Consider the following 71,719-nt stretch of genomic DNA (forward strand, 5'->3'; position numbering starts at 1 on the left):
GAAATGGAGGAAGAAGAGACTGAAGAGGAAGGGATGGAGGTGGATATGGATATGGAAGAAGAGATGGAGGTGGATGTGGAAGAGGAAATGGAAGTGGATGTTTATGAGGAAGAGGAGGAGATGGAAGTGGAAATGGAAGAATACATTGAGGACATGAACATTGATATAAAAGATGAGGAAGAGGATATGATTTTGGGATGAAGACCAATGCCAGCAGCAGGACAGGCATGTGATCCCCACAGGCAGAGTGGGTCCCCTGCTGCCCGACTGGAGCTAGGCTGGTCCCTGTGCAGAGACAGGGCACCTCGCGAACTGGAGTCTGGTGGCCACACACCGCCTGTCCTGTGCTCACTTTGGGCCACTCAAGCTCCATCCCACAGCCAGCCAGGCTCAGCTCTGGTAGCAGAGTCCTGCTTTGCCCACATGTGCCTACCTGGGGACACATGGAAGAGCCCTCTGTGCCTGACTGCAGTGACCATGGCACCTGCTTTTCTTCCAGCACTGATGAACATTCCGGACAGAGATGCCACCCTTTTGTACATATGTTCTACAGTTTTTTGTCTTTAGGAATAGGATTTAGGACTTAAGACTTTTAGAATTTTTTTATCTTCTACAAATGAATTTCATATATTTTAGCTAGGATTGTTGTTGTTACAAGTGTTCTTACATTGTTCAAGTGTTCTGTATTGTTGTTGATGTTCTTCTGTAATAAACAATTTATTTTTCACACCCCCGTTCTCTTACCATTTGCATTGGGCACAGGCAGCATTTGCAAAGTTGTGGTTTCCACTTGCTCCAGGTTCTCAGGGCTGGAGGTCCCTGGGGGAGCTGGCACAGCCACCCCAGGAGTGGGGGCACCTGTGCACAGAGGGGTCCCACTGACAGAGGTCACCCCCTCCCTGCAGTTTCTCTGGACACACCTGGTAGCTGCAGGGGCAAATCCCAGCGTGCCCTGTCCCATGGGATCCCATGCTGGAGCAGGGCTGAGCCTGCCTGCTCCTGCAGAGCCTCAGCCATGGCTCTGCCCTTGGGAGCCCCAGGGCTAAGGAGGGTGCACTGGGCTGTGGGGAACCCCTGTTCCTGAGCACCCTGAGGGGCTGGACCAGCCTGGAGGGAGCCCCAGCCCTACATGGACCAAGATTTCCCTTGGAAACCCCGTCTGTGCCCAGACTCTGGTACAAGCACAACAGGAATTGATCCTCCTAGTTAAAGGTGTTAATTGGCACAAATTTATCCCTTGGACTTTCTAGTACAGTAAATGTCAGCACTTGTAATCCCTGTTCTGCACTCCCTGGTCAGGCACCAAAACATCTGAACCTGACAGAACATCTTTAATTAGCACCAACCTGCAGAGAGCTATGGGGGAGAACCTACCCCCAACAGCCAGAGAAACATTTGACATTGATAGTCTGGGGCAGAGCTGAAACTAAAGCATTTTAATGCCAAGAGAGAGGATTTTTTTATTAAACAATAATGAAAGCTTTTGGTCTCCTCACCTGCCACAGATGTGTATTGCCAAGGTTTGCTTCTGGGTTATGACTGATTTTTATTAATCTGTTCAGAACTCTGCTGCTGTTCCTGGCTAAGGTGCAGAGATGATATTTCAGAGCCAGATGAGCTCAGCACAGCTTGTGCAACACACAATTTCCACACCAGACATTCACGCCATGCAAACTGATACTATTTCATCTCTGTGCAAAGATGAGTGTTAGGACATCACTGACGTACCACACACTTCTCAGAGCTGTCCCTTTCATCCAGCTCTCTCCAGTCACTTCACAGACTTCGCTCCAAGCAGTTTATCTCTGATAGAATTCAGTGGCACATGGGATTTAATCCTGGTTTTTCTTCATCTTCTCCTGAGCTGTCTCCAGACACAGTGTGTGGGCACTGTCTGACAGCAGCAGCATTAACGTGTCTCCTCCCTGACACTGAGGTTCATGTCACAACTTTTCACCAAAAACAGCAAATAAATGATTCCCACTGTGTCCCACACGGCTCCATGGGGAGTTTGTGTGGCTGCAGTTCCAGCACCAGCCCTGGTGCACAGGAATTTCAGGAGGAGATACAGAAGGAATCAGCCATTCACAGAGAAAAACAGCAGTTTGCATGGCCCAGATCCCCACAACACTGCAGACTCTGGTGACCTAGACTCTGCATTTACACTTTGGCCTCTGTGCCTTCCTTTTCTTCTCACTAAACTCCTCCCAGTTTCCCTCATGCTCAGGTTCCCAAGATAATTAAAAGCAGCATTAGGAGCAGAGATAGATGACGGGAACTGTCCCAAGGCATGATAAAATTTATCTTTTCAGAGAATTCCAGCCAAGGAGAGAGGAAAAGCCTGCATGAAAGAGGTGTGAAATCAAAGCAGTAATCAAATTTAGGTATAATGAGAGAAGCTGAAGAGGTTTTCAATGTTCAGAACAAGATTAGCAGCTCCAGGCACAGGAGGGATGGGACAATTTCCCTGCTGTAACAACTCTGTGATGCAAATTGCATCTCAAACCATTCTCCCCAACTCTGGGACCTCTTCAGCCACAAACGTGGTGCTGAATTTTTTAAAGCAAAGTGGAAGCTGGTCAGGGAGATGGTTTGCAAATAAAAACCACAGAGGACAGCTGGGAAGCACCACCTGGAGCAGAGAGAAGCAGAGCCTGGCCCTGAGGTGCAGCACAGCCTGAAACTCTAACAAATTAAAGAACTTACCACTTGGGTTTTTTCCCCCAGGAGCTACAGAAGCTGCTTTATGGAATCCCTGCCTCCTTCACACCGCATCAGCCTGCAGGAGAGCCCAAGGATGAAGATTACAGCCCCTTCAGCTGCTGCTTCCACCTCCTGACTCAAATCTCACCAAAATCTGTCACCACTGGGCCTTCCCAAAGCCTCAGATTCACTCGGTCTGTGCAGGATTTCAGTTCTGAGGAGCACGAAGGGAGATAAAGGCACTTGCAGACACCAGAGAAGCAATTGCTGCCTGAGGTGCATTTCACTGCCCAGGTTAGTGCCTCTAAAACCATCAAAATCAGCCCCTTTGACAGCACCAAGCCAACAGCAGGACATCAGGGCCTGCACATGGCTGGAAATGCCATTTTTTATTATTCCTCTCTCCGTCTCTCATTTCATGGTGCCATTGCAGGAGTTAATCCCATCACTTGGCAATCAGCTTCAGATGGATTTTTAGTGCTGAGCAAATAAGAGGCAATTTTACTTTGTCTCCAATGAATGAAATTTCACCTAAATCAGATAAACTCTGTGTTCTGAGGCTGGCCAGGCACTAACCACTGCTAGGTCCCCAACCTGGATGTCAAACTGCTTTAATACTGAAAAGTTAAATTTATTTGGCTTTGTGTACAAGATTATTCTCTCTCAAAAGAATTGGAATCCATATAATTGCATTTCCAAGCACTAAACTCAAACCAGCCACAAAGAGCACAAGAGACAAGAAAAGAAATAGAGATTTCTAAGGAGATGGAAATTGAATGCTGAGTTTTTTCCCATTATAGAAAGTTTCATAAATTATCACCTGCCAGCTCCTTGCCTTCACTTGTGTGGCCACCACTGAATACACTCACAGATAATGTGAAAATGTTTGTCCTACTGAAAAGTGGGACTAGAAGTAGAAAAAGGCTCAGATATCTGAATTAAGACAACATAATGAAAAGAGCTGCCTTATAATAGCAAGATATGATGGACAGCAGGAATGGCTGAAACCAGCAGAGATAAGTCCATGAACTATTCATGCTACAAAGATTTCTGACAAAACCCCCAATAACCCAAATACAACGTTTTGTCTGGCAGAGCTGATAGGAACCCTGTGCATTTAATTCAGTCATTGGCAGCAAACAGAGATCAGCTTGAAGCTCCTTTGGTCCACTACTACTTATTTTTGCACCCAAAAAATGTAATTACATCTACTCTTTGGGAAGAAATTACTGCTTTGAGTGGTTCAATGCAAAGAGATTCTTCCCATACCCACTCATAATCAGTCACCAAGAGAAATATTTTCTAAAAGGATCTCTTCAAAATTTTGGAGTGACTTTCAACATAAATAACTGGGTTATTTTGCTCAAAATGATAAGGGAATTGAATTGGGCTCCCTCATCTTAAAAAGAAGTGTTTCTTCCTGGTTCTTCACAAAGAGGAACAAAACACTGTTGCAGCAGACTGAAGGGAGGAAGAGGTTTTTTTCTCCCTGAGCTGCACAATAGGAGACAATTTTGTTGCCAAGAGGCAACAAAACCCAGCCGATTTCCAGTTCTTTTAGTGTAAGGGAAAAGCTCTGAGGATCTCAGCTGTGGGAGACACAGAGTGGCAGGAGCAGGGGATCTGCTGGGGGGTTTTGGGGTGGGGGACAGATTAAAGAAATACTCAAGCGAAACCTGTGAGAGGTCAAGACTCCATCCCTCAGAGGAGAAACTCGATTTGACCCAAATGCCATTCAAATCCAACCAACACTGAGGCATTTCCCCAAGCTCTGCTGAGCCATCAGGTACAACCCAAATCACTCTGTGGGACCAGGGCAGCAGATCCCAGGCATGGGACAGGGATGCTCCCCTGGGAAGTCACCTCCATTGCCCATGGGACTCACAAAATCTGCTTCTAAAGACCCCAACATCCAAAAAACTCCACATTAAAAGTCTTTAATTTGGGGTTTCCCTTCTCCATCTGTCTGCTGTCACTAGGCAGCTGCTCCACTTCAACACCCTTCTGATGAGTATAAATTTTCTCCTGATTCCCAGCCTAAAGAGGAAGTTATTTCCATTTATTCTTCTGCAAGTACTGGGAGCTTGTACCTGCTTTGCTCTTTCACTCCTGGTGTGCACATAAAATGCCAAAGCCAAGAGCATTTCCTTGTTTAAATCATGTCATTTGTCCTTATTATTTCTTTCCCATAAAATTGCATGGATTCGGTGCTGGCTCAACACTCAGAATATTGACAGCACAAAGTCCAGTTCTTACACTGACCTCTCCAAGTTTTGGACCAAGCCTGAAAGGAAGGAAATACAGCAAAGAAATTCCAAATAGGGGCCCTAATAAAGGTAATAAAATGCCACCTGTGTTTGCTGCATGGAAGAATAGTGCTGCTTATTAAATCATTACAAACAATTAAAGCAGCAGAGGGGAGGAAGACAGCGCTATCGTTTCCAGCTCCCCAGTCCTCTGCCCCTAGCAGGAATTTCATAAAGCACAAATCTCCCAGCAGAAATCCCTCAGCAATTGATTTGCTGCTCGTGGAACACAGCAGGCACACACCCTGGTTTTCCTGACCAGAAAAGGAGAATTTGCTTCGATGTTTTTCCCTCGATGTTTTGTGATGTCAAATCCCCCTCCCTGCCCTGAAGTGACATGTTTCTGTAGGGTGGCAGCCCTCTGGAGAGGCACAGAGAGCTTTGTGTCAGTGTAAGGGATCCCCACAAGGGCAGATCCCTAATTCAGGCTCCATCTCTGCTTACATGCAGTTCCTAGCAGAAAATTCATTGCATTTCCCCAGAACAGGTAATTTCAAGCACAGAGCTGTTCTGCCTTCCACAAAAGCAGCGTTCCAGGGATTGCTTTGGAGACCAGCATCAGGAAACACAGCAACACCTAACAGCCAGGACCATCCAAACCCACTTATCAGCTCGCCCCCACATCTCCTGGACTCACTTGAATGCCCAGGAGAGTCTGAAGAGCCAACTGTTTTCTAAGAAATGGTTGTGCAATCAAAAGGTAAATGACAGGGACAACCAGCCCCACACAGGTGCCCCAGGCAGGAGAAAGAGCAGGAGGGATCCATCCCTTACTGACAGAGGTGCAGCTCAAGTGACGCTCTCTCACTGTTTGGGTTGTCTTTGTTACTTTTACATTAAAAACACATCCTCTCAGGAGACAGTCTCATTTAAATCTTCTACCTCTTTAGCTTTGTACACTCAGCCCATTACATTGAAAGATTTTATCTTAATTTCTTCTCCAGGAAAGAAGTAATTGATCTTTTATTTGTGGCACTTTAAATTGGCATGTTGACTACAAAAATCCACTGCTCATCACATCAAAAGTTGATCCAATAGTGCCAATTACTCCAGTAATGGGGATCTTTAGAGGGATGGGTGGAAAGGAACAGGATCAAAATGGATGGGTCTTCTCAGAGGAAGAAGCAGCATCTGGGAAGGCAGCACAGCTTTAAATTAGGATATCTGCTGTGCATGGCAAGACAAAACACAGCCCATTCCTCATCCTGGCTCTGGATGTGATTCAACCCACTCATCCCCAGCTCTGGAGGTGTGGTGGAGTCTGATCCTCACTCCCCTGGCAAATGACAGAGCTGAGCTGATCTCAGCCTGGAATCCCTGAGGGTTGACAGCAAGGACTCCTACCAGATGTAACTTGTGTTTGCAACAAGCACAGCATCCACTGGCAGGGAATGATTTGCTCTTCATCCTTCCCACTCTCCAGGTATTTCTCTAGGAAAATCCACTCTCTAATGGGGACAAAGCAGTAGATATGGAAGGCTCTGTGTGCCCCAAAAAGCCACCAGCCTGTTCACCCCACAGCTTTGCCACTCACAGCCGCCAGCTCTGCACAGAGCAGGCAGCAAACTGGTGACTACTGGCACTGCCTGTGGTCTGAACTGGGAATGGTGGATCACCATCAAGCTGCAAGTGTTTTCTAGTGGGAAGTATTTTACCCAGTTCCATACAGATTCTGGTTCTGGGTCAGCCCCACAGCAGCTTTGGGGAGTGTTTAGGTCAACAGGATCTCCCCAGGCTGCAGCTGGAGGTTGGGGCCTCCTTCCAAACTACAGCACAGTAAAAAAGATATACGAAGGTCACAATGAAAAATCCTCTGCTTAGCCTTCTTTAGTGTCTCTCAACTCCTAATTCTGATTGTGAAATGCTATTTAGGAAGATCAGACTGATCAAAATCAGGACACCTTTGCGGATTTTTGTAAAAATGTGTTTTGAAGCTTTAAGATGACGGATTTTCACTGAAGTCGTTATTCCTCTTACAAGTTTTTCAGCATCCTGTTGTTTTGACTTTCCACTCTTATCTCTTGCCAACTTTTACCTGCCCAGAGCCAATTGTTTTGCTGAGAGCTGCCATGCCCATGTGCCATTTTCTGAGCATCACCTGCATGAAGCCTCAGGGGCTCACTAAGGAAAACTCACTCCTTCATATTCTTTGCAGAACCAGGGAAAATCTTGCTTGGAAGATCTCTTGCCCAATAGAAAAAAAGAGTTTTTTATTCAAACCTACTCTATGTGCCATCACTGATGTATTTTTGACTCAAAGAAATTTGTTTATTTTCTGTTCTTAAATCAGGAGTGAGCAGCTCCATGAGCAGCACCACAGCAGAGGAAACACAAAGAGGCTGTTACTCAAACGCCATCTCTGAAGAGGTTGTGCTCTGCTTTTCAGATGAGATTAAGAGCTCAATTACAGTAGAGAAAAAGGCTTTCATTAAATCACACATAGAACATATTAAGGACAAATTACAAAGCTCTTCAGAAGCAAATCTGTGTCAGACTGCTGGGTAAGGAGGCCCTTTAGAGGAGGCCTTCAGAGGTCTCTCCTGCCCTTCTGAAGAAATGAGTCCTGCACACCTCATCTCACCATGATTTTGAGGAAAGCTCACAACCAGATTCCTATGGGGCATCCAGTGTGCAAATCCCATGGACAGAAATATCCACTGGCCTCTGGATTTGCAGATGTGAACCTGGAGGTGAGGGACTGGATGCTTTTCCCTCCCCAGAAACCCAAGGCACTGCATGGCAGAGCTCAAAGTGGCCAGCAAAGGGTTACCCAGAATCCTGCACCTGAGAAAGGGGAAGCCCAGGTTCAGTCACAGAGTCATCACCACTTGATTTTGTTCCCTTGTTATTTTGCTCTCCTGGAATGTATTATGGTTAATTAAAGGCAATTAGCTAATTGGATGGTAAGCAGGTGCTGGTTAAAAAAACCCAAACCACTGTTCCCCTTTGAAATGTCAGATAGGAGATTAATTGAAATTCCCTTTGAAAAGATATCCCCAAACCTCCTAATCTGTTGATGAAAACAGTCAAGGAAAAGTCAAGGAGAAAAGAAAGAACAATGTTTTTCAGGAGGTTTCACAACTGAGGGAACTGCAACCCCCATCAAGCATTAGGATTGAGGATTGTAATTGCCACACCAGGAAACCTTTCAAAGTCTCAAAATCTTCCACTGAACAGCAGTGCCAGAATGCCCCAAAGCTGAATAACAATCCCATGAAGGCATAATATTTCCACCAAGACCAGGATGAGATGAGTAGGAGAGGATGACTGGGGCTCTTCAAAAGCCAGACCTCAGAGCTGAGACAGGATTTAATCCTGATATCCCTCTGGTTATCCAGAAAAGGATCAAGACATGTGAGGGAGCTCAGAAAGCCAGAGTGCTCAAAAAAGCAGCATGTACACAGAAGGAAGAAGAGAAATGATACAGCTGGATGCTTCCTAATGCTCTTCTTTGGACCGACCTGGTGCACTGAGTCACAGAAAACTTGCTCTAAACATGAGTGACAGAACTGAAAATGCTCACTGATAAGTGTGGAGAAATGGCTACATGACAGAGGTCATGTAGACATTCGCTTGTTAGCTGACCAGGGGCTGGGAAAGTACCAAACACAGCTAGTTTGAGTTTTTGCACCTGCAAGATAGCGTGTCCTTGGGCCTAGCTGGGTATGATAACAAGCAGACAGAGAGACATGGGAAATAGGGAATGTAGGCCCAAACGAATGAGGAAGAGTTGATGGTATAGTTTAACCAATAGATCGCTTGGCTTACAGAATATTCATAAACTTATTACTTGCTGTATAAGTGTCTGATGCTCTCTTCAATAAACGGAACTTGCTTATCACTCATATTGAGTGTCCGAGTCTCCCCTCACCAACAAATGGCCCATCCCCGACAAAGGCCTCATTCTGCAACAAATGGTGCCTGAACAGTGACCCTATGGACCCTACAGACTCTACAGACCCTACAGACCCTACGGACTTTACAGAAGATTTGGGCCTGCGAGCCACGGTCGGTGCAGTATTTGGGTGTCAGTCCCGACGCAGCCCGGGAGGCACAAAAAGCGGGCCCTGCCTTAGGCGACCATACAGAGGAGTCTTGGAAAAAGGCGAAAGGGTGGGCTTCAGTGCCCTGGTAACCTCACAGGAGAGTCCAGCTGACTGAATGCCTGGCGACCTCACAGGAAAGTCCAGCTGATTGAATGCCGTCAACGTTTTGCAAAGGGTTGCAGCAGCGCTGACTATCAGGTTAGAAGGTAATGGAAAGGTAAGAGGCTAATCACCTTTTTAGATGCTTTTTAGAGAAACGAGGATTACAGGGTATAGATTTGCTTTTTAGAAAAGCGGGGACTATAGACTGTTGACTTGGGAAGAGAATTCCAGAGATTGCTGCATATACACTTGCAAAAACGTGCGTTATGGTGCTGGCACTGCAAGTATATGCACAGTGGGTCAGCGACCCTGCTGTGATGGCGGCAGCAGCCACGGCTCGGGGCACCTGCGGGGCTGTGCCACTCCAAACTCAGCATGGGCGCTGTGCCGTGGGGAGCAGCCACGGCGGGCAGCTCACCTGAGATGCTGCGCTGCAGCGGCGGTAGCGGCGGCAGCCACAGGGGGAGCAGAGCCGCCACTGGGGGAGCGACCCGCGCCGCCATGGGTGCAGTGCTGGGTGCGGCGCACGCAGTGAGTCAGCCTGCTGACGAGTCTCGCGAAACAAGGAGCCCAGCGCAGGGGGTTCACCCGCTCCGACACAAGCGGCGCAAGACCAGAGCGCTTTTCAGTGAGAGCGCTTCTCCCTCTGCCCCGCAGCCAGCAGGGGCCTTAGTTTCGACTTGGCAACCTAAACAAACTGTACCTTAACAGACTCCAAGTATAGCTGCGCAGCTCAGCTGGCGCCGCCATGGACAGTGTCTCCGGGGCGCAAAACTTGGTGCAGCCAGCTGGCGCTCAGCGAGCAGCAATACGAACAGCCACAGAGCCCGAGCGAGGCGGGTGGTGCCGTGCCCACGGTGCGGTGCGGTACGCACCGGCAAGGCTGGGTGTGCGGAACTCAGCGGCAGGCGGGCAGCCCGTGGTGGGGGCCGCCGTGCCCTGCTGGCAGCCTGAAGCGACGGCGGCGACGGCGCAAAGAGGGCGCAGCGCGGTGGGGGGGGCCCACTGCCGTGGGGCTGCGACTCGCGCCGCCGAAATGCTGCGCTGCGTCCAGCAGCAACTCCGTTAACCCACTGCACCACAGTGACACGAGCAGCAGCGACCCAATCCCAGAGCCTTCCAAGCGTGACTACTTTCCCACCTCCGCCCCGCGGCTGGCAGAAGCTTCAGTTTTAGACCTAACAGCTGTAACAAATGTGACTCTTGTCAAAAAAAGAAAAGATCCCTACTGCAATTAAGAAACCAGTGATAATAAATAAGCGACACCAAGGAGCATTACTATCAAGACGTTCCTCACCTAAGTTTTGTTCTTCCTGTCAGAGACTGTGAAATAGAATGAGTAGTGAATGCGTGGGCCAAATTTCGGCCGATTTGGCTTAGCATCCATTATTGCTGCCTTAAAATCACCTGTATTTACATAGACTTTAACATCAGAAGCCCAGATAACTCAGTCGGTGGAATATCAAACTCTGAAATTGTATTTTGAAAAATTTAAAAATGTTAAAGACATGTTAAAGCGATTGTATAAGCAAGATGTAATAAGTGTACTTTTTATATTCTTTGAGCTTTGCTTGCATGTAGTAGATGTAAAAGCAAGCACTGAATTCAAAAGAATTTTTCCACAGCTATACCTTGGACAAACTCCTTATGTTTAGGTGCATTCAAGTGTAAAAATGCTGTAGCAAACACATGAAAGAAGTTGTTTTAGCTTAGTATTTTAGAGTCAGGCCTGTAAGTAAGTTATAGTAAATTCTACATTCTATTCTATTTCTATAGTAGGTTCTATCTGTTGCTAATAGTTTAAGTTAAATTATCTATTTAGTGCCAATAAATGTTAAATACTGTTAAGGTTGTTTTGTTAAGTTTATGTCCTGTTAGGTTTAAGTGCTGTTCAGTTTAGTTTCTGTTAAATTTAGGTGTTATTAGGTTTAAGTGAAGTTAGATTCTGTTACATTTAAATTATGTTAAGTTATGTAGAATTTAAAGTCAGTTGATTTCTGTTAAAATTAAGTTCTGTTAAATTTAAGTGATTTTACATGTAAGTTCTGTTGATTTGAAAATCTGTTAAGTTTAAGTTCTGTTAAGGCTAAGTTTTGTTAAGGTTAAGGTCTGTTAAACTTTAGTCATGGTAAGTTAAAGTTCGTTGAGATTAATTTCTGTTAAGTTTAAGTAAAGATAAGTTTAAGTGATGTTAAGTTCTGTTAAGTTTAAATATTTTAGGGTTAAGTATTTTAAGTCTAAGTGCTATTAAGTTTAAGTGATGTTCTACAGATTTATGCTTTTATGCTAGGCATTTATTTTATGACTTTTGTGCAAGGTGTTGTCGTGAACATCAGAGAAACTCTAGTTAGAAGAGACAATCAGAAGCATTTGTGAGTAGAGCCACTCCTGTTTGAAGTATATCTGCTGTTTTAGAATGGAAAGCAAACGTACCAGACAATCGACGCAGATGAAACCTGCGCACATGTTGCTCCTGTATCTTTTTTTTGTGTTGGAGAGTTTTTCAAGAATGACTTAAAGAAAAGGCCATGAGACATACAATTGAGAGAAAAGTATAGGGGAAAAGTAAAGCAGTTTCTAACAGTTCTCAGCCTTCTGATTTCTATAAACAATTAGACTCTCTTTATAAACAATAAAGTTCTCAGGCTGTCTTCCCATAACAAGAAGAACACCGTCTCTGGGAAAAGCTGGCACCCTGAGAACTGATGAAGAAGTTTTGGGAACACTGGTTCTGTTTTTAATAAACAATTGTAGGTATTCTAAAACAAGAGGAGTGGTTAGAAATTTCTCTGTTAGCCTATCATGACATTGGATTACAGAATATGCATGAAGTTCGTTAGTACTGTTATATAAGGTGATTGATTGATCAATAAAGTTGGAGTTCGATGCATTAAAGGATGGTCGTCTCCCCCTCATCTCCAACATTTTTGTAGGTTGTATTGGCACACCTGAGTTTTGTTTGAGCCTTGTAGCAGCATAGAATCCTTTTTGTATCTGTCTTATGGCATATCCTATAAATAGTGATAGCCTTTTCGGTTTGTCTCCCTGGCTTAGATCCCTTGTAAGAGAGAAACCTTGCTAGTGGAGAACACTGCTTGTAATGTAATAGTTGTTAGAATTGCCTATTCTTGTATTGCAAAGAGTATGACGCAGTTAACCCATCAAACCTTGCCTGTGCAACAAGAAAACAGGGGAATTTTGGAGAAATGGCTACATGACAGAGGTCACGTAGACATTTGCTTGTTAGCCAACCAGGAGCTGAGAAAGTACCGAACACAGCTAGTTTGAGTTTTGCACCTGCAAGATAGCGTGTCCTTGGGCCTAGCTGGGTATGATAACAAGTAGACAGAGAGACGTGGGAAATAGGGAATGTAGGCCCAAACAAATGAGGAAGAGTTGATGGTATAGTTTAACCAATAGTTTGCTTGGCTTACAGAATATTCATAAGCTTATTACTTGCTGTATAAGTGTCTGATGCTCTCTTCAATAAACGGAACTTGCTTATCACTCATATTGAGTGTCCGAGTTTTCCCTTACCGACAAATGCCTCATCCCCGACAGAGGCCTCATTCTGCTACAGAGACCTATTCTACAAAGTTCCCTTAGCCAAGGTGCAAAGCTCTGTCCTTGGAACAAATCATCTAACCATGACCCACCATCTTCCTTAATTGGAGCTGTCAAATCTTTCATCTTTTGTATGCTTTTGTGGATGGATTCAGATTGATCAGAAAGGTTCATGCAACACAATCCTTCAAATTCCTCACAACCATGTCCATGTGCCTGTAAAAGAAAATCAATTGCTGCTCTGTTCTGTAAAGTTGCATGTCTGACAGCACTAACATCAGTCATCATGTCACTAATTGCAATGGAAGTAGCACTGTCTTCTTTCTTCAGACAACACCCCAATCGGTATAGTGGTTTCATGCCTCGCCCGAGGCAAGTTGACGGAGAAATCAAGTTGATGTACCTCATTTTGCAGGGCCCTAGGGTCTGAAATTGCTATTACAGTTTTCTTTTTAATGATGGGCACATCTTTTTTCTCTGTGTTTTCTCTTGATGGCTTACTTAACACTAGGTGCTATCACAGTGAGTTGTCTGATGCTACATGGGCCACATTTAATTTCTGAGGGAATGTCCTGCCAGGCTCTATTTCCACAAATGAGCCAATATTCTGTTGCTTATTGTCATGGGGACTCATCTAGGTCATCTACTCGTCAGCAGTTTCACCCTTAGGGGACACTAGGGTAGTACAATTGCATGACAAACTTGAGTATCTGTCCTCAGGATGATGGGGAGTAACATTTAACTGTGGATCTCCCTGGTACTGAAACTCAGCACAAAATTCCATCACCAATGAACCAGGAATTCCAATTCTTGAGGTTCAGAAGGTGCTTTAAGAGGATCAGGGGCCCAGTGATGCCATCTGGTTATGGGATTGGTCTTGTTGGCAGCCTCACACCAATATTTGTCACCATTGGGTATTGGCTACTCCTTGGCTGGCACAGGCACACCGACCAAACAGGTTGCAAAGGGTTTGTCTGGGCTCAAATTGGTCAAACACATGGTGTCTGAGCCTGCTGACTTGGCTAAAGCAAGGCAAACATTCATTTTTGGTTGATCTACAGGCATGTATGCACAGCAAAAGCAAGCAAGCAAAACCAACAAGCACCAGTATATCATTTGATCAAACTCGGTGTTCCTGTTCAGCTGTTTTTTGGCAAAAGCTTCCCCATCTATTTCAGTTCTCAAGCAAATCTTTTAGCACTTGTTCAGGGACTGGCCAACTATAGGGCACTAACCTTCAATTTTTACAAATTTGGATATCTTAGACTTCTTTTGAACACAATGGACACCACGCTTTTGCTGAAAGAGCTCTATGATACAAACCATTTCCACAGTCCAAAAATCAACATCAAACTCAAGATTTGTAGCTTTCACAGGTTGAACAGGGAACGTCTGGCATGAACCATAGCTTCTCCGTGCAGCTCACGTCTGCGTGCTCATTTCCCTGCTGGTGGAATTGTCGCTGTGCTCTTTCACATCCTTCGTGGGGACCCACTTAGGTCCAGCACCTGTGCAAATACAAGCATACCCTTTGCCCCAAGCGATTAGTGCAAATGGTCCTTCAATTTGTCCTAACTGAAGGTTTCTGATCAAAACTGAAGGATTTTCTTTCAATTTTGCCTGTGTGCTGTTTGAAAAGTGCCTAAAAATTGGAGGATTAGGTCCTGCAAATGAGCTATTCGAAACATAAAGACGTCTAAAGCTTTGCTCAACCTCATCTGGGGTATTGCTTCGGCCATTCCCCCTTTTGTTGATCTAGAATGGGTTTTAGAGTGGTGCATCCTTTCAACAATTTCCTGACCTGTATGGGAATAGGGAATTCCAAAAGTGTGGCGAACACCCCAGTCCATCAAAAATGTGGCCAATTTTTGAGCTGTGTATGTGGGACCATTTGTCAGTTTTCATCTCGTGGGGGATCAGTTTGGTGAGCTCTGGGCCCAGTGACACTGACAAGGACAAAAGCAAAAGACGAGAGGCGCTCTCTCTTCCCGGGACCAAAATCCCACAGCTTTAATGGAGAACAGCTCCAGGAGAGAAAAGGAGTGTCCAAGGGAGGAAAGAGGATGTCCAGGGGAGGAAACAGAGCGTCCACCTCGTGGCAGAAGACTTTAAACCCTTGGGGAAGGGGGTGGCAGAAAGGAACTGCCATAGTTCAACATGATAAATCACCACACTGTAGTTTTCTGCATAAATTGCTGCACTTGTTGCAAACAAAATCCTAAAATCTCCCCAAACACAACCGTGCAGTCCCAAATGACCACAGTGTGGGAGAAAAACCACTCAACCCCCCTGTATACCCAAGCACCAGGTGTCACAGGGAACACCAACCCCTGCAATTAGAAAGTCCACACACACAGGCTCACGGGAAAAGGAGTATCTCTTTACGAGGGGACAGAGTGCTCACTTTTCTCAACACATCACACACCATAAATCACAACAGATCCATCCACATCATCTTCCTCAAACATTCACACACTGAAAACACAACCACAATTACAACACACAGGAAAAATTGCAGCAATAAAACAGGATTTGCTCAATTCACCCCCAGAATTGCTAGCAGGTCCTTATTGACACAGCAAATGCTTTCTGCCAGCAGCCAGACCCAAACCCAAACGGTACAGGTGTACGTTGTGCACAGGACATCTCTGTGTGACTTGTGAACAGCCCTTCCCCTGTGTATGCCTTACAGGTTACTTTATACAGAGTTAAACGTTCCCTTTCTCCTCAGTCCCAGCAGTCTTGTCTGTCCCCCATGAGGAACAGCCGAGAGCGGAGGTGCCTCCAGGAAAGGAATGTCCTGGCAGCACCCAGAGACATCCAGAGCTCGGTTGTTCTCGCTGGAGCAGAGAAGCGTTCCTGCTGCGGTCACCAAATGAGGTGTGGAATAGAACTCACCACAGTTAAAGGTAGAAGGTGGTATGTTTATTACAGCGCCAGGCACACGAGGAGTTGTCTCCTAAAGACATGTGTGAAGAATCACTGCCTCTCTACTATCTAAAAAAGTCTTACATATTAATATAATTCCCAAAATTATTGATACATATTCATTAGGTAACCCCACCTGCTCCCTTTGTATTCAAATGTATTATAACTGAGTCCAAAGTTCCTTCACATTTGCGGATTCTTTCACTTCAAATGGGTTGGTGGCTTTTAAAGTGGCAAATGGTCTCCTTCTGATGAAGGCCAAGATGTCTTCCTCAATTTGACCTCTTTCCTTATGACCTGTTGGCAGGCTTTCGAACCCCTTGGCTATAGCTGAAGTTTTGGGGCCCAGGTGCAGGCTACAGTCCTCTTCTTTGTCACAAAGAAATCTGCATCCCATCCTGCTTCTTTAAACATAGTAAAGACAGGCAAGTGATATATCACCCTAGCCTTAACTACCTTATCTGCTAAAAATTAACCATCCCTTATTATTTCTACTCTTCTTGCTATACTCTTTCCCCCAAACTAAATCTTACTAAAATGCTAACTCTTCCAGTTCTTTTAAATCTTTGATTCATTGGCCTCATCTCACATGTCAGCCATGTGTGAGCCGATGCCATAACTGGGAAATTCCACTCTTGAGCAGGAGATGTAAGGCCTGGTTCTGAGCTGGAAGGGTGAGAAGGATGAGATGCACAGCGTTTTGATCCAGGGGATGTCCTGAATGTGCACTGCTTACCTGCCCCTGCTGCTGAGCACCACGCTCCATCTCCTTCTCCTGCTCAGCAAATTTTTAGGAATCCAGGGCTTGGTATGTATTATTTGCTACTGCAACAAATAGAATGAATTTGCTTTGCAATCCCAGTTTTGTCCTGGGTTATTTTGTGCATGGGTCTCCTCCTGAACCCGTGTCAAAGACCGGCAGGGACCTACAGGACGCTCCTATTTTCATGAGAGTAAATTCGGAGAAGTGATTTAAGTATCAATAAGTCAATAAGTATCAATGAGTAAATCAAATAATTTGGGGGAATATTTAGCCTGTGAGTTTCAGCAAAGTATTGAATATGTCTTAGATCCATGGATACAAAGCAGTAAGTGAGATTGCTGGGGGTGCATGTGTTAGGGAAGTGATTCCCCACACACCCAGTGCTGGGATCAAGGATTGCCTCTCTTCTAACCCTGAGCTGACAGCAGGGATCAGGCCCTGCTTGGTAACATTCATTTTGAAGACCTATGTTGAGCAGGTAAGAATGGTCAAAATGAAATCTTTTCCAGCTGTTTCCCTTTGATTTACCTGTTTGAGGGTTAAAATTCTGTGCTGCAGGTGTCCTGGGTGTGTGCAGAGCAGTGCAGCCCCAGAAACTCCTTGGCTTGCCCACAAGTTGTCATGCCTTGTTGCCAGGTGTGCCCAGCTGTGGCAGGAGAAGGAGCCCGCAGCGCAGTGGGCACCATGCCCTGCCCAGCCGGGGCTCTCTGGCACAGAGCAGCAGCAGCGCCAGCGCCGTTGAACCCGCTCCTGCCTTGGCTTCCCCTGGCACACAGAAGCCTCTGGAAATCAGCACCACCAGTGGCGTTCCCAGCTTGGAGCAGCTGCTGCTGGTGGGCAGATGCTGCCAGTTCGACTGCTGCCAAAGGGGAAGAAAGGCAGAGATGTACCCGCACCGGAGCCCTGGCCATGTCCAATAAAGGTGCAAACATGTGGGGAGATTTGTTAGGAAGCATTTCAGCTGTGATGCCAACAGTGGCTTCTCTCCTGGTTCTGTGTGTTCTAGACAAGTAATGCAATGGTTGGTTCTGACAATTAAAGAAGCAGATGTTATGTGGATGTTCAAATGTGTAGTGATGGTATTGTAATATATCCTCACATAGTCCTCTTTCCCGTCCCCCTTGTAACAGCCTTGGTAGTCAGGGCATTTGGGGAGGGCTGGCTTGTGACCAGCAGGCAGGGTGTAACAACACCTGACCTCCAGTCAGGATGCAAGAAAGTAATCTCCACCAATGGACAGCAGAGAAAGAGTTGATTGACAAAACTTTTGGAGGGGCTAAGGGTATAATAGGCAGAGCGTCCTTTTTGTAGATGAGCACATGGCTGCTAGTCACAGAGACTCCCAATGCTGCAATTTTTCCTTAGTCAGTCCTTTGTTGAGGTTTACTAAATCTTTAAAATTTTAAAAGTGAGAGTCATTTCTCACATGTGCAATGCTGTGGGCCATTGTCTTGGTCTGGTTTCCTTTGCTTGTGTCCCATCTGAGTGCTCAGCTGGGGTACAGGCTGTAGGTGCTTGGGGCACTCTTGGAGTTCCTCTTGGATCCCCTGAACAACAGGGTTTGGCCCATGAGGGGAATTTTTGCTGCTTTGTGACAGAGAAGAATTTCCCAGGCTCTTTTGTGTTTGCTGTAGGAAATGTTGGTTATTGCTTTGCATAACCTCACAGACCAACAGAGAGCTGTCCCTTTGTGATGTCAGGGCACGGTTGCCACCTTGTCGTAGTGACATCAGAAGGTTGCCTTGGTGCACGGAAGGCCTGAGTGTCAGAGCAGCCCTAGTGCTTGCTCACATCAGGAGAACTTTCCTGGTTGGCGCCTTTGTAAATGGGTAGCTGCCCACTGACAGGAGTCTTGTGTTTTCCTTTGTTGTGGCGAACTCCCACAACACTGCTACCATGTTTCACCATCTGGCCATGGCAGCTTTTGCTGCTTATGGTGTTTGTTTTTCCACGTATTATGTGACACACTTCTTTCATAAGTACAGGTTTCAATTCTACTTAGGCTAGGGTGTATCCTAACCTGACTTTTGTATGTCTTCCTGCTCTTTCTTGGTGGCTGAGTTTCTGATTTTGAAAGAGAAAGAGCATTAGGATGCCAGTGGTTTGGTAAAGCTCCTGTCAAGAGGTTCAGCTAAAAAGGGGGTGTCTGTAGCCACAGGGGCAGCATCTGCAGGGGAACCTGCAGGGCTCCGTTCCCTCCACAGGACAGTCTGTGGCAGCAGAGTCTGTCATTTCCTCAATATGCTGGGTCAAGCAGGACACCTTTGAAAATGTAGACTGGCAGAGCTTCTTGGAAGGCCTTCTAAAAACTCTGCAGTTGTTCCCAGAATTCAGAGAAAGCTTATTTCTTTTTAAATTTTGTCATGAAAGAATTTGACTGTCTAACTTAATAACCTTTTACTGAGTGCTAAAATAGTTATTCCCTTTGAAAGGAAGTGCAAACTCTAATGCAGTGAGTGTCTGCTCCTGAACCCTAGAGGTGCTGCTGTGCTCTTCCAAAATCGAACTGCCGCTGCTCAGGGGAATTTTGGAAAGCTTTTCTGGGCAACTGTTTCCTGCAAGTTAATGAGAATTAGTGCATGTAACTGAAAAAAACAAAAAAGGACCTGAAGGAGAGGATTTCAGAAGCTGTTTTATGTCTTTGGTAGAACAGGAGCATTGAGTGTTAAAGAAGAATTTGCATTTTCTTGGTCATATTTGTATTCATTTACTGGCAAAACAGGCCAAAGTGTAGGCACAAGCAAGAAGATTGTCCTGATCTCTTGCTGGCTGTGTGAATGAAATGTGTCTCCTGGAGGCATGTTGTGAAACGGGAAATCATCTCTGTTTGGGATGACTTGTTCTGTGGGATTCAGCAGCCCAGGCAGTTTTATGAGAGCATCTGGTTCATTTTCCCTTCCCACTACAGGACACCTGAAGCGTGTATTCAGCAGTGCTGAAGAACCGTGAGGTGAGTGAGAAAGGGACATTTCATGTTCCTGGTGATTAAGAATTGTAGAGGAAGATGTGAGCTTGGCCACTAGCAGCAGACTGTAGAGGGCCAGCTAGGAAGGCCAAAAGAAAATCCATTTTCATGCCTGCAAGAAAAATAACAAAGGCAGAAATGGATATTTTTTGATTTCTATATCAGAGCTTTGAAGAACTACAAACCTAATTTTGCAGAGAGAACCTTGCTTGCTGATGGCAGATAGGGCGGAATATATACATAGGAGGGACTTCCTGTACAGTTGAATTAGGCCATTTTAATTTAAACAGAGTCCCTTAGAATTCTGTTCCTATCAAACTTTATGATGTCTACTTAGAAGATGTGATTATAGAACAGGAAGGCCATCTTGCCATGGTGCCTGCTGGATCTGAAGTGAAATGGGCACCTTTGTGGCTGGGGAGCTGCGTGGGCCAAAAGGACGCAGGGCTGGCGGCCGTGAGCAGCTGAAGATGAGGCAGCGTGGGGCCAGGGGGCCAAGAAGGCCAAGGGCACGGTGGCTGTGCCAGCAGCAGTGGGGCAGCAGGAGCAGGGCAGTGAGCGTGGCCTGTGCTGGGCAGCGCTGCGGCCACAGCTGGAGTGCTGTGTGCAGCTGTGGGCCCTGGGAAGCAGAAAGTCATGGAGGGGCTGCAGCGTGTGCACAGAAGGACAGGGGAGCTGGGCAAGGGGGTGCAGCACAAGGCCAGGGAGGAGGTGCTGAGGGAGCTTTAGCCTGCACAATGGGAGTCTCCTGAGAATCTCCTCAGTGCATTCAAATATTTAGCCACTTTTGGACTTGACTTTCCCTCTCCTTTTTTTATTGTTATTTTTGCTTTACTTGGAGGAGGAAGCTTATTCATTTTCTTTTTCTCCCAGCTAAGGTTCTTTTCGCAATTATTTCCTGCCCTTATACAGCACTGGGACTGGTTCTGCTCCAATTTTCTATTCCAAGGTGTCACTTCTGGGGAATGCAGTATTTTTGCATGAGAACCCATCATTTGGTGCAGAGACTTTGATGCGGAAGGAGCTTTTGTGGTTCTAGGCCAGCCCCTATGGCCTTACAAATCATCTAGAGCTTAACAATGCCAGTGAGTTTCTGCAGCCCAGGCAATCAGTGTGTGTTGTGTTTGGGAACTGAGCAGGAAATCAATGCCCCTGCATTCCAGCTGGTGCTCAGAGATCACAGGAGCTGGGAGGGGCTGGGCTGCATTTCTGATTCCAGCCACTTCAGCACCATCAGTGTGGTCGAGTCCAAGAGAAGAACTTGCCCGAGCGCAGATGCACAAAGAGTGCAGTTCCCAGTGCAATGCTCTGGGTCTGGTTGCATTCCATAAGGACCCACGTGCTCCAGATTCCCCAAGAGTGTGCTTTTTTGAAGCAACAGGAGAGCAATCTCAGGATTGGAGTTGAGTGGGGCACTGGCTACCAAGTTCTGATGTGTGTAGCAACAGAGAGGAGAGTAAAGAGAGATTTCAGTAATGAGATCTATCTATCTATCTATCTATCTATCTATCTATCTATCTACGTAACATTTACATAATTGAATCTTCCTGGCTCTGGTCCAAGGCAGTTGGAGGTGCAAAGCTCACCTAAAGCATCCCTTTCAGGAGAGGATTAGAGACATGCTCCCTCGACCAATTCTGAGCAGGCGGAGATGTTTTCTCCTCCAGATCTGGTGGGTTTTTTTCCCCTCAGAGTTGTTTTCCTCCTCCGGCCTCTTCTGCCCTCAAGTCCCCAGTTAATTCTTTAAATTTCTGCCTGTCCTAGAGAGGTGCAACAATTCCATGTTTAGGTGGTGTTTGGTGACTCTGGTCACACATGCATTATGTGACACATGGTTTCCTTCACTGGCATTCCCAGGGCTGTGTAAGTGCATTTGTTCATGGGACCTTAGGAGAGTGTCTTTCCCTCAAGAGCAGCAGCAGCAGCAGCAGCAGCAGGGAGCGCTGGCAGGGTCAGGACGAGGAGGAGGTGGCTGCCCTGGCCCTTTGCTACCGGGCCCCAGGCCAGGAGGGCTCTGGCTGCAGCAGGGCGCTCTTCGGGCAGCCCCTGGCAGCCTCTGCAGGGAGCACGGCATGCTGCCCCGTCCTGCTGGTGCCACTTTTCTTCAGCAATACCCTAGCTCCTCCTCACAAGGAAAAAACTCCAGCAATCTAAAAAGAGATCATTCAAGTACAGTTCTACCTGCCTTTGCATTGTAGTTCAGGGGATGTATTTTTTGGTCTATAATTTCATTATTTTTATGAAAACATGCATTCATATCTTCACATTTTTGGGGTTTTAATTATTCATATACCTAAACACTGCATTTTAAACTCTTGATTTATTGCAGTTGGTAATTTTCAGGTAGTATATTTTAAAATGTCACAAAACAACACCTTTTGGGTAGTTTTTCTCACTCTTAAAAAAAAACCCCATACGCCATTTTAGTCTCTGTCTCTCCAAATTGGTTCATATCAGCCTATTTTAAATCAGGGCTACAATACTTTAATAGGATTGAGAGAGCTCCAATGAAATGCACATCGGTGATTCCTCTTGTGGAATATCATGGCCCCACCGTAAAGCCTCTATTTACTTTTTTTTTATCTCATTAGCTCAACTGCAAACACGTTTAGTTGAAAACTTACACAAGATGAACAAAATCAAAATGATGTGATGGGCCTTTGGGATCTCCTTGCTGATCCTTCTGCTTCTTCAGCTGAGCAAGGCTCTGATGCAGGCAAAGAGATTGCACTTAGTGCTACACAACCATTTAGCTGGAACTCTGCTGATTTCTAGGAACAGCTGGAGGCCTCTCTCTCCCCAGGATGTTTTGGCTGAGCCAAGCTTTGCTGGGTTTTGGCTGCAAATACCATTGCCCTTGCTTTTCTATATCCACAAGTACCATGGCTGGGCAAAAACTGCCACGTGGGCCATCTTCCAAAGGCACTTTGGTCTGGAGTTTGTGAATGAACAAGAGCCTCATCCACTTCCAAACCACATGAAAAAAATCATGAAAGAAAACTTCCCATCCTTAACAAACAACTGACAATTCACAAGTGGATCTAGAGCTTCTTTACGCAATGAAAAGGAAGGCAATCTTCCAATGGAGTTGTGCTTTTGGGAGTTTTTCTTCTGACTCCCACTCCCAGCTGGCACTGGAAAAAGTCACATCTCTAAGTGTCAGTGTCTTCTGTCTGCCTTGAGTTTTTTTGCTGCAACAATCAGAACAGGCATCAGGCTGGAGAGAGGCTCAGCTGATGCTAGCAACAGGAGCTGCCCCAAGGAGAAAAAAGACATGAACTTTTACCTCCCAAACCCATCTCCCCAGAGGCTCAAGCAGGATTCCTCTGGTTCCCAGAAATACAAAGAAATAGGGCTGAGAAGACCCTTTGCAGCTATGTGTTCATGCCCAAGACTTGACTGATGCCATTTTGGTTTTGCCTTTTTTCTTTTCTCTCTTTTCTGTATTCCTTGCACATCAATTTAGAGCTCTGTAGGCTACTCGATTAGTGACTACTTTTCCCAGTCCTTTTCCATGGCCTTTGCCTAAGCAGAAAGACAAACTTCCAGAGCTCCAAGCGCCAGGGGGTAGAAGGCCCCAGTGTTATCTTGATTCTTCCTGGGACAGACCCCTCCAGGGAGCTGGTGGACTCACCATCCCTGCAAGCCTTTGAAAGAAGACTGGATGTGGCACTCGGTGCTGTGCTTTAGTTGAGGTATTTTTTAGGCCATAGGTTGGATTCGATCATCTTGAAAGTGTCTTCCAAGCCAGGGATTCTGTGATTCTGTGACTGAGGCAGCTTTTCCTGCAGCCCTGCAGAGGGCTGCAGGGGCCCTTGGCCAAGGATGGGGATCAGGGCTCATGGAAAAGAAGCAAAGGGCTCAAGGCAAAGGCTGACAGGGCAGAGCTGCCCCAGCGCGGCGCAGAGCGAGCCTCATGTCCTCCTCCTCACCCTGCGCCCTCTGCGCTGCCCTTTGCGGCGCCGGCGGCTCCTCTCGCTGCGGGGCTCCAGGGCGTGCTGGGGGCCGGGCCCCTCGTCTTCGGGAAGCGCCGGAGCCTCGGAGGCGAGTGGCCGCTGCTGTGGCCGGCAGGGGAGAGCTGCGGCTGTGGCCCCAGGCACGGCGAGCTGCCGCTATGGCCGGCTCCTGCCGCGGCTCCTGCCTCTGCTGCGGGCTCTGCTCCTGCCCTGTGCGCACAGACACGGCCGACGGCTGCCCGGCAGCTCCCTGCTGCTCCGCAGCGGGCCCGGCCGGGCTGCTGCTCTCTGCGGCCTCTGCCCGCCGCTGCCGGCCCCGCCGCGCTCCCGCCTGCCTCTGCCGCAGCCGGGCTCACACGGGAGGCAGCACATTGCGGCCGGCTCAGAAAAGCCCTGCCCGCAAACCGCCCACCACAGCCTCGGCCTCAGGGCACAGGCTGCCGGCGTCCTCGCAGCTGCGAGCCGGCCCGGGCCACCTGCCGGCCTCGGCCACAGCTCCCGCCTGTGTCTCCATGGCCGTGGCTGCTCGGCACAGCGGGCTGAGCACAGCCAGCACCAGAAGCAGCTCCTCACGGGCCCAGGCCCTGGGCGCTCCGAGCCCACCCAACCCCGAATTCCAGCCCTGAGGGGCTTTGCGTCCCAATGCATCCCCTGGGGACAGCAGAGTCGGCCGCTGAGCTCAGCCCATGGTGACAACACCAAGTGACCAATGGAAAATTCACCAAATCCTCATCAGAGACAAGAGAAAACTCCCATGGTGCCTGACAGCCTGAAGCAACTGCCAATTCCAGATCATTCCATCCACGTATGAAAAGAGGTTTTTGCATTAAAGCAGAAAAGACTTATCAAAAAGGAGGACATGAACAAACAACAAAGTTATTTGGACTCATGCTTCATGTGTCTGTTAGAAAGGCCAAGAAAATGCACTCCTTGCTCTTCTGACACAGCTCTCTCTGTTCATCATGTGGGACAGCGAGTGCTGATGATGTGCAGAAGCTGATGCGAGGGACAGGGACGAGGATGCAGCAGGCACAGTGCCAAGCTGACAGAGGGATGATCTCTGGCAGTGGAACTGAAGGAGAAGAGTTTGCAGGCAGGACAGAAAATGGCTCTTTGTTTCACCTCTTCTTTCAGTGCTGCTAAGAATGTAGCCTGGAGCAAGCTGGGAACACCAGAGCCTGGAGTCCTTTCCAGGCAGGGCTGCATCAGACACAAACCAGCAGGGGACTGAGGAGCCCCTGGGGTGGCAGTGAGCAACCTCGGGCTCTTCTCACTGCTGGTGGCATTTTCTGTTGAACCATCTCCAAGGACTTCTGTTGTGCTCTGTATTTCTAAGGGTTTTCCCCCTTGGTTTTTTTTTTTGTTGCCTCCCGCACCTTTTTTTCTCCACGTTTTCCTATCCTGTCAGCAGCAGCCCTTGTCCAGAACTGGCTCTAAAATATCAGCAAAGTAGCTAGGAACAACAATGGGTGGAATCCTGCGGCTCAGGAATTTGTATGCCAGAGCCCTGCCTCTGCCTCATGCTTTGTCAGGACCTCCTTCTCTGTGCAAAAACTAGGGATTAGTGGAGTCTTTTTGCCAAAGAGCTCCTGAGAAGCAAATGTTGTGCTAGGTTTCTCAGGAGTGTATCCGTTAAGTTCATTGCTGGCAAACAGAAAGTAAGGCCAGGGTAGCAGAGCAGCTGGGAGCTGGTCACTCCCTGCAAAGGGCTGGTGCAGGATGTGGGAACACCACGTTCCAGGATGGGCGAGCAGGGTCAATGTGCTCAAGGTGCTGCCAATGAGGTTTGGGTTCACTTAGAGAGTAGTCAGGAGCAGTGAGCATTGGAAGATCCAGCTGCAGTCCCCATCCATGTCCCTTTCAGTGCTGGCTTTAGGGTGTCTGCAGCCTGGATCCAGAGCGCCCTGGGGGGCTCCTGAGGCTGCCTTTGCACTCAGGGTGAGGATGCCCAGGAGCCCCTGAGGCCGGCAGTGGGCACCAGGGCTGGGGCTTGTGGCCTGGCAGGTGTGGCTCTGGGGGCTGTGACATGCCAGTCCATGGGTCACTGTCACTGCCCTCCGCAGCCCTGGTTAGCTCTGTGATGCTCCAGAGACAATGGCAAGAGGGGGGAATTGGCTAGGATAGGGTTTTGCCTGAGCCAGAACCTCGAGGCCAAATGCCAGCAGTAGAGACCCCTGGAGGACCGAGTGAAGGAAGCAAAGGAGGCTCTTCTGCGGTGTAAAGTGCAGCAAATTCATGAGGAGAGGCGGGGGGAAGGTCGTGCAGGCAAGAATTCCCAAAGGGAACAAATGTTGCAAAACCCCCCAACATTCCTGTGACCGGATTTTTAAAATCTTTCAAAACAGGGGGTGGACACCATACAGTAACCAATAAGCGACTCTTGGGGTGTGGTTTTGAGGGCTACAACAAATCAGAACAAGGGGAGGAGAGAGCGTTGGCATAGGGATTGGATCTTAGGGTGAGGGACAGGGAACTTTCTGGAGCAAAGGGTAGGGTTTGGGCTGATGGATGGGGCAAAGGGGCTGGGTTGTCTTGACAGACAGGGAAAAATCTGGTGAGGAGGGAGGGGATTCCTCGAGGGACACTTGGTTAGGAGAGCATAACATAGGGGAGAAGCTAACTGTAATAACTCGCAGAACACTTGAACATGTCACTATATAACAGAACATTTGACTCAATAACACACTGCAACACAGAAATTCAGGCTTTCGGCAGCTGTGAGGTGGCACTATTAGAACCCGCAGCAGCTGGTGAAAGCCATCTCTCCCCTTCAGGTTCTTGCTATGTGGGAAGGTGCTGCGAGTTGTGGTGGCTGCACTCCCCCTTTGCTGGGAGGATGATCTGTACCAGGGCAGAGCAGAAAGCTGCCCTGGTGAGCAGAACATGCTCAGAGCATTACAGTTCAGAGGATGGCACTGCCCCTGAAGGGCAAAAAGCTTGAAAGCATAGAATTCTGTGCGGAACCATTGCACAAATTTTCTCTTCTAGAACATGCCCATTTTTGTATGCTGTAGATGAATGCTCTGGGTTTTATAGAGTACATGGGGTTTTTTCTTAAGGTTTTTGGGAGAACTCTCAAGTTTATTTATGTTTGTATTTTTTATCTAGCATGTATACAGTTTTTTTATTACTAGTTTTCTTTAATAAATACTTAGGGAAAAAATACCTAAGCATTTTTTAATCCTTTGGGATATTGTGATTAATATTCTTTGAAAGAAAACCTTGTTGAACAAGTGTGAAAACACAGAGAGAGGGAAAATAGCATAAAAGTCTTTTAGAACAGGGTGTGTAATAAAGACTGCAGACCTGAGTAATTCCTCGAAGTGCAGAATTAGCAAGATATATTACTGTGATAAATAGGTATGATTTGTGCTGATAAAGATTGAAACAGTAATCAATAACGATACAGTAATTAATATTTGAGAATAATAAAATAGTTAAAAGTCGTGATGCCAAGGAGGAGAGGGAGAGGAGGGGCTCCACCCCCCCCAAAATGAGCCTTGCTTGGTCTTATCCTAGGCAAGCTATTACAGCTCCAGAGCTCAGTCTCCAAGGGGACTGGGTGCCAGAAGCCAGCTCGCTCTCAGACCAAGGCCGCAGGACAGCCCTAGCAAGCAGGGAATATTCAGCTCTTAGTGATTAGGCAGCTCTTGTGATTTCAGCATTGCTTGCTAGGTAGCTTTTCCCTTGGCCTAAGGCTCCAGCAGACAGTAGAGAGAGAAGACGTTGGCTGTTCCACGTGTATGGCTTTATTGGAGGGGTTCGTGAAGGGTCTCAGCTCTTCTTCTTCCGAGTTAGTAGGGGTACAGTATGCTACTTTTATACCCTTGGCCCGGATCCAATCCTGACTAATGGCAAAGGTGTTAGAGTGACCATAAGTGACCAATAGTAGGGTTAACAACATATTGCCTTACATGGCTATAGGGATAAGGTACAAGGCGGATGTCCCTGGAGACAGGAAACTTCTTTGCCGCTGTGTCAGCTTTCTATTCTCCAAGGGGCCCTGGCTAAAGCTGAGGGGTTTACTACACCTCCCCCCCGCCCCCTTCCCAGCAGATGTTCTCAAGGACCACAGGAAACAAGCTGAAGATACAGTTGCTAAAAATGACGAAGAACCTGGTTGGGTACCAGAAAATGCTAATTATAAGGGATTTATTGCCTTGATATGTAGATGCAGTGATACGTTAGTCTTGGCTTACATTGTACTGGCTTGATGCGCATGTGTAACCCAAAGGTGATTTAAAAGACAAAGAGGAAGAAGAGAGGTCTTCATCCAAAACGACCCCCAAAGACTTGTGTGAACACCAAATCGAGTGGTGGCGCATGCGTGATAAGGGTGGTAATGAGGGCGGAGATAGAGATATGATGAACCGAAAATGAGAAGAGATGGTATTGACACAGGACATATAAGGGGTGATTTTCATTTGGCAAGCTTGTACGTGAGGTGGCAAGAGTCCCAGAACTCTGCCCTCCGTACCCCGCGGTAATCGTTTGTTTATGCGCTATTATTGGAACCAAATTATCTCTTACTTTTATCAAATTATATTGTATCAAATTTTAATTTTTTTTTATTTTAACTATTCAATTAAAATTGTTACTACTTTTAATATTGTTTGGCTTTTTTATGATGGGATAATTGCGCAAACGTAACAATTTTTGTGCCGATACCCGGGACTTTTTTAAATCCGGGGAGGCAGATAGCTTCTTGGAAGGAGCTCCCCACCAGACTTTTAAGTGGTCCCAAGGCTAGACCACTCTCCCTTGGGAAAAGAGAGTCTTTTTTACAATAATGCATAAGCAAATTAGTTTTTAAGAGCGCGCAAGAGAGGCTCCCATCAGAGTGCCGGCTTGTAGGAGAGAGAGTACCCATAGAAAACTGCTTTGTGCACGAAGACCCTTGTGAGAAAAGGAGGCTGTGAATATCATGAGGTTTTGCGTTGGGGGGCGGCTGTATGCATGTGTGAGTGTGTGTGGAGTGTCTGAGATGGGGGCTGGGCAGTCCCGGACCCCCGAAGCGAGTGGGACCTCCCAGTACCGCGTTTTCGTGCTGTCCGAGAGGAGGCCGGCCGGGAAAGGAGGGAAATGAAAGAAAAGTGAATGAGTGGGGACCCCGGGAGGGTTTGACCCAGGGGGAAGGAGGGGATCCCTGGTCCAGGCACCTGTGGGAAGGTCCTTGGGCAGGAGGGATTGACTCAGTAGGGAGACTGAGAGAGTGAATGAAGAGGTTCAATTTCTTTGGATGGGTTGGTAGCAGGCAATTTAGTATGTGATTAGATGGTGAGAGGACGGGGCTAATAGACTGAGAAAGAGGAAGAGATAGGAGTGGAACAAGTAGATTGCAGAGGGAGAGATAGGAGTGGAACAGGTAGATTAAAAAGTCAGTGTGGCAGAGTAGTAAGTGAGGAAGTTGAGCCACGAGGTGAGTGTGGGAAACTAAGACTCTCCTGGTACCGGGAATTTCTTAGTTTGTTGCCGCCAGAAATGGGTCAGGGAAAAAGTTCCTTGACCCAGGGGCTGCGAATTGTAGGAAAAATTCGCAGTGGTTTGAGGTATCTGGGAACCATGAGGGGGGTTCTCAGGGGGGGAGCATTCCTCAGGACAGCCCACTGGGGATGATGATACGGTTTTGGGATGAATGAGAATCCCAAAGGAGAAAAAGTAAACAGAAAATAGTTAAGTATTACATGTTTAAATGGACAAAAGAAATGATCCGGAAAGATAATTTATATTGGCCCAAGTTCAGATCATTTGAGGATTGGATTTGCCAGGCTCTAAATATGTATGTGAGTTCAAAAGACCCTGTTAATCAGGAAGAGAGTAAGTATGCTGCCTTTTAGAGTCCTGAGGGGCGGCATCAGGAAGAAGCTGGAAAAATTAGAACACTGGCAGGACAGGGGACTTCAGGAGTTACTGAGAGAAGCACAAAGGGTGTGTGTGAACAGAGATGAGAAAAAGCAGAAAGCAGATGACAGAATTTTGGTGGTGGCAGTTAGAGAAATGCAGGCAGCTTTGAATACAGAAAAAAAGAAAAAAAAGAAAAAAAATCCGCAGGGAAAAACAAACTGCAGATGTCAGGATCTATTTTTAAGAACACAGGACCTGTGTGTTTTTTCCCCCACAAGAAAGGGCACTTACGAAATTCTTGCCCTGCCTTGAGGGGTGCAGGACCCACCTGTTTTTACTATTATAAAAAGGAGCACCTACAAAAAAAGTTGCGGGAAGAAACAGCATGATGAGGAAACTTTTCCGGGAGGTCAGGGGCTCTGTTTAATGAAGGGGACAGAAACGCCACCAGAAGAGCCCTTGATAAGTTATATTTTTAGTAAATATAGGAGTTTCTCAGTCGACAGTGACAAAATTACCCCAGGGATGTGAGATAAGTCGTGAGCGAGTTTCAGTAATCGGAATTACGAGAGAAGCTTTCCCTGTTCCTGTAATAAAAGGAGTGCAAATTAAAAGAGATGACAAATTTGGAGTAAATGATTTACTGTTGATATCAGAGGCCAAGAATAATTTGTTAGGCAGAGATCTAATAATAGCCTTAAATTTACAGATAAAACCCTGTGAAGGAAAACTTAAAATTTATTCTTTAACTGAAGAAGATAATCTAGAAATTAATGACACGGGTTGGCATTCAGGTGTAGTGGGAAAAAGTTGAGGGTAAAGGAGTCTGGTCCCCTTAGTCCCTCCTGGTCAGCACAAGCCTGTGAATTGTATGCATTACTCTGTGCATTATTAATGCTAAAAGGGCAAGAAGGGACTATTTATACAGACTCCAAATATGCTTTTAGCGTAGTACATACTTTTAGAAAAATTTGGAAAGAAAGGGGACTTATAAGCACTCAAGGGAAAGGGTTAGTACATGGGGAATTGATAATTCAGATACTTGAAGCTTTAAAAGGCTCAAAGAAAATAGCAGTAGTTCATGTAAAGGAACACCAGAGAGGGAGGGATATTAGGGTCAGAGAAATAATTTGGCTGATGAAGAAGCAAAAAGAGTGACCTTAAGAAAAAGAGATACTGAAATAATGATCTTACAAAAAATAGAAATTCAGCAGGAGACACTTTCCCTTCCGCTAGCAGAACTGGCAACTATAAAGAAACTAGGAGCAACATTTAAGGAGGGAAAGTGAGTTTTTCTTGATGGCAGGATTATGATGCCAAAACCAGTGGCACATTAGATCTTAGATAACTTGCATAGACGGACACACTGGGGAACAAGAGCCTTTTGTGATCACTTTTTAAAATTTTATGGGTATAAAAGGATATTTGAAATTGGAAAGCAAATTACCCAGGGGTGTCTCACCTGTCAAAAAGTAAAAAAGAAAGTGTTAAAAACCCCTCCCTCTGGAGGATGCAAAACAGCCTACAAGCTATTTGAAAAGATCTAGGTTGATTTTATAGAATTGCCTAAAGTGGGTCGGTGGAAATATTTGTTAGTTATAACAGATGAATTAACTCAGTGGGTTAAAGCATTTCCAGCAGCTCGGGCTACAGTTCAAACTGTAGCTAAAATATTGTTGGAACATGAAATTCCAAGAATGTGATAATATGGTGGGATTTAAGTTGATTTATATTAACCCTGATTTATTAAGAATGAACTAGGCATCCTGGATGGCTGCTAACCGCAATTCCCTTGAGCTCAGAGGCAGAAGAACGCCGGTGGAAAAAGAATAAAAGACTTTCTGAATCAGTGGGAACGGCCTAAAAAGATTGAAGATCTCCTTCAGGGTCATGCACCAGCAACATTATTAGAATTGATTACAGAACTGCAATTCCAGAAACTGCGATTGATAACAGCTGTTGTTGAAAGAGAGCAGAGACAAGTAAAACATTGGGAATGCAGTAAACATGGTTTAAAGTGTCATCCCTGAATATGTATTGTTTGCACACTTTGCTTTAACTCATGGTGGAAAGTAAGAGAGAAGAAAAGAAGAGACAATTTATTTGCTTGCTTTGCTATGATTATGTATTTAGCCAGCTAACTATAGAACGTATTGTTAATAATTTTTTTTGGGATACCTTTGAGACTGGGAGATGAGACCCTTCCAGCAGCAATTAGATTAATAGAAAACTTAGATCAATTGGTTCTTGCTATATTTGCTATAGCACAAATAAGAGAACGAGCAACTCATAATATTATAGACCAGTGTCTCAAAATTGATAGTTGTGGCGGAGAAGAAGTCTATACACCACATCATAGGCGCATTCCAGGGGCACATTGGCGCCGCGAGTGTGCCTATTGGAGATGGTGACTTAATGCATTCCCCGCCCCTGAAGCACAAAATAATTATAAAAATCTTCTTGTAGTTGGCACATCCCTGAAATTTTGGAAAATACAGGTTTATGGTATTCCGGCCTAATCTTTTCCCTGTTCTTTTTGTTTTAATTATTGCTTCTTAACCAGCTAGAACTGGGAAACGGCATTTAAAAAGAGACAAGCAAACTCTGTGGGGCTATGGGTACCAAAAATACTAAAAGCACCGGTGACTAGATGCCGGGATATTACCTTTGCTACCGAGAAGACTGGCATCTCGGCCCTTGGCTGCAACCCAAGGGGCCTTGAGAAAGGTAAAATGGTAGATTTCCTGAGGATTATTTTCACTGTGATCATTCTGGTACCCTGGGCAGTTGGCCAAAGCCAGAAAGCCACACTGGACAGAGTTTCAGCAATGAAAAAGCAAACAAGGCAAAAACCAAGTCCCAGCAATTTCAACATTTGTGGCTATTGTCATCAACCTGTGTGGATTAAGGACAAGGTGGAATCTGTGTTTGTAACACACCCATATGCTAGTTCTGCCTGCTACAATCGCAGCAGTGTTATAGATGTTTGTATTAAGGAAGGAAAGATGTATTGAGTAGAAAAAAAATTGGGATATAATGGACGAGCTCTTTATCCCCCTAGTAATCAGATTGGCCCTCAATATGAAAGGTTTTTTTGTTTTGAAAGAAATCATAATAAAGATGATCCAAGTATAAGAATAGGAGGCCGGGCACTAAAAGAAAAATTGAAAAAGAAAATAAAAGAAAAAAAAAGAAACAAAGGGGAATAGAAGAAAGAACAAGAGAAAAGAGTCAACAGAATTAGCTAAATTATATAAACAGCTAAAACAGTACTACAAAGATTGGAATTTGCCAGCCTTGAATAAGAATCGGTTTGTAGGATTGATGCAAAGGATTGCTACAGAATTGGAATTATCCAAATGTGAGATTTGTAGAGGTCTAAAAAATGGCTAAAAGATGGCCGTAGAAAAGTGAGAGCTTAGTTCCAGAGCAATTTTGAAAGTAGAACCACACCCAAATTTCTGGAACATTGAAGAGACCTGAAGGATGGATTTTAAGCCATCAAGTAATTGGAACCATTTGTATAACTTGAGAAGGAAGGAAATTTAATAAAATAGTAGGGCATACTCCTTGTCAATCCACGTTGGTGGTTAATATGGATAATCATTCAAAAATTTGGCGACCTGAAAACCCCATTGGATATTGGGGACCAATAAAAGAAATAAATTGTGAATAAGATGAACAGATTAATGTATGCTGGTACAGAAGTCCTGGAGCTAACCCCTACCAGTCCATCAACAGCCTGAGGTCTTATTGGGAACAACCTGAGAAAACTGATAAGAAATGGAAAGCCCCAGATGGGATATATTAAATTTGTGGGCAACGAGCATACAGTGAGTTATCTCAAAAATGGGGAGGAACTTGTACTTTGGGAGTAATACAACCCTCCTTCTTTGTTTTACTGAGGTCTAGGAGCAATGTGCTAGGAACTCCACTGTATGAAACCCTGCAGTGGAATAAAGGAGATTTGAATTTAAATTTTCCAACAGCAGGAGGGAATCAAAACTGGGGGGAGGACAAATAGCCTGCAGAACGAATTATAGCATATTATGACCCAGCAACATGAGCTCAGGATGGGTCATGGAGATATAGGACCCCAGTTTATCTGTTGAATCGATTAATAAGGCTCCAAGCAGTAGTAGAGGTGGTGTCAAATCGCACCTCTGATGCTTTAAAAATGTTGGCCAGGCAATATACATGAATGTGGGTGTTTGTGTACCAAAACAGGATCACCCCAGACTATCTGTTAGCAAAAGAAGGAGAAGTTTGTAGGAGATTTAATGAATCTGAGTGCTATGTAGAAATTAATAATTATGGAGAAGCTATCACAGAACTTGCAAAAAAGATTAAAAGAGTAGCTCATGTGCCGGTACAAAAGTGGAATTCAATCTTGAAAACAGATTGGTGGGGTAACCTCTTTAGAAGTGTTTGGAGGAAAATGTTAGAATTCATGTTGTTATGCTCAATTCTAGGACTTATGTTTCTGCCTTGTATGATTTTGTATTTTATTAGGCTAATTCACTCAGTGATTCAAAAGATGCAAATTTCAACAATGTCTTTAGATTCAGAATCAGCAGAAAAAGTAAAACCAAGATCTATAATGGTATTAAAAGCTAAATCGACCCCTGTTAAAGACAAAAAGGACTTAAAAAGATTGAAATAGACCAGGACATGCTAACTAAACTTGAAAGTGTGAAAGACTAGAAGCAGTAATAGAAATGCTAGAAAAGTTTGAAGCTGAAAAGAGACAACAAGAAAACCAAAATTCTGAAAAATATAAAAGACATCAGGGCACAGCTTTTTAAATGCAGCACGAATCATAATGATCAAAAAGAGAAATGAGAGATTTGTGATAAATAGGTATGATTTGTGCTGATAAAGATTGAAACAGTAATCAATAATGATACAGTAATTATTATTTGAGAATAATAAAATAGTTAAATGCCAAAGAAGAGAGGGAGAGGAGGGGCTCCATTCCCCCTCCCCCCCAGCAGATGTTCTCAAGGACCACAGGAAATGAGCTGAAGATACAGTTGCTAAAAATTACCAAGAACCTGGTTGGGTACCAGAAAATGCTAATTAGAAGGGATTTATTGCCTTGATATGTAGATGCAGTGATACGTTAGTCTTGGCTTACATTGTACTGGCTTGATGCGCATGTGTAACCCAAAGGTGAATTAAAAGACAAAGAGGAAGAGGAGAGGTCTTCATTCAAAACGACCCCCAAAGACTTGTGTGAACACCAAATCGAGTGGTGGCGCATGCGTGATAAGGGTGGTAATGAGGGCGGAGATAGAGATATGATGAACCGAAAATGAGAAGAGATGGTACTGACACAGGACATATAAGGGGTGATTTTCACTTGGCAAGCTTGTACGTGAGGTAGCAAGAGTCCCAGAACTCTGCCCTCCGTACCCCGCGGTTATCGTTTGCTTATGCGCTATTATTGGAACCAAATTATCTCTTATTTTTATCAAATTATATTGTATCAAATTTTAATTTTTTTTTTATTTTAACTATTCAATTAAAATTGCTATTACTTTTAATATTATTGGGTTTTTTTATGATGAGATAATTGGACAAACATAACACTTTCCATTTTCATTTCACCTGTGGAAAGCTGTTTCACTTCCCCAGGAATCTTCTCCACGCTCCTGTCTGCCCTTTTCAAGAACCTTTCCTGGAGAACGAGGTGCAGCTTCTGTCACAAGATGTGCCCCCAACTGCAGCTTCTCTTGGCTTTCCACACCGTGAGCAGCACGACTTCTGCAGCAAAGCAAGACAAATGTTTGGATTCCTTGACAACTTGTCCTTTCTTTTCCTTGTGGGCTGGACAGTTGTGCCATTGCTGAGTTTTTCATTGTGCCTGTTCTAACCCAAGAAAACAGGAGGTTTTGTTGGGGACTTGCTGGGAATGCAAGCCTGATCGAATGCAGAAAGAATCTCCAGGACACTCTGGGAGCTCCCTGGGCTGGGCTCAGGTTCCCGCTGGGACTCTGCAGAGGGCAGGGCTCCAACTGGGATCAGCAGCAGTGCAAGATACCTCTGGGCATCTCCATTTTCTGCTGCTCCGAGGAAGCAATGAAGCCAGCCAACTTCAGTATTTTCGTTCTCCTGGTGGATTTTTTCATTTGATTTGCCACTCCAGAGGCAATTTCTGTGATGGTCTCTGTAGGTTGATTCTATTTCAACAGCACCAGCAGCAGGGCTGTGTTTGAGTGCTGCAAAAGTGGTCTGTGATGCTTTCATTCCCCTCGACTTGGTGCTCAAGGACTTGTGAGCATTTCAGTCTCTGCTAATCATGATGCCTGTGACAAAAACACTGAGTTCACCATCACAAAAGCACAGTGGGCAGCAGTGATTGAAAGAGGCAAGTGCAGTTGTACTGATAAAATTCAGGTGGCAAGCAGAAGAGGGCCAAGAGCAACCGTGATCTGGAATTCCCAAGGCAAAGGCACCAGCAGCCTCCTGCTGTCAGCTCAGGGTGAGTAAAAGAGCCTTGAAAACAGCGCTGGAGCCCGATCCTTTCTTCCTCTGAGGGCTGGCTCAGGGCAGCACAGGTGGGCCCTGAGCAGTCAGGGCTGTGTGTGGGTGCTGGCTGCTCTGCTCCAGAATTGAGCTGTTAAAAGCCCTTGGGAGCCGAGGCAGGAGCAGGTGGGAAGGGGCCGGCGCTGCTGCTGCTCCTGGCCGGGAGCCCCGGCTGGGCCGGGCCGGCGCCTCCTGCGCTGCGGCTGCTGCTGCTGCCAGAGCCGGGCGGGACTCGGGGACAGGGAACGGACACGGGGGGACAGCAAAGGCCTGGCGGCTGCAGGGATGGTGGCGCTGGGGCCAGCGCCAGCACAGAGCTTCAGCCCGCAGTTAACCCCGAGGGAAATGCTGGGGAAACGCTCCATTTCAGCTTTCTTTGCTTGTTGCTGTAATGAAGGGACTGAAATGAAAGGCGAACAAGCAGGGCCCGACCCCTCCTCTGGGAGGAGCCCCAGGACTGGGCCTGTAAGGGGCCGCGAGGGGCTGTGAGGGGCCGTGAGGGTGTTATGAATCAAAAGCTTGACTAGTCCAATATTCAAGCAGCAATCAATTTATTATTTAATATGGTAAAGTATGAGCAATACAGTGCCAGGTACAGTGGGGGAAGTTTTCCCTCCAACTGCACACCGATAATTGATGGTTACAGGTATTTACAGGGGTACCCATCAGTTTTTTTCAGCAGTTTCTATTTCCAATCTTTTACTCATCAGCAATTTTTATTCCAAATTATTACATCACAATTCTAAAAACTATTGTGATTTTAATTTCTCAGGATGTATCTCAAAGGAGAATTCCCAGATGGTGACGGTCCAGTTTCCAAAAGAAGAAAGACTAATTCCATCTGGTGGAGTCCAGCTCCCCAGATGTGTGTCCACCTTTTAATTGCAGAGACTCTAAATCTCATAACAGTGATGTCCAGCGTCCCTTTGGTCGAAACCATAAACCCTTGAGGTGATGTTCATCTTCCTTTTTCAAGCTGTTTTTCTCTGCTTCAATAAGGCGTGAGATAAGCATATTTCCTTTATATATATTCCAAAGCTACAGTTTCAATAATACAAGTAATATTCTAAAATTATACTTCAAAAGGTTATTATTGCAGAACTCTTTATGGATTAAATGCACGCAAAAAGCAACATCTATAACACTTTAATTCAAATGCACCTAAATCAACTAGGGTTAATTTGCAAACAAAAGATAGGTTCAAAAGTCTTTTTCCATGCTTTATTTTCCTCAGTTATTACTAGAATTCACAACTATCCCATTGTCGGTATCCACACATTTCTCATTCACAAGTACACACGTTGCCTGTTTGTACCTGACACGAAACACAGCTTTGCATCTCACAAGGGGTTGTGAGGGGCCGTGAGGGGCTGTGAGGGGCCATGTGGGGCTGTGAGGGACCATGAGCAGCTGTGAGGGGCCCTTGCCCCTCTATGGAGACCTGTCATTCCTGTCCAGGAACCCATGGCTGAAATGGAATTCCACCCCAAAACTCCCCATATATCCAAGGGTTGCTTTCAGACAAAAGCTGCAAGGACAGACAGGTCTGGCTTGCCTTGGCCTCTGGGGACTGCTTCTCATGTGCTTTCAAAACCCTGGAGTTCTGTGATTTCCTTCCTATAGGAAAGAACTGTTCCCATTGTCCAGGTGCTCCTGGCCTCAAGCACTTGACCACTATACAGGGATGCAGTTTGACAAGAAAGTCTCACAGATATGTATGCTTGGTTGAAAGATTTTTGAATGTAATGTCTGAAGACGAATATAAATGAAAGCAAGTTTTGATATAAAAGAAAAGAATTGATGAGCCAGTCTTTTTGGATAGCTAAGAAGGTAAAGTGTTAGTTAGAAGGGGTTTTTCTGACTTAGAGCAAAGGATAAGCCCACCTCAAACAAGAAGATTTTACCAAGCAGAAAGATAGCACAGGCAAACAAGTCAGCAAATTTTGCAAGTAGAAAAAAGGTCTCAGAATTTTCCACTGCAAGAAAACTGGAAAACAACTTTTAGCTTAAACTGTAATGTACTAACTTTTAGTGATTGGAGAATAGTAACATGAATATGGTAATGATAGTAGTTATGATTGGCTATAGGTAAAAATTAATGTATAGATTGGTTCTATTGTGTGAAGATGCTCAGCAAAGAAAAGTATATAATGCATTTGTAACCTAAACTAAGGGTCTCCAGGCCTGCAGCTGGAGCTGACAGCTGTAGCACAGCTCTGTCACCCATGACTCTGGACTGCTGTATCACCTTGGATACAATAAACTGCACTTTGAAGAGCCGCCTGGAGTCCCACATCCCTCATTTCAGCTCTCACAAACTGGTGTTGCCCGGAACTGCCATTGCCCAGATGCAGAAATTTCCCAGTGCTCGCAAAGCCCAAGTGCAGCAATTTGCTGGCACAGAAATACAAAAGCTGGCAAATACCTGGGGCCGGCACCACCCAGATCTGGTGTTTTCCAGCACTGCCAGTGTCCAAACATGGCAATTTCCTGGTGCTGGCACAGCCCAATTCCAGCAAATTGCTGGCAAAGAAAGCCTAAATCAAGCAAATTCCTGGATTTAAAAGGGATTTAAAGCAACCCAATCTCATGTTTGCTGACACCGCCAGTGCCCAGATCCGGAATTTTTCAGATGCCTGCACAGCATAATTCCAGCAATTTGCTGGCAGAGAAGGTTCGCATTTGGCAATTTCCCGGTGCCAGCACATTCCCCACCCAGATCTGGTGTGCACTGGCACTGCCAGTGCCCACATCTGGCAATTTCCTGATGCCAGCAAAACCCAAAGGCAGCAATTTTCTGGCAAAGAAAGCCCAAACTTGGCAGCACCCAGATCTGCTGTGTTTGGGTTGGTTTAAAAGAAGGAGACCTCGGCTTAAGGCTTTGGGAAAACCCTCTTTAGGGTGAGCAGGAGCTCCCGCCCATAATCCTCTTGTTCAGTTATGCAGATTGTTACTAGAAAGTTCTGAGTTCTCTTTGCTACCATTGGTTACTTTTTGCCCCAAAATTGTAATATTCTTAATCATTCCTTCCTCTTGGATCCTTCCCTCAGATCCCACCTTAACCCCTCCCCATAAATAAATGTATAAATATCCCTGCTAGATCCTGGACCCAGGCTTTTTTCTGCTTCGCTCTCTGTACTGTGCACGCCATCCTGTTTGTTGTGTTTGCCTTCAGTAAAGTTCTGTTTCCACACAACCAGGTGAAAGCAGTCTCTGTCTGTAAAGTGGCCAGAGCTGGTTCTCAGGGAAACCACTGGCCAACGGTCCGGACGAGGACCAGAAGGTTTCGCTGGTGTTTGCTGGCACTGCCAGTGCCCCGATCTGGAAATTTCCCTGTTCCAGCACCACCCATGTCCAGCAATTTGCTGGCACAGAAAGCTAAAACCTGTGGCAGCTTCCTGCTACTGGGTCTGGCACCACCCACATCTTGTGTTTGCTGCACCAGTGCCCAGATTTGGAAATTTCCCGGTGCCAGCAGAGCCCAAATCTGGCAGATTTCTGTCACTGGCAATGACACCACCCAGATCTAGTGTTTGCTGGCAGCGCCAGCACCCAGATCTGAAAACTTCCTGGTGCTGGCACAGCCCAAGTCCAGGGATTTGCTGGCACAGAAAGCCAAACTTTGGGTATTTCCAGGTTCTGGCACCAGCATCATCCAGATCTGGTGTTTGCTGGGACCGCCAGTGCCCAGACTTGGAAATTTCCTGATGCCTTCACAGCCCAGGTCTAGCAATTTGGTTTTAGCTAGCTGGGGCAGAGAAGTTCCTCGGACTGTGACTTTCCTTTTTCTTGGAATTGTTTAAACCCGCTCTGGAGGGAAGTCTTTTCCTCAGCTAGAAGGGGGAGGGGCCACTGGAACTTGCTTTCTAGACTGACCCCTTTTGGAGGTTTCCTTCCAAAATTTGCCTGAAACCAGCACAAACAGTCACAATGAAAACTTCACCAGTGGCACAACTCCCCAGCCCAGCAGGAAAAGAACGGACATGTAAAGTTCTCCTAACATTTGTTCTGCTTTGCTGCAAAAGTCCTGCTGCACACACTGTGCACTGTGGAAAGCTAAGAGAAGCTGCAGCTGGTGGCAAATCTTGTGACAGAGGCTCAACCTTCTTCTCCATGAGAGATTCTAGAGAAGAGCAGACAGAAGATGATTCCTGGAAAACTGAAACAGCTTTCCAGAAGGGAAATGAAAATGAAAGAAACAATCCAAGATGTTTTCCTCTATTTATTCTATGCTCCTCTTTTCCATGTTGCACTGCTTCTCCATCCCATTCATTCCAAATGCACCTCACCTCTAAAATCTGTGACTTGGCAAGTTTTAGACACTCTAAAATCCCATGAGCTACACACAGTTTTCCTTTCCACACAGGAAAGCAACACTGGAGGTGTAAGTGCAGTGTTTGGGTCAGGTAGGAATCCTACCCCAAGGGAAGGTGCCCCGACAGTGTCTGACCCTCAGCAAGGACAATGCTCAGCAGCAAGCGAGGGGATCGCTGTGCCAGTGTGCAGGAGTCAGGGCTCTGCATCTGGGCTCAGCGCTGCAAAGTTCCCGTGTTTGGACAGACGGAGGGGCTGTCCCCGGGGCGCGCGGGGCTCGAACGTGGGGCTCGTGGGGCGAATGGGGAACAGACACGGGGACGAACGGCCCCGGTGCTTCAGTTGCAGCAGCGGCAGCAGCGGCGGCAGCAGCAGCGGCGGCAGCAGTAGCGGCAGCAGCAGCAAAACAGATAATTTTGAATAGTCTTTCTCTCTCTCTCTCTCTCTCTCTCTCTCTCTCTCTTTCTCTCCCTTTCCCGCTGTTGGGCACCCTACTCTCGGGGTCCCTTGCCCAGCGTCCCTCTCCTCTCCCCGCCTCCCTCTCCCCTGCCGGGCTCGGCCATGGCCCCGGCCCGCCCCCGGCCCCGGGCGGGGCTGCCCCGTGCCCGGCCCCGGCCGTCCCGCCGCGGTCTCGCCTCCGCCCGGCTCAGGCTGTACTGGCGGTGGCGCTGCTGGGCGGGCATCAGTGCCTGGGGCCGGGGCGGCATCGCCGCCCTTTGCCTCCGCCTGGCCCGAGCCCGGCCCCGGACCCGACGCAGGGTCAAGTCCCGACCCCGGCCCCGGCCCCAGCCCCAGCCCCGCCCCCGCCCCCGCCCCCGGCCCCGCCCCCGGCCCCGGCCCCGGCCCCGGCCCCGGCCCCGGCCCCGGCCCCGGCCCCGGCTCCTCCCGCGGCCCGCGGAGGACACAGGCGGCGCGGCCGCTCCCGCCGCCTCCGCTGCGGCTTCCCCGGCCCGAGCTCCGCCGCTCGGCAGCGCGGCCGCCAGCCCCGAGCCTCCCGTGCCGCGTTCCGAAGATGGAACGCCTGGGCATGGCCGGCCCGGGGCGGGTGAGGAGCGCTCGGGGGCCGTTGCTGGCCCCGGGCCGAGCGCTGACAGCCGCGTCCCGCCCGCAGGGACGGCGCAGGAGGCCCTGCAGGAGCGGTACAGGCTGGGATCGCTGCTGGGGCGCGGCGGCTTCGGCAGAGTCTTCGCGGCCACGCGGCTCTCGGACGGCGCCCCGGTGAGCGGCGGGGCCGGCGGCGGGCGCAGGAGGAGGGGATGGAGGAGGAGGAGGGCGGAGGGCGGAGGATGGGGCTGGCAGTGCGGGCGGCGAGCTCACCCCGCTGCTGCCCTTGGCTTGCAGGTGGCCATCAAAAGGGTGCCACGGAACCGCGTCCGGCACTGGGGCGAGCTGGTGAGTGAGCGGGGCCAGCAGCCGGGGCTGCCGGCCGGGGATGAGCCGGCGCCCGGCACGGTGGGAGCCACCAGGACGCCCCGAGAGAGAGCGGGCGTGGGGCCAGCGCAGGGCGCAGAGCATCCCGGGCTGGCTGAGGGCTTCCCCAGGCCTGGCACGGCACCGGCCCCACTGACGGCATCGTGCTCCTCCCGCAGCCCGACGGCACCAGTGCCCCGCTGGAGATTGTTCTGCTGGCCAGGGTGTCCACTGGCTTCCCCGGTGTGGTCCAGCTGCTGGAGTGGCTCGAGCTCCCCAACTGCATCGTGATGGTGCTGGAGCGGCCAGAGCAGTGTCAGGACCTGCATCATTTCATTCGGGCACGGCGGTTCCTGCCTGAGGAGGTGGCACGGGAGCTGTTCCGCCAGGTGCTGGAGGCCGTGCGGCACTGCACCAGCTGCGGGGTCCTGCACCGCGACATCAAACCAGAGAACATCCTGGTTGACCTGGACACCGGGCAGGCCAAACTCATTGACTTTGGCTGTGGCACCTACCTGCAGGACACAGTCTACACTCACTTTGCAGGTGAGCCTGCAGAGGGCTGTGCTCTCGCTGCTGACATCTCATGGCCCAACATCTCCCAGCCCAAGCTGGCTGTGGCAGCGGGGATTCTCCCTTTTGCTGCCAGTCAGGACACTGAATCTTCAGCTGGGTTGCTTTAGAGCAGGGCTGGGTGGGCAGCCATCTTCCAGCCCTGCTGGCAGCCTTTGCCAGCCACTCTGCCCAGGACTAGGGCTGGGCCGGGGCAGCCAGCCCAACCAAAAGCCCCGTGGGTTGGGGTAGCAGAGAGGGAGGGCGGAACCTTTGCCCCAGCCACTTTGGTATGCAGATGACAGGAAGGGCTTGGGCTGCTTCACTCGCCCTGTTTCCCTTGGCTTCATATTATTTTTGGGGAAATGCAGGCAGGGAGGATAAGGGCATGTTTTTTCCCCAGCATGGAGTGGGTTTTTCCTTTGCATGTCATGGTCGGGCCTAGCCAGGGCTGCCCTCTTCCAACACCAGAGGCTTCTTTTCCAACCCTAACTTTGTGCACAAGTCCCAGATGCTGGCGAGAGGGCAGTGGTCACGCTGTGTGCCCCTGATGCAGCCCCCGCACACCCAGGGATGCTGGGGCCAGGCTCTGGGAGCAGCAGCATCCCCCTGATGAACTCCATCTGTATTCCATAGGAACACTGTCCTACAGCCCCCCGGAATGGAACGACTTTGGCTGGTACCATGGCGAGGCAGCAACAGTCTGGTCCCTGGGCATCCTACTGCACCAGATGGTCTGCGGGGAGCACCCTTTCAGAAGGGGCCAGAACCTCAGCTGGGGCCAGCTCCCGCTGCCACAAGGGCTCTCTCAAGGTGGATCCTCTTCTCTGGGCATGGGGGGAATCCCAGTGCTGGGAGCCAGCAGCGGGCTAGTGGGCATCCTGCTCTGGCAGCTGCTGAGGAGGTGGCACATGTCCTGCTCTCCTCCAAAACAGGGAATTGATGGGAAAGTTTAGGCCCAGCTCTGAGCACATCCAGCATGGCCTGGGCGTGGGAATAGGGGGGCAAAGCAGACAGGAGCCTTCTCTGGCTGACCGGCAGTTTCTGCTTTCTCTTCCCAGAGTGCAAAGACCTGATCAGGTGGTGTTTATCCGTGAACTCCTTGGACAGACCCACACTGGAAGACCTGTTCTGTGATCCTTGGATGTGGGATATTCCTCTGCCATAAAAGAAGGGAGAGAGCCACAGGCACACTTTGATCCATGGCCCTGGTAAGTTCCTGCTCCACATATGCCTTGGCAATGAGAAGCAAAGGAACCCAGAGCTTTTTGTGCTGCCTGTGTCACTGCACCGGGGTCATGGGATGGGAACACACAGCCCTTGTGCTGGAGCTGAGCTGCTCTGCCCAGCACTGGTGGCCGCCATCCCAGCTGGTTTTGCTTGTCCTGGTTCCCTGACAGCTGGGGCCCTGGGCAGAGCCCTGAGAGCCTGCTCTGCCCCCAGGGAAGGAGAAGGAGCCCCTGGAGAAGCTGTACCGGGTGGGGATGCTGCTGCTGCTGCTGCTGCTGCTGCTGCTGCTGCTGCTGGAGACAGCGAGGGTGACATCAAGGATGACAAGCTCTTCCTCAGCCTGGCCACTGGAGGCTGAAGGTGGTGCACTTTAATTCTGGCACCTTCTTCAAAGCCAAACTCCACAGGGAATTTGCAGATGAGTCCCACCCGGGAAATTCTGCCAGATCTGGGCATAACCCAGCGTGGCGGGGAACCAAAGGCTCCCCCTTTGCTGGGGCAGATGCAACTCATTCTTCAGTGGCTGCCCAGCTGCTTTTGGCAGGGTGGGGCATGGGCTGGGGTGGGTACGAAATGGGATTGGGCTCCTGGCCCTGCCAACAGCCCCCAGCACCCACCGTGCCCCGGGCTGGGGCTGGGGCTGGGGCAGCCAGCCCGACACAAACAAAGCCCCATGTTGGGAGCAGAGGTGGGACTCCAGAACCTGTGCAGAGCTGCTTTGCTGTGCAGGCAAGGAAGGGCTTGGGCTGCTCCACTGCCCTTGTTTGCTTTGGGGTCACCGTGATTTTGGGGGGCAGTGCAGAGGGGAAGAGAGAAAGTGTGGGTTTCCCACAGCCATGGCTGGGTTTTTCCCTGGCATGCAGGGGTTGGGCCTTCCTCAAGACCCTGACAGAGATAAGACTTTTTACCAATTTTCTTGTTTTCCCATTTTGTCTCTAAACTCTTTTCAATAATGTGTTGTTTGTTATTCCAGAGGAAGCGTTCCAGGTGGTCCAGTGTGGATGGGGAAGTGCTTGGGAGCAGCTGTGGTGTGGATGGGCCGTGCCCCTGGAGAAGGCTGAGGCCATGGTTTGGGAGCAGCTTTTCTTCCAGCCATGGGTGGTGTGAGGTGGGTTCCCTGTGTGCTTGGCAGGGTGGGATCAGAGCTTTTGGGAGATGGCAGCGAGCACAGGAGCATCCTGCTCCGGGCAGCTGCTGAGGGCTGGAAGTGCCGTGGCTGGCTGCAGGCTGGGCACATGTGCTGCCCTCCTGCTCTGTGCCTTTGGCAGCAGGGATGGGCAGCTCTGGGCACAGCTCTGGGTGCAGCCAGCATGGCCTGGGCACCGCAGGCCTTGGCACAAGGGCACAGGAGCCCTCAGCTGATGGGCACTTTCTGCTTTCTCTCCTTGCAGCCGGGCTCTGCGGGTGCTGAGGCTGCTCTGGGCTCTGCCAGGGCTCTGCTGGGCTCAGCCCTGGGCCCAGCTGGGCTGGCTCTGCCCTCACATTGCTCTGACAGCTCTGCATCAGACGAGCCCATTGCGAGCACAGTGCCTGAGCTTTCTGCTTTGGCAGGTGAGTGAGACTCTGCTGCAGGCCCAGAGATTGCAGCTGGGGACACACATGCAACTGGCAAGGACCCAAATTCTCCACAGTCCCAGCTGAATGCCTGGATCTATACAGGGTGTTTTGTGTGTCCCGTTCTTCCTTCTTGATTGGCTGGAATTGTGCAATTGCACTTTCTTCCTCCTCTAGAAGTGCCACGAGTGGGCCAAAGCTGGCGAGTGGGCCGTGTTCCTGAGGTACTGCAGTCTGGAGCTGATGGATGGAGAATTGCCCTTCTGCACTGCCAAACCAGAGCAAAAAGCTGTCAGTGGGAGTTCGTGTCTCTAAGAAACTCCTGGCAGTTACAACAGGAATGTGCAGCTCATTTGCAGGGTGAGAAGGAAGGTGATCTTCTAAAGGATTTGGGGTTTGACAGAGTTTCCATTCCCAGTCCTGCTTGGAGCTGGAAGGGCACAAAGCAATTTCCTCTTGCTTCGAGCACAATTTCAAATACCAGTGTTGGGAACAAAGCCCAAAATCTTTTAAGAGGCTGCTGAGGTCAGTAAGATGGATCCATGCCATCAGCACATTTACAATGTAAAGAACTGAGTTCTCTTTTGAAAAAGATCATTTACCTCTTAATGCAAAGAATGTGTCTTTGCCTTTATGTTTTGTTTTTTTCACTAACATTGTGTTATGTTTTTTCACTAACACTTGGATTTTATTCTTATCTTTTACAATTTACCTAGTTTTTTCCTTTTTCCTTTTTTTCCTTCTAAATAGAAAACATGTCCTACAGAAGAAATGTCCTTTGCTCCTGGTTCCCGTGTGGAGCAGCTCCCTTCCTGCTGGCTGAGCTGCTCTGGCAGAGCCCGGCAGCTCCTGGCCCTGCAGGGCTGAGGCTTTTCCCCGTTGCTGGGCACAGACTGATGGAGCAGCACTGCTGAACACGGGCACACAGAGGGACCAGCAGCAGCTGCCTTTGGCCACCTGAGGCTCCAAGGCCCAAACTCTGAGCAGCCAGGGCTGGAAGAGACTGGCAGGATCTGATCCCTGACTCTGGGCCAGGGCTGCACAAATGACCCCACGGCAGCAGCAGCAGCAGTAGCAGCAGTAGCAGCAGCAGCAGCAGCCACAGCAGCACATGGAGCTGACTTTGAGCACAGCCCCTGCCCCTCTTCCCTCCCGTGTGCAGCGGTGTCACAGCAGCCTGAGGCACCTGGGAGCCCCCAGTGCCAGCAGGGACTGGAGATGGCAGCCCTGGGCTCCTGGAGGCTGTGCAAGGAACAGAGCTGGGCACTCCCTGTCCATGGGGAGCTTCCAGATGGAAAAGGCTGCTGTGCCCAGGCAGCTCCAAGGGCACAGAAAGGAGGCTCTGGAGCACTGGATCTGTGCCAGTGCCACAGTCCTGGGCAGCAGCCAGCGAGCCCTGGGGAAACAGAGGGCACAGCAAGAGGGACAGAACCAGGCAAGGGCAGAGACTGGAGAGAGCCAGGCCTGGGAGCAGGAACAACTGCTCCATTGCACTCTTGGAGAAAGCTCTTGGCTGGTTCAAAGCGCTGAAAGACGTGAAGGGCAGAGAGGAGGCCACAGCAAACAATGCTCCTGTTTGCACAGCCTCCCCTCTCCGTGTCCCAGAAGGAATTGCATGGACTGTGCTCTTCTCTCCGATTCGTCTCGTTCAGCATGAGCACCTCAGCACCAGGAGCTGAAGGAGCTGAAGCCTCAGGCCACAAGAGCTGGGCAAGAGGAGACTTTCTGAGCAAAGTAATGCTGCTAAAATAGCCCCAGCTGAATGCAGTGGATATTAGCATGGAACCACAGAATCCTTTCTGTTGGAAAAGCCCTCTGAGCTCACCCAGTGCAGCCACTCAGCCAGCAGTGCCAAGCCCAGCACTAAACCACGTCCCTGAAGTGCCAAGGTCTGGACACCAGCCCTGAGTGAGGCCTGAACAGCAGGCCCTGAGCCAAAGATGGCCCCTGGATGAACCTTCCAAGCAAAGGTTATCTTTGTATCTGCTCCCTGATGAAATATGCATGGTCATTAGCACTGAGATAGATGTAGCCACTCATTAGGGAAACACGGATTGACCTTTGTGTATTTAGAAGCCAGACAAGGCCATGAAATCTGACATCTGGCCTTGTTTGGGGCTGTATGGTCAAAGTCAGCTCCCTTGGTTCCTCCTTGAGCCGTGGCCAGGCTTTGGGAGGAACCCAAGAGGAGGATGAAAGCAGATGTTGCCACACTAGCAGTGCTGTCAGTTTGTTCATTCAGCACTGTCAGAGCTGGGCCCTCTCCCAGCGGAGTTGGAGCCTCACCTGGGGCTGGAGGCACCTGCAGGAATGCCCAGTGCCCAGGAGTGGCTCTGCAGCCCTTGGCTGTGACAGCTTCCCCAGCTGCTGTGTGGGTCTGGGGGATGGTAAAGGCTGAGGGTAAATGCTGCTGGATCTTTCTTAATCACTGCTGCAATCTTTGGTGGGGATGGTTGGGTGCATTGCTGAGCTGCTCCTGTTACGATTCTTTGCTGCTCTGAACTGCAGGAAATGACACTGATTCCTTCAGCTGGAGTCTGTGGCTTTGGTGCTGACCCTGCCCACTGGCAAAACAAAACTGGCACAGTCTGGCCAGATGCCAACAAAATGTCTCTTGTTCAGGGTAAATGTGAGGAATCGAGCCCATCAGAAATTCCCAGCTGGGAAGCCCTTTCCTGGAGTTCCCTGGCTCTGGAGTGGGCTGAGGTTGGAGCCCCGTGGGTGCAGTGGGGCAGTTGGGTAAAAGAAGCTGCACCCCTGGATGTCTTCAAATGCATCCAAAAATTGCACATGGAAAAGGAAAAGACCGTGTGGGTTTGGGCAGACAAAGATGAATTTGTTGAGAGTACATAGGAAACAGCACCTTCAGAAGGAACAATGATTGTTGGAATGCTCCCACATGGAGCAAGAGAAGAAGGTTTTAATCTTGAACTGATATGCATTTGTGCAAGTGAAATATCTATATACATAATAATTATATATGTATTTATAGTATAATAAGACCTCAATATATCTATTTAGATAAATTTATTTATGTCTGTATCTATCTATATTTCTATATCACTATCCATCTATGAAATTATATAATAATGTGAAATAGTGCTGACAATACTAATTTGGTAGCTTTGGCTGCTCAGGGATGTAACACTAAATACCCTACAGAACAGGACTGGCCAGGACCCTAATGTCAGTGGTCAACTTTTTGAGATTGTATACAATGAAAAAGGGAGAAAGGGAGAAAATTGGCTATTTTTGCAGGGGTTGCTGATACTGTGGTGCAGGGTGCTTTGTCTGTTCCTGTGAAAAATACAGTGATTTTGCCTGCAGGGTTTTTCATGTACCAGATTATGCACAAGCTGCAGGATTGGGTGCACGGGTGAAGGGGTTGTTAAAAGAGCAGTTGGAAAAATAAGGAGATGGGAATCTTTGTCCATGGAGAACCCATCTCCCAGATGTGCTCCATGCCCTTCACAATGGCCCACTGGGGAAATGGAACCCCCAGGCTGTGCACGGCTGCCCCCAATTTGCAAATCCAGCCATGGGCAGTGAGACTTGGGCTGCCTGGGAAATTGTTCTGGCTGTGATGGCCCCTGGCAGGGCCAGCCCAGAGGCTGCAGGGCTGGGCCTTCATGCACTGGAATTCATTAGGAGAAATTCAAAGCCAATGACAGCTATCAATTCTGAAACAGGAATTCAGATTCCTCCAGGACACTTTGCTTTGGTAACTGCTCCCTTGGAGCTTGGCCTTGCAAAGTGTTCCTGTCATGGCAGGAGGAAATGATGCAGAATATCAAGGAGAAATTACAGTAATTCTGTAAACAATAGTGACCAGGATTGGATTAGTCAACCCTGTGACAGGGTAGTACAATTATTGAGACTGCATTTTTAGGAATGATTGTGAAAAAAGGAGATCCACCTCCAATCACCACTGTTTGTGCAAATAAAGGGTTTGGGTGCAGCAGTCCTAATAATGGAGCCAGAGTGTGGGTCCCAAGGCCAAAAGGCCCTCCCAAGGCAGCTGAAGGAGCAACTCCTGGGAAAGACAACTCTGAGTCCTGAAACCTGGGCAGGAACAATGGGAATGTGTCCCTGCATCCAAGGATTCTGTGTGAGAACAAGGAGATCTGACAGGATATGGTTTTACACATCCTGCCAGACCAGATCTCCCTGTATGCCCCAAGGGCCCCTTTGGAAAATGCTCTGATCCACAGGGCTCCATGTGAAGGCTGCTGTGACACTGAGGGACTTGCACAGGAATTCCATCCAGGAGCCTGGGTGCCCCTCAGGGACTGGGACCCGGCCCCTTCCAGCCAGAGGGGAAAGGGCTCCCCCCAAGCCTTGTTAGCCACAGACAGCATGGTAAAGCTGAACAGCAAAGGGCCTCGGGGCATTATTTTGGAATTAAAAAGGTGCCAGCTCCATGCACAACAGAATTCTTGTTCCTAATTGGAATGAGATTGAGAAAAAAGAATGAAGAACGGTGTCACTAAAGTACTGCTGATGTCTGTAAGGTGTACCTTGATAGTCAGCCAGAATCTTTGTCTGCCACAAACACCTCTGGTGTTTCACCAAGGGATTGGTCATCAAAATGTAATGATGGGTTATGATGGATTGCTGAGCTTCTTTTGTAATTCATTGCTAATGATGATGTGCTTTGCTGAGCTTATCCTTTTGTAAATCTTTGCAGCTGTGCATGATATAAATGACACAATTCCTTCAGTTGGTGTCTGTGTCTTTGGTAGTGACCCTGCCCACTGGAGAAACAGGGCCCCCTGTTGCCTAAGTGTTCCCTGGGAAGGCAAAAGCCCTCCCTCCAAAATTCCCCCCTTCCTCCCTGTTCCCCCCTTCATACCCTGAGCATGATGTGCTCTGGTCTGGGGTATGCCCGGGGTCAGTTGGGGTCCCCTGTCCTGGCTGTGTCCCTGCCCAGCTCCCCCACAGCCCCAGCCCCTCCCCAGCGTGGCTGGACGAGGGGCAGGACAGGCCTTGGCTGTGCTGCAGCTCAGCAAGAACAAAACCATCTCTGCGTGCTCAGCCCTGTGCTCAGCACCCGGCCCAGCAGTGTCTCAGTGCCAGGGGCTGTGCCCTCAGTCCCTGCCAGGGGTTTCCATGGCAACTGCCAGGCCAGGTGACCCAGGTGTCCCTGCAGTGCCGGTTGCCATGGAAACAGTGCCCAGCCCTGCCCCTTTCTGTCTGGCTGACCTGGCCTTTGGCCCTGGCAGTGCCGTTGGCTGCTGGTTCCCGGTGCCTGAGCGGCCAGTGTGGCACAGGACAGGTGGCCATGGCACAGCCCCCAGCAAGGGATCCCCTCTGGCTCTGGGCACTGACACCAGCCCTGAGCAAGGGCCCAGGGCAGCTTTCCATGGCCACCAACCATCACAAGGGCTCCGGCATTGGTTGCCATGGCACCAAACCAAGGAACGGGTCCCCATGGCCATTGCCATGGCATCTGGTGGCACCAACGAGTGTCACTGCAATTGTACCTGGAACAGCCCTGGCACTGCTTTGTCCCAGGGTTGCCATGGCCGCTGAGGACAGCAACAGCTCTGCAGGCAAGTGGCCATGGAACCTGGCTGCAGAAATGGCTCCTTGGGCTGGTTTCCAAGGAAACCTGAACTGATGGGGGTTGCCATGGCACCCAAACCCAGCAGTGGGGTCATTGCAGTGTCCATGGCAACAGTCCCTTGCAATGGCACCACTGCATGTTGGGATGGTGATCCACCCTCACAGCTGGCCCAGGGCAGGTCTGGAGTGCTCCTGGTGGCATCTTGGGCTTGGCACACACTTGAGGAGGATGTCTGTTTGCAATGGGGAAACTCAGGAGTTTTAGATTGCTTCAAAAATCAAAGAAGGAAAATCCCTCTTTGGCTGTGTGCAGCCAGTTCTTCAAGCAAAGCAGGTTCCAGGTGAGTGAGGAGAGACACAATGGGCTTGGGGAATGTGGAGCAAGGTTGTCTACACTGGCTCAGAGCTCAAGGCACAGCTTCTCTGAGCAGGCCAGGGCTCCTTAGGAGAGTCCCTGGATCAATATCAGTCACTGAATGCTGCAATCACCTCTTGTGTAATAGGAACAGCAATAAAAGACACCCTTTAAAATAGGACTACATATTTCCTGGAAGCTCTTTGAACTATTTCTCCATAACTGTCAAAGGAAACCGTCCTAATGAACTGCACTGGAGCAGAGGGAAATCAAGGCAGAGCCAGGGTTTGTCAGGACTTGCTTGATCCTCATGAGCCTCACTGTGCATTTGGAGCTGAGCCCTTGAACATCAGGGCCTGGGAGGAGATTGCACAAACCTTGCCAGGAGTCAAAGGCAGAGGAAACACCCCAAGTTTCTGCAGGCATTCATGGCTCCCACTGAGGTCCCTCTCCAACACAGGCTCCTCATGCACTCCTTGCAGGAGAGAATTGGTGACCAGGATGGCACAAAAACCTCTCAGACACTCAGTGTGGAAAGGAAAATCCAAAGCACCTTCAGCACCTTGAGTGTCTCAAAGCATTAATGAGCCCCACTGAGTGTCAGTACAAAGCTCTCCAGGGACTAATTAACGCAGATAATTGGGGCCATGATTGGACAAATATCTCCCAGAGTCTATCCAAAGGGAAACACCAAGTACCTTAAAAGAACTGAAGTACCTTGAAGCATTAATGAGCCCCACTGAGTGGTGTTACTGACAAAGCCTCTCTAAGAACTAACTACAACACATAATTGGAGGCCATGACTGCACAAAGCTCTCAGAGACTCCAAAGCAAAAGCAAAACTCCAAGTCCTTTGAAAAACCTGCAGTCCCTGCAGGGAGCATTCAGGAGCCCCCAGGGCCATTGCTGAGCAAGGCTCCCCAGGGACTCCTTCCAGCAGATCCTTGAGGCCACTGGGATGTGGGCTAGGGGGAGATGCTGAGGACAGGACAAGGGGGTGACAGTGCCCAGCCTGGCTGGGGCTGTGCCAGGAGGCCCCAGGGCCTCAGAACAAGGTGTCTCCTCACAGCCCTTGGTGGCACAGAACCTGCTGTGCCCCAGGGCACCAAGACTTGGCTTCTCTTTGTCCGCAGCTGCCATCAGTGCCTGCAGTTCTCTGCTCTGCCTGAGGCCTGGGGACACTTTCCCTGTCGTGTCCTTTACAGGGATCTCTTCAAAGTACAAGAAACTTCAGTGTTTCAATAGAACTGAGTTCTTGAGGGTTCTTGAAGGTTCTGTGACATCCCAGAACTGGCTGTGACATCACAGAGTAGGGTCTGAGGCCATAGAACACAGTCTGCCATCATAGAGGGTGGCTCTGTGGCATCAGAGAGTGGGTTGTGACATCACCTGGTGGCTGTGGAACATCATAGAGCAGACTATGACATCACAGAACAGATTGTGACATCAGAGGGTGACTTTGTGACATCAGTCTTCTGTGGCATCACAGCACTGCTGTATGACATCACAAGGTGACATCGAGTTGGCTCTGTGACATCAAAGGGGCAGTGTCACATCACAGAGAAGGCTGTGTGACATAACAGGGGCTCTGTGACATCACAGGGGCAGTGTGACATCACGGGGGCTGTGTGACATCACGGGAGCTGTGTGAGGTCACTGGGAAGGTCACTCTGCCCCGGCTCTCCTCACAGCTCCCCCCAGAGCAGTCCAACCCTGCTCGTGCACAGCGGGGTCCCCTGTCCTCCCGGGTCCCCCCACCCCTGGACCCGCAGCCTCCCCCAGAGGATGTTCCACGAGATCGACCCCAGAGCCTGACACGGGGATGGGGGCCGGGGCCCTGGGGGTGGCACAGGGGGACAGGGACCTCCCGGCAGGGTCCCTGTGTCCCCCAGAGCCAGAGCCTGGGCCAGAGCTCCTTCACCCTGTTACGAATGAGGGCTTGAGAGCGCTGAAAAAATCCCCAGCAAGGGAGCAGCAAAAACCAGATTTAATATTAACCAACAGCAGCACAAAGTTCCTTGGCAAGAGTCACTCTGCTCCTGACTGGACTCTTCAGGCACACCAGGGAAACAAAGCAACAACAAAACCAAACAGAACCCAGGCAATCAAATCAGAAATTAACTGAGAACTGTCCCTCTGTGTGTGTGTGTGTGACACAAGGACAGCAAGGGCAAGGATAAAAGGAACACGGCCTGAAAGCTTAACAGAGCTCAAACTTAACCGGACATTACTTATACATTAACCTTAACTGAAACTTTCAACTTCACAATTTAGCAAAAGAGCAGAGCGTAACAGCATGTAACCTAACTTAAACCTATGACTTCGCAATTTAACAGAGGTATAACATTTAACAATATTGAACTTAACATAAAATTTATATTAAAGGTAACCACTTAGCAAAAGAAAAACTCTCAGCAGCATTTAATTTAACTTAGGCCTCGTGATTTAACCTTCCCTGCAGGCCTGACTGACTCAGCTATCCAAGGCACAACAACCCCTCAGAGAGCAGCATTTCTGCCACATTTCCCCAGCACAGGCACTCGTGTGTGCACACAGACACCAAGAGTCAGTGCAAGGCACCTGTGAGCAATTCCCCTGAGGGCAGGAAATGCTCACTGTGGATCCTTTGGCATCTCCCCAGTGGGCAAAGGGTTGAGCCTGGAGGAGTGGGGGGATCGGCCCAGGCTCTGTGGTTGTTCAGGATCCCCAAGTGCAGCAAACAGGAGAGTTCCTGGCTGGGAAAGGCCCCACCCAGAGGGAGTCGCTGGCCCAGGAGAGCTCCAAGGGCTCCTTTTGGAGCGCTGTTTGCAGGGCCCCAAGAGAGGGGCTTCAGTCCCAGCAATGGTTCATTCTGGCCGCACTTGGAATCAACAGCTTTCTTTGGCAGTGTGAGAACAGGGATGTTGTGCCACGGAGGGAACAAAAACAGTTCCCAGGGCTGCTCCTACAGAAACCAGGAGCTGGTTGGGCAGCAGCAGTGGCTGGAGCAGTGTTTGTGATGAGCTGCAGAGGAGCTGAGCCCAGGGGCTGTTGGCCAAGGCCGAGGCCCAAGGAGCATTTCTCAGCTGGCAGGGCGGCCTGAGAAGGGGAGGGGGGAATGCAGCAGCACAGGGCCATGGAACCAAGGGACCATTGTGACACTGTGGGGTCCTGTGACACCAAGGGACCATTGTGACACTGTGGGGCCCTGTGAGACCAAGGGACCATTTTGGCAATGGGGGGCCCTGTGAGACCAAGGGACCATTGTGACACTGTGGGGCCCTGTGAGACCAAGGGACCATTGTGACACTGTGAGGCCCTGTGAGACCAAGGGACCATTTTGGCAATGTGAGGCCTCATGGTGTCATGGAGACCACTTTGACATTGCTGGGCCTCATGGAATCAAGGGGACTGTACTGACGCTGTGTGACTCCATGGAATGTAGGGATCATCATGACATTGAGAGGCCGCATCGGGCCAAGGGTCCATTGTGACACCACCGGGCCTCATGGAACCATGGAGACCATTATGACACTTTGTGGTGTCATGGAACCAGGCAGCCATCTTGACACTGTGGGACTCCATGGAACCAAAGGTTCACTGTGACATTGCAAGGCCTCGTGGAACCATGAAAAGACAATTAAGACACTTTACAGCCTCATGGAACCAAAGGGCTATTGTGACACTGAGGGGCCCATGGAATCACAGAGACCATTGTGACACTCAGGGGACTCATGGAGACCATTGTGACACTATGAGGCCCCATGGAATAAGCAAAGCATTGTGACACTGTGAAGCCTCATGGAACCAGTGAGACCATTGTGACCGTGGGAGGAGCATTGTGATATTGTGGGGCCGCGTGAAACCAAGACGCCTTTGTGACACTGCAGGGCTGCATGGAACCAAAGGTCCATTGTGACACTGCATGGTCTCATGTCATCAGTGGTCCATTGTGACACTGGGCAACCAAAGGAGACCATTGTGACACTGCAGGGCTGCATGGAACCAAAGCTCTAGGGTGACACAGAGTGGCCTCCTGTCATCAGTGGTCCATAGTGACACTGTGGAGCCAAAGGAGACCATTGTGACACAGCAAAACCCCAGGGTCCAAAGGTCCATGGTGACATTCCAGACCTCATGGAACAGAGGAGTCCTGTGACATTGTGGGGCCTGGGGAGCCACAGAGACCATTGTGACACTGCAAGGGCTCATGGAATCTATGGGACCATTGTGACACTGCAGGACCTTATGACACCTAGGGGCCACTGTGACATTGTGGGACCCAATGGAACCTAGGGGCCAGTGTGACACTGCTGGAACCCATGGAATCAAGTCACCATTATGACACTGCGGGGCCCCATGGATCCAAGGAACCATTGTGACAATATGGAGCCCCACAAAACAAAGGGAAAACAGAACAAGTCTGGCTGCTTTGGCCTCCCATAGACTGCCTGACTGGTCCAAGTGACCTTTGCATGTTGAGGGTCACTTCTCATCTGCTGCTGAAACACTGAGGCTCTGTGCTTTCCTTCCCAATGGAAAAGAACTGTCCTTCTGCTCCAGGCGCCCATGGCCAGAATTGGGATTTCACCTCCAAAGGTCCTTATATCCAGGGATTCTTCCAATAGGAATATTGCCAGGACAAGTCTGGCAGGCAGTGGTTTCACAAGGGTCACCTCTCATCTGTCCCCAAAACATTGGGAAAGGCTCCATGCTCTCCTTCCTAAGGAAAGAACTGTCCTGCTTCTCCAGGTGCCCATGGCTGAGATTGGGTTTCCACCTCCAAAATTCCCTAAATCCAAACTCTGCAATTACTGACAAGTCTAGCTGGCCTTGGCCTGCTGAGGCTCTCACCTGCCTTCCAAACCTTGAGGCTCTGTGCTTTCCTTCCCATGGAAAAGAACTGTCCTTCTCAGCCAGGTGCCCATGGCCACAATTGGGATTTCACCTCCAACACTGCCTGTTGTGACAGACTGGAGGAGATCGTCTGCTCTAAACATTTTGTGTATGTGGGGGAGGAAGGGGCAGGTCCAGCCTTGCCCTGCCCTGTAAGCACAGCCCTTCCCTGCCCTGTGACCCCAAGGGCCCTCCAGTGGGTTTATGGTTTCTACCTGAACCGCGGCACACTGAATCCCCAGCACTGCCATCCCACCCTGGGCACTGGGGCCCTCTTGGCTCTACTCAGTGCTGCTGCTGTACTCGGGGCACCCCAAACCCTGGTAGGGACCCGTGTCCCCGCACTCCAGGGATTGTGCGCGACTCACACTGCCCCGATCCTCCACGCGCCCGGAGCTCCGTTCGGGGTTTGCGTGCCAATTCACCAATTCATCTGCCACCTTTACTCGAGTTTGGTGCACAGGAAAAACACCAAGCAGATATTCGTAAGAGGTCAAAATGACACAAAATTCTACTGGCAAAGTGCAAAAAATCAAGAACTTTGGAAGAGGATTTAACGCAACATCAAATTACACATAAAACACTTATCATAGCAGTAACTTCATTAACTTAGCCCATTTATCCTGGAAACATTAAAACATGCAAGCTGTTAGGGTATCCAAAAATGTTCCATATAAAGAGCATTAGAAGGAGAAGAAAGAGAGAGAGACCGAAAGACAGAAGCTCTTTAGAAAGACACACATATGACTAACAGCTCCTAGGGTTCCAGTGTGGGTGCGACACAAACTCCAGGAGAAGGCAGAGTCCATACCAGGGGCTCACCTTGTGCTCTGTTTTTAAGCCCCCGGGCCCTTGTGAGCCTCCCCCAGGTGGGATTTCTGATCACACAGGCAATCAGGGCTGGGTTAGCACTGTACCCACTGTGTGACTGATTGACAGCTCATCCCAGGGTGTCTCAGGACATTGATCTCATCCAGCCTCTGACAGTGACCATGGTGACACCGGAGAACCTCATGGAACGTGGGTCAGTTGTGACAATGTGGGTCCAAGGACACCACGGGAGATGTCATAGACAGGTAGAATAATGATAAAAGAAAAGCCTTTTGAAATGAAGCCTTGTTCAGCCATATCAATAGCTGGCCTATTATCTCTTCTGTGTGCAACTAAGCAATTACAAGTTCCCATGTGAAGCTATTTTGAGAATGAGACTTTGTGACCATTCTATTCTGAGGGTGAAAAACAAATGCACCTGCAATAACAAGTAATTTGTCCCATGAGAATCAGTGAAGAGGTAAACAATACAATAGAGAGATTTGATGCACAAGTAAAATCTATTTTATTAACCAATAATCAACTAACTGATAAGAAATCTTTGAACGAACTAAAGGTGCACACAAGGTCTGTTAAACTGTGTAAAATGAGTTGTATGAATAAAGACTAAAGAGTTCTTCTCCATCTTAGCTTAGTCCTTTGGGATTTCAGTTCCCCCCTTCTTGACAGCTTTGGGTTCTCCCTTCTTTGGAGCTTTGGGTTCCGCCTTCTTTGGGTCTTTGTCTTCCTTCTTCTCTGAGATTTTGGTTTCCTTCCTCTCTGATGCTTTGGTGTTCTTCTTCTCTGATGCTTTGCTTTCCTTCTTCTCTGGGATTTTGATTTCCTTCCTCTCTGGGATTTTGGTTTCCTTTTTTGGGATTTTGGTTTCCTTATTGTCTCGGGTCTTGGTTTTCCCCTTTGCTGGTATTGGAGGTTGCTTGCCAACAGAGACACTCTTCTTTCCCTTCTTCTGCCTCTCTTCCTCCTTCCTCCTCTCTTCCTCCTCTAAGGCTTTTGCCTCCTCCTGCTCAAGCTTTTGAGCTGGCTCCTTCAGCTCCCTTCTGCAGACAAAACAGGAAACATGGCTGAGAGTCCCACCAGAACCTTGGGCTCCCTAGTCCTGACTGGCCCTGCACTTCATTCCTTGACCCTGAGGCCATTTCCGTGAATTCTCCTCAACCCACATAGGTTGGGAACATCCCAAGTGAGGGCATGGGTGGAAGGGGACCTCCAGGACCAGCCAAACCTGAGCTTTGCCATCATAAGGTGTTGACTGTGCCAGCTCCCTCTGAAGGCACAGCCAGACCCCTCCAGCCCCTGCCAAAGGCTGATCCAGCAGCTCTCTGCACTGGTGCCTGGAAACGCCCTTTGTCTCTTGGCTTCCCAGTTTAAAGCAGAGCACAGATTGCTGACATCTGCTTAGCTCTCCTACAGTTCTTACCCAGCTCATTCAGCCCCCTTCTCCCTGGGCATAGCTGAAGCATGATTTTAAAGAGTTCAGATTTCAGCTGAGGGTTAGAAGCAATTCCCATTGATCAGGATGTAGGTTAGATAGGCAGACCATAGGTTAATGATTATGAGATGCTTAAGCTGGAGCTGATTGTTCTATTGTTTACCATTAGGAGCTTCTTTCTAGAGGGAAGTGGAGGAAGTGAACTGTTATAAGAACATCTTGAAACCAGTAGAACAATGGTTAGCACCTGGGCTTGATGTCAATCAATCACTAAGCAGGGGACCTTGGATGGTGCCAGAGGGTCACAGAGACCTGATGAAGACATTCCTGACTTCATCCCTTAAGACCACTGACCCAATTCGAGACCACCAACCCAATTCAAGGGAAGAATTGCACAGGAGTGAAGGACCAATGACCTCATTTGAATACAGAGCAGGGATGGGAGGTGCTGGGGTTGTGCAGATGTATTTTATGTAAGATCTTGGGAAATAAAGAGAGGGCAAAGAACCTTGGACAACGCGGGCACGCCTTTTAGGGACGGCTCTGGTGCCGCCCACCGGTGTTAATAAACATCCCACTGTCTAACTTTAATTAGTTAGAGAGTCTCTGTCCGTGATCTTCGGTTTTAACGACTCCTAGCCTGCTCCTTCATGAGAACAATCCTATCAGTCAGAAAGCAAAGGCTGCAGGAACTCCTCTCCTGCAAGACAGGCTCGTGTCAGGCAGATTTCCTGCTGGAACCCAGCTGGGACCAAGCAAACCAGTGCTGGCTGCCATGGAAACCATTGGAAGCAGCCTCGTCCGTCTCCTCCCCATGAAACCAACTTCAGCCTGGCCTGAAGAAGTCCTGATGCACAGGCTTGCTTTAAGCACCTCCACTCCCAGCTCCACACTTGGCCTGTGTGTCCTGAGCTGGGCTGCCTTGCTGGAGCTGAGCTTCTCCTGTGCTTGCCTACGGCTGCAGCTGTAGGGGAGCCTAAAGGACAGGAGCTTTTCTGGCTGCTCTGCCACCATAAGGAGAACCCTGGCAGATCAGCAGTGCAAGGACTTCATCTGTGGCAGGAGCAGGACCCAAAGCAAGGTTTGCTCTGTGCCCCACGCCTGCCCATACCACAATCCCACTGTTCTGGTGAAGAAGGCAGATGATGAAGAAGATGCCACTCAACACCATGGACTTCAAGACACCTCTAGATGCGGTGCCAAGGCAAGCCCAGAGCCCAGCTCCCCACAGACAGCAGCTAAGCCAGGAGGGCTCAGCACTCAAATAGAGAAGAAGATGTTCTGTCTCAACAGAAGAAGGTCCTTCCTCTCTTGGCAGCCAGGGAGCTCAGAGTGGCCATCCCTGTGTTGCTGCTGGCCTTTGCTCTGCAGCTCCTCTGAGCTCAGAGGCCTTGGAGCAGGGAAGCCCTGCAGGGACAAGAACCCATGGCAGAGCAGGAACCCATGGAAGGCTGACTCACCTGTCCCTGAGAGGGGCCTGAGAGCCATAGCTGATCTCCTGGGGGCTCAGGGAGGAGCTGACACGTGAGGCCTCCCTGGGCACCAGCACCTCGGAGGTGGAGCCTGCCTCCATGTGGCACAGCTCCGGGACATTGCAGGTGGTGTTGAGGTGGCCAGAGAAGGTGGAGGAGACCTGCTGGCTCTCTCCTGGCTGCAGCACACCTGGCAGTGGCAGGATATTGAAAGCCTGGATGGAAGACAGGAGAGATTGAGGTGTTGAGCATGGAAATGGATCCAATGGAGCATCTTGGAGCAAAGTGCAGCTGTAGCCAGAGGGGCCTATTCCCCAAACACTGCCAGAATCACCCTCACCTCATCCTGCATCCATGCCATTGACCAGTGCAGGGACCATGGGGAAAATCTTCTCCCATACTCACAGCTCAATGCATTAATTAGTACATTACATGAAAGTGAACTAGGATGTCTCCTGGCAGTAGAAATTCTCTCTGATGCACAACTTGCCTTTAAAAAGTTTTAAAACTACCTGCTTTTAGAGAAGGAGGAGACTCAGAGTGAGAGCTCTTGGAGCTGAGGGAAGGAGTCCAGCCCAGCTCATCTGACTCCTGAGGCTCTTCCCCTCTCTCTCTGATTTAAATGCTTCTTTCTCAAGGTGCTACAGCAAAAGCTCCTGCAAAAATTTCCTGTGGAGCACCTGAGGAGTTCCAGGGGGAGCAGTGCCCTCCACAGGTGCTGCACAGCATCCTTGGGCAGCCCTGCAACGTGTCCTGCACGGCCTCTCCAACAAGCAGCTGCTCCAGCAGCACTTTGTGATGGGCCTGCAGGGATGGGAGGCCCCTCTGTGGCCAATGCTGAGGGCCCCCAGTGGCACTGGCAGCTCCAGCCCTGCTTGCCACACTGACAATGGGCAAGGGAGACAGATTCCCTCTTGCCTTCTCTGTTCCCAGGGCAGTGTGCGCCACGTCCAGGGAGCATCTGAATCCCTCCAAGCCTCGAGGCAGGTGAGGGTGCTCAGGAGTTGGTGCTGGCACCCAAAAAACAAGCCATTTTTATGCTGGGAAGAAGAGACAGGCCCTCTGCAAAGTCTCCCTTTGTCAGACAGCTCCAGGGCCAGCAGTGCAATAGCAGCTCTGGGTGAAAGCAGAGCCCTGCAAACAGGGAGTCTGGCTGCTTTGGGAAGAGGCTCCATGGAGATCAGGATCATCCCAGCTTGCTCTGGGAGGGAAGCTGGAGGTGTTACCATGATGATGCAGAGAAAAGCCTCATCTTACATTGGGAAGGAAACAAGGCAAAAAATCCCACACTCAGCACAGGCCTGTAGGATCTGAGCCAGCTTCTCCAAGGAAAACTCTCCTATTTCTCCCTCCCCCTCAGCCCATGTCCAGCCACTGGCCCTGCTGCCCAGCCCACTGTCAGGGCACAGCACAGCAGGGCAGCAAAAAGGGAGCTCAGCATGAGCAGGACTTGGTGCTGGCAGGCTGGGGAGGCAAAGCAAGCAATAGGTGTACAAGAAAATTTACCTCTGCTCCTGAAGAGTGGGTAAAATCCTGCACTTCTTTCAGGGCTCTGGCTGCCTCCTCCTGTCCAGTCCTGAAGTGCCTCCATCGAGTTGCTGCACAATCCAGACTGGTTCTCCTCTCCTTCGGTGGCTGGGGTTTGAATTTAGGTGGGTGGAGCTCATCTCTGGAAAACAAAGAACTATGACCAGGGACCTGCAGTGGGACGGAGGCAGGGAGGGAGGGACACCTGCACGAGCAGCTCCTGGCCAGGATGCAGCCCCTGGGTGGGTGCTGGCACGTTGAACTGAGAAATGGTTTGATCCAGCCCTTCCCAATCCAGGCTGGGGCAGGTCTGTTCTAAAGGCAGCCCAGGGATGGCACTGAGGTGCTGCAGCAGCTGCAACTGCTTGCATTGAGCAACTACAGAGGACAGGCATTAACACCTGGTGGGGATGCAAAAAGCACAGTGGGAGAGGAAAAGACAGAGAAGGCAGCAAAAAGGTGAGATTTGAGACACCAAGGGGCAGACCCAGCCTGTGCCCAGCCAGCACAGCCCACCCAGTGCCCAAGGCCAGAAACTCGCCAGCTCCACCTGGGATTTATCAGGAATGTTCCACTGACACCGCTGGGGGGTTGGTTGACATTTTACAACACTTCCAGGTGACTCAGGTCACATTCCCCATCCATCCATCCATCCATCCATCCATCCATCCATCCATCCTTCCATACATACACAGGCTGTGGTGCTGGGATCCTGCCAAGCTCTGCCAGCCTTGGGCTTGGGGAGATTTCTGCCAGCTGTCCTGAGCTCTGTAATTGTGCTCTCTGTTCCAGGAAGCAAGCAAGAAAGATTTTAAAAAACCCAAAACAAACCACAACAGACAAACCTAAAAAAGCTTCAACAGCTCAACCCTGCTCAAGTTTTTTCTTTAGGGACAGCTACCACTCTCCAGCTGAAATGCTGGGCTTTTGGGGAAAAAGAAAATTACATGTTCACCTCCAAATTGAAAAGGATTAAGGTAAGAGAACCTTTCAAACTAAAAATTATTGGCCCAAAGCTTTTATCTTTGCAAGAAATCTCGAGGTAAGACCAGCCTGACAGTTAAACAACTGATTCTTCTGGTGGGGAGAAACCCTCCTCTTTAAGGGAAGCAGCCTGATAGTTGAAAGCAACTGTTTGGTCAGACTTCAGGCTCCCTGGCACAGCCTGCATTGCCTTTCCTTCCTGTTCACTGATTTACAGGCAGTGCCACGATGGCCCAGGTTCAGATGTTTGGTGCCATCCAGGGAATTTGGCATTGCCATTTCCATATGTTTTAATCGAAGTTTCAGTCCTTGCAAACACTCTTCAAATGCCAGCTTTCCTTTCTTTTACAGAAAGCTCAAGCTTCCCACAAGTCTTCAGACATCCTCTTTTGCACTCAGAGAGATGACATTTTCAAACAGATGTTTCCAAAGTTAACAGCATTTGAAAGAATAATGAACTCAAATGCCCCTGGATTCCAGCTTAGCCCAACTCCATTCTGTGTCAGACACTGAGATTCCCACCTCTAAGGCAGGAGCTGTTTGTGCCCCCCATCCCTCCTGTCCTTCTCCCCAGCAGCCTGTGCCTGTTTTCCCCGGCACAATCCCTGTCCCTGTGCACCCTGCCAGGAGCAGCTGCACACAGGCTCACATCTCCCCTTGCCCTCACCAGGGGGTTTCTCTCATCCCCGAACACGCCGATGAGAACGTTGGTGCGATGAGTGCCCAGGGCCTGCACTGCCACCACAACTGGGATCTCTGCTGTGCTCTGGGGCTGCACAATCCCACAGGGCTTGGGGCTGGAGTAGAGCACAGCAGAGTCCTCCTTGCGTTTCTGGAAGGGACACAATGAAACGCAGATTCAGAGGGACCTCTCAAGAAACTTCAGGCTCCTTAACATCCACCACAACAGCAACTTACACACACCTTTAAAACTCCCCAGGACAAAGGTCAAAGGCACAAACAAGATGCAAGGATTGTAGGTTTAGCACTCCCAGGGCATCCTGCAAGGAGGCTGCCAGCACAGGCACTGGTGTCTGTGGGTGCAGCAGCTTTTCACAACCCTCTAAGATCTCCCACAGGAAAACACCCTGACGACTAGAACATCAACTGTTTTTTCAGGAGCTTAAACTGCCTCCTCAAGTTTACACTTGGGTAGGATCCTGTTCTCAGCACATCTTTAAGACTGAATAGAAACCAGCAAGGTCTTATCCAAACCCTTTGTTCCCCTAATAATCTCCTCAAGAATATTTGACAGGAGGAGGTGGATGTGCTGCCAAACCTGGGGAATAAGCCCGTAGCAGCCAGGAAGGTGGCTGGGATTCCTAATGAGGATGTTCCTCTCATAGGGCACCTTCAGGTGGCACTCATCACACAGCAGCACTGGGGAGGACACTTGGAGCTCAGGAACGAGACATCTGGGCAAAGAGATGACCCCAGGACAATCAGAGATACTGAGAGAATGGAGAATGCCTACCCCCAAAGATTGTGAAATGGAGCAGAACACATTGGTCACTGTCAAATGCACATTGAAGAGCCCTACAGGGATAAATTGCCTTCTACCTCTTCCCACTCCAACATGTCTTGTCAAGGAGGGGCAAACCCTGAGAGGCAGCACCCAGAGGCTGCCAAGTGCCCCAGGCAGAGCACTTTGCCCCACAGCTGCCTCAGCCCCTGCTTTACCCAAGAAGGCTTGCAAGGACTCCTGGAACAGTCCCAGGGACCCACGAGCTCTGGGGGAGCCTTGCCAACAAGGATCAGTGCTCCCTAAGGCTCAAGGAACACACAACTCCAGGGTCTCCGTAAAAATGACTCCCTTCTCTGCCATGGTGCTGTTGCCCTGCCTGAGAACTCAGCTCTTTGCCCCAGCCCTGGAGGGCACGAGACAGCAGCTGCCCCACAGAGGGGCTGATCAGCCCCTGCCAGGCCCTGCAGCTCCCTGGCTCCTTCACTGCACAGCTCCAGGCACTGCCTGGCCCCAGCTCCACCTGCTGTACACAATGGCAGCCCAGGCACTGCCTGGATGGCTCTGCCTGGCACAGGGAACAGCACCAGGGAGCTGCATCCCTCTGGGCATCACACTGACACCCACAGCAGCACAGCAGCATGGAATTCTGCTGCAGCAACAACGACTTTTGCTCTCAACTCTGACGACATTAAAGCTCAAAATGGGAAGCAGAGGGAAGGACAAAAACTGGAGCTGACCTGCCACATCAAGGGCTGCTTTCCCCTTGTCAGACCTTGCCCTCCCCACTCTTGCTGGGAGCCACTTCCCCCCTGCCATGTGCCCCCACGGACAGAGCCAGAGCCTGACTCTCAGCAGCTGCTTGCTGTGGCCCAAACCAGTGCACGGTGCTCACAACCAGCACAACTCCACCTCTTGCAGCCTGAAGGAGAGGAGGCCCTCAGGAAATTTGTTCCACCTCAAGCACCAAAAACCAGGCCAATCAATGATATCATTCCTGGTGCCTTTAGAAGAGGGCCAGGACCATGCTGGGCTGTGAGCAAACATGCTTTTCACCACGGGCTGCTGCCCAAGCACTGCTGTTCTCGTGTCCAGCTGGCACAACATGAGGGCATTCAGCAGCACTTCTCCTTGGCAGCTGCAGCCAGCACAGCCTGGGCAAGGCAGTGCCTGCGGGAGGCCAGGCAAGGGCTGGTACCTGGCTGTGATGATCAGGGCTGCCACTCCCTTGCCAATACCCTCCAGGTCCACCAGCAACCTCCAGTAGAACTCCATCACCGTGTTGGAGCACAGGGTCACCTGGTGGAAGAGAAGAACAGTCAATGCTTCCTTACAAAACCTCATTACCCACGGGTGATAACCTCCAGTTCCTGAGGGAGGATTTGGCCTTCATTCTTCTGCTGCTCCATGTGTAGAGCACAGTCTCAGAGTAACAAAAGCCTTCTGGCAATACCAGATTTTCTAAACACACCTTGCTATCAGGGCACAGGTCAGCTACATTAAAACATTAGACTACAGCTCCAGGCACCACTGCATTCAAATTATGGGGCCAATTTCTCATCTGGCTACAAAGACATCCATGCAGAGGAAATCTGACTCGACCACAATGAGTTCAGCTTTACAGCACGAGGTTGAGGGCAAAGTGTGGCCCAGCAGGTTCTGGGCAGTTCATGGCTGCCCTGGGAGCCCGAGCCCTGAGAACTGCGGCCCCACACCAGGAGTGGGGAACTGCCCCAGGGTGGGCATTGACCAGAGGCAGAACCCTCAGAACTGCCCCAGGGTGGGCACTGACCACAGGCAGAACCCTCAGAACCAGAACTGCCCCAGGGTGGGCATTGACCACAGGCAGAACCCTCAGAACTGCCCCAGGGTGGGCATTGACCACAGGCAGAACCCTCAGAGCCTCTTGCTCTATGCCACAAGAGACAAGCCACCAACGGGACACGGCAGAGGAGAAAGGAGGAGGATCTCTGTCTTGAAGTTCCACAAGGAAGGGTTTATTCCAAGCAAAAGGATCAAAGCCAAAAGAGCCCTGGACACTCCTGTGCAAGGGCTTTTGTACAGATACAAATCAGGGGGTGAATACAAACAGCAAGCCAAAAGGGAATCCTCAGGGGAGCACTGAGGGGATTACATCAAGTGTCTGGGGCCACTTTGGGTAGGAGGGTGGGGAGGATGGCTCACATGGGCCAATGGGGCCTCCAGGAATAGGGGAATTCCAAAGGGGCATTGCAGACAGGGATTGGCTCCAGGTTAAATTGGCAAAGAAGGTTGGGGAACAAAAGGGGCTGGGTTTGACAGGCAGGGAAAGAGCTGGAACAAGGGGCAGGGAATGGCATGAGGGACAGCTTTGAGGGAAGGTAAATCCCAGGGGTAAACCAACTCGGGGAGAACACGGGGTACCACAGAACAAACCACTTAACAAGGAATCAATACAATAAATTTGAACCGCTACACATGGCTGCAGATTTTTTTGTCTCCACTGGAGCTTCCTGCAGTGAACACAAATCATTCTGCTCCCCAGGAGGGGGGAAATGACACCACGAAGAAAAGCTCACTGCTTGATACAATGACATCTCTCTGACAGCCACCTTCTGCCCTCATCCTTGCTCTGCCCCGTTGCAATCAAATCAATCGCTCTCAAAAACACAAGAATGGCTTCAGGCCTTGACCATAAGGTCTGTGAACTCAGGCATATGATTTTGGAAAGCAAACAGTGCTCTTTGAGGAACATCCCGAGTAAGCCAGCTAGCAGAGGCCCCCAGCAGTGCAGATCTCTCAGTGCCAGGATGCTCCAAGCTGGCACCAGAGCTAAAGCCCTCCCACCCTGCAGTGCAGCTCCAGCCCTGGTGCTGCAGCGGCTGTGGCTGGGCTCTTGCCGTACCTCGATGTCCTGGTGTCCCTGGGGGAGGATGGTGCCTTGGCTGGGATTCAGGGTGAACTCCCTGGGCTCCACATGGAAATGGATTCCCTTGCTCCAGGCCGGGTCGGTGTCCCTGCGGATCTGATCCACGCTGTCCACAGCCGGCTGCGTGCCATCGTCCGACATGGGGAGCTGGAACGTCAGGGGCACCGCGGAGCTGTTGGTGAGGCGGCAGCGCTGCGTGTAGGGAAAGCCTGGGCAAGGACACAAATATCCATTCAGGCACCAAGCAGGGCATGATCCTGGGGGCAAGATCCTGGCAGGATCAAAGTGGGATTGGAGTTGAGCTCTTTATGGTCTGAACTACAGCTCACCCAGAAGCTGCGTGAGGAATTAATCGTCACTTAGTTCCCTTTGACACAGATTCCAGACTGCAGCCTTGAAAATGCCCACTCCTAGCCCTGCTGAACACTGCAAGCTTCTCTCTTTGGGATGGGGACGAGCTCCCTCACCTGCCCCAAACCAGCACCAGTTCTCTCCCAGTGATGAGTGCGCACCGAGACCCAGCATTTACTCTGAGAATTCAAGCTGTCCAATTCCCTGCTCAGCCTGCCAACACTGCCACCTTTTTCAAGACATATAAAGAGTGAGTTGTCAGTGAGAAGAAGCTACAGCAAAAGAAAGTGAGGATGGAATCAGGAACTAGAACGTGAGGCAAAGAACCCTAATGCAGCTTCTCTCTGCAGGATCCTTAAGGCATCTCTTGCTTTGGGCCAAACAGACTGAGCACGTGACAGCTCAGAGCCCACTCAACTGGGGGCACAGCCAAGCCTTGCTTTGAGATTAGCAATTAGGAACCAGGTCCCACCTCACCCAACAGACGGGGACATCACAGCCATGCTGCTCACTGAGAGTGCTGCCTGCAAGGGTTTACCCCACCTAGGCTCTGAGATTTGCTTTCCATCCTGCAAAGCCAGAGATACAGCCACTCATGGTAGGGATGTCCTGCAGAGCGCGCAGAGCAGCCACAGCCTGCTCTGCACTGCACATCTGGCTGGGCTGGCCAGCTCTGTGGGGAGGAGACTTCTCCCCAGGCCTGCTCACCAAGAGCATCTGGGACACAGATGGGGAGAAAAAACAACTGCAGCTGCAGCCCAGAGCTTCTCTGTGCCCATCCAAGTGGCCACTGCCAGCTCCAGCAGGGACTCTAGCAGGGAGGCAAGAGAGGCACAAAAAGGACAAACCCAGGTGTCAAAACCTCCAAGGAGACTGAGGCCAGCACATGCAGACAACAGTCAAGAGTTACAAAGAAGCAAAGACACAACAGCTGCCTTCAGCCGAAGAGCCCTTAGGAATGAAATTGGATTCAGCAGGATCAATCTCCTGCTTCAGAACCATATTTCCATCTCTTGCCTTTCGTGTTTCATTCCTTCCAAAGGCAACTTGACAAGCGCCTCCGTGGTGATGCAGGCTGGGGAAGAAGCAGCTCAAAAAAGGCAATGAGTTTCCTTCAGAAGTTCATGAACTTCATTGTTCTGGCTTTAGGCTTGGCAGTGAATGTTGCCGTTGGTCTGGGAAGGGGGATAGGGGTTCTGGGGGGTTTTGGGGGGTTTTGGCCCTGGGCTGGGCTTTTCCCTTGGGGGATTTGGGAGTTGTGGCGTGATGCCGTGGGCGGCTGTGCAGTGGGAGCTGAGGCTGGGCAGGGAGCGGAGCTTCCCTTCCTCCCGCTCGGGGGTCGCAGCTCGGCCGCTGCTGCTGCGGGAGGTTTGTGCTTGGCCCGGGGCTGCCCTGGCTGCAGCTCAGCGCTGGCACCGACCCTGCCTGCCTGCCCCGCTGCTGCTGCTGCTGGGCACTGCCCACATCCCCCTGCCCTCTGGGGCTCTGCAAAAGGAGCATTTCCTCCTTCCCTTCCCTTTCCGCACCGGCTGGGGGGGATCCCTGCCCTGCCAGCGCCCACAGCTCCTCCTGCTGTGACCAGAACTCCACCAAAGGAGAAAAACAGGACTTGGCATCTGGGAAATGTCTGTTCCTGCCTTCTTGTCTGTGCTCTCCTGAGATAGTCTAGCAAAGAACTGTTATTCCTTTTCGCACAGTTTTGCCTGGGAGCCCTGTCATTTCAAAGGGATAATCATTTGGAGGGAGGGGCTCGACTTTCCATTGCAGCAAGATTCCCACCTTCCTTGGCAGACATCTGTCCTTTATAGCAGCACAGAGACACCAGAAAATACTGCCTTCCTATTCCTTGCTTCCATGGGATCTCACAATGGCAAAATGCCCCCTGAGGCAGCAGCAGCAGCCCTGCAGTTCACAGCCTGAAGCGGCTGCTGGGGCAGGGCAGGAGTGAGGGATGCTTTTCTGTTGGAAGGCACACATCACTGAGGCTGTGTCCCAGCCCAGGGAACACTCACCAAAGGAGATGTCCCCGAAGTCGAGCTCAGCGAGGTCGAAGTGTAAACTCGGTGCAGTGACGCTGCCCCTGCAGGCCGAGGACAGAGCACGCAATGGCTCGGTTAAAGGCATTGCAAAGGTGCGGCTGTCGTGGCTCGGGGGCACAAAACCCGGGCTCAGGGCACCCTGGGTTTCCAACCAACACAGCCCCGTGTGCTCAGCACAGGGCCCTGGGCACAGGAGGCAGCTCAAGCCAAGGGGCAGCAGCCAACAGCCCCTGATGGGCTCTGGGCACAGGGCAGGCAGGAGAAGCCCCCGGGTTGCTGGGGGTCCCATGAAGGACCCTGAACACACACCCAGACATGGCTCCGTGCCTCAGTTTCCCCATCTGCAATGGCATGGACATCAAGGTGTCCCCACAAACTTCTGTAAGCAGCCCTTCCAGCCACAGCTTCCCTGCTTTGCTCCTTCTGAGCTGCAACTGCTGTTCCCATGGAGGAGCTTTCTCAAGAGAGTTTGACCCACACAATCATTACAGACACTGTTCTGAGACACGAGTCCAGGACATTCCCAAACATCCTCTGAAAAGAGCAGCAACAGTTCTACCCAGGGCACAGATGAATCCTAGAGGAAAGGACCAGCTTGTCAGCAGTGCACCAGCTGGCATAGCCAAGAGCAAGAGCTTCAACAACCAAACATGGCTGTCCTGAATCTAGCACAGCACCTCACCTGTCCTTCAACTCAGCAGACACACTCCAAAAGCCACCAACATCCACTGAAATCAGCACTTGAAGCTGCACAACATTCACCAGTTGATTTCATGGTTGATGCCAATCAGTGCCCACTCTGCCTTTTGGTTTAAAATCAAGAACCAGTGAACTGTGTTCTCTATTGTATTCACAGGACTGCCCCTGGCTCTGCTCTGCACATCTCAACAAGAGACACCTGCCCTTGCTCAAGGAGCAAGCTGCTTATGCAGAAACACCCCATGGCCACTTTGGGGGAGGGACAGAGGAGAATCAATTATTTGATGGTGAAAGGTTCACTCTTGATTTCCAAATGAAAAAGCAGCACTTTTCCTCCAAAAATGAAGGCAGCATCATTGTTTCTCCACTATGGGCACACCTGCTCACCACATTTGTCTTTCGAAGGAAAACCTTCCTTGTTCTTCTTTACCCATCTCCCTGATCTCATTGGTATCACCCAGTGCAGATTGCTTTCATTTCTTCACTGCCTGGAGCCAGTGCCGCCCAAGAGCAGCAGCCGAGCTCCAAAGCTGCAGAGCAGCCAGCATCAGCTCTCCTGCTTCCACTCCATTATCCTGCAGCACATGGTTTAGGCTGGCAGGGAAAGGCCTCACGCTGCTGTGGTGCTGAGCACTGAGCTCTGCCTCCCCTATGACCCGCCCTTCTCCCTTTGGCTGGGCCAGGATTGTCTCTTGCCCACGGGATGGTGCCCCAGTCCTTGGCACAGTTCCTGCTGCACAGTTCCTGACTCCCACATCAGCCCTTTGCTGGCTGTGCAAAGGAGGCACCAGAGCCCTCTGGGCACAGGAGCTGGGAGCACAGCTTGTGCCCCACAGCATGGCCATGAGAGGTGAGCTGAGGCTGCTGCTGCCCATCTGGCATGGATTATTCACACAAGGTTTTACAAACCCTGCTGCTGCTGCAGAATCAGCCAGGCTGGCCCATCTGCAAAGCCCTGGGGGCCTTGCTGGGTGTTCAGGTGGGACATCCCAGAGCAGCTGCTGCCCAAAGCTGATCCATCCCAGAGCCTGCCATGGCCCAAGGCACAGGGAGATCCCTGCAGGGAGGAGTCATTCCAGCTCCCAGCTACCACACAGGGCAGCAGGCAGCCTCACACTAAAGCAATGCAAGCAGCAGAGCAGAGATTCACACCTCAGAAAACACCTTTTTCCCCTGCTCCACCCCAAAAGGAGGTAGGTGGGGGATGTTCCTGAGACAGCCACAGATGTGCCCACCCAGCTCCCAGGGTCCTTACTTGATGGTCAGGATGGCAGGCACAGGAGATCCAGCGACTCTGAACTGGAACTCCTCCTCAAAGCTCCCCAGCACGGTGGCACTGAAGGAGATCTGCACACTCTGGCTCCCACCTGCTGCAATGATGCCCTCCTCGGGGGCAAACTTGAAACACAAGCCCAGGTTGGTGGCTGAAGGGAGACAGGTGAAGGGAGCATCAATAGCTCCTTGGTTCATCAGTTTCACCTGCAGCAGCAAGAAAGCAAAATGAAAATACGTGTGGAATCTTCCCTTCTTGTGAGTTATTGTCTAATGATGCAATGAACACCCAGAAAAGGCAGAAGATGCTTTGTGCTGCTGAATGGCAGAAGTCCAAAGATACAACAGGACAAGTTCTGCCTTTGGGTTTTCATGCAGAGCAGTGGCAACTCCACAGAACTGCAGTCACCCTGGGCTTATCCCATGGACACAGAGCAGTGCCCCTCTGCTCAGCAGCACCAAGCGCAGTGAGAGCTGGCCCTGAGAGCAACGTGGGCTGATTGCAGCTGTGTAGGGAATCACCCCAGAGCTGCTGCTGCCCCAGTGAGCACAGCTCCAACAGCACCATCTGCTCATTCACCTTTTCCAGACCATGAAAACAATACATTGAGAATGAGGCATCAGCATCAAAACGTACAGACAGCACCATCTTTTGGTGAGAAAACTCAGCGTGTCTTTCCCATCCACAGCCCAAGATTTTGAAAGTGTCGGCCATGATGCAGTGCCTCATGAAGTTTTTGCAAGCTTGACTCTACTGGGGGGGAGGCAAATAGGTAGAAAACACCTTTGCTTTATTCCCAGGAACACTTTTCTCTTTCTAGAGCCAGAGATGCACCGAGGCTGAAGTGTGGTGAGGGACTGGTCAGCAAGGGAGAGAACTCCCAAGGATTTCCTGTGATTGCAGCAATAAGCAGCAGACACTTGGCTGGGAGCTGTTGGCAGTGGGCTGAAGCTCAAAGGCAGCCAGTTTGTTGCAGCTGCTTCTGCAGAGCCCAGTCCAAAGGTGCCTTGTGTCTGCACTGCCACAAAAGCCTCTGAACATGCAGCTTTTGGAGCCAGCGATGGTTTCATGTGCCAAGGGGTTGTTTTGCAGGAAGCCTCCCAGATGATCCCTAAGGAAGGCTGCCCAAAAGCAGGGACTGGGGCTTCAGGAACAACTGACACACCTTTGTGACCCCCCAG

Source organism: Melozone crissalis, unplaced genomic scaffold (assembly GCF_028551555.1).
Source record: "Melozone crissalis strain CALT ecotype California unplaced genomic scaffold, PUWL_Pcris_2 ptg000139l_1, whole genome shotgun sequence".
In the NCBI taxonomy this organism is placed as follows: Eukaryota; Metazoa; Chordata; class Aves; order Passeriformes; family Passerellidae; genus Melozone; species Melozone crissalis.